Source organism: Aegilops tauschii, chromosome 2 (genome assembly GCF_002575655.3).
Source record: "Aegilops tauschii subsp. strangulata cultivar AL8/78 chromosome 2, Aet v6.0, whole genome shotgun sequence".
NCBI classification, from domain to species: domain Eukaryota; kingdom Viridiplantae; phylum Streptophyta; class Magnoliopsida; order Poales; family Poaceae; genus Aegilops; species Aegilops tauschii.
Window position 1 is genome coordinate 527,556,091 of NC_053036.3, and position 72,089 is coordinate 527,628,179.

General features: G+C 46.2%; 1 long non-coding RNA gene across 3 annotated transcripts; it reads left to right on the forward strand.

Annotated features, from left to right (window-relative positions):
- Nucleotides 1–26,192: 26,192 nt before the first annotated feature.
- LOC109755127 (uncharacterized) lies at nucleotides 26,193–29,536 on the forward strand. 3 transcript variants are annotated; one of them, XR_005768950.3, is made up of 3 exons: nucleotides 26,224–26,679; nucleotides 27,556–27,706; nucleotides 28,203–28,696. It is a non-coding gene; the product is annotated as an uncharacterized lncRNA (long non-coding RNA). The 3 variants fall into 3 exon arrangements; XR_005768948.3 differs by lacking the exon at nucleotides 28,203–28,696 and adding an exon at nucleotides 29,236–29,536 and having other exon boundaries at nucleotides 26,225–26,679; XR_002230856.4 differs by lacking the exon at nucleotides 28,203–28,696 and having other exon boundaries at nucleotides 26,193–26,679; nucleotides 27,556–27,883.
- Nucleotides 29,537–72,089: the final 42,553 nt, after the last annotated feature.

Consider the following 72,089-nt stretch of genomic DNA (forward strand, 5'->3'; position numbering starts at 1 on the left):
ACCCAAAACTCACGCTGGCCATGGTGATTGACTTGATTGTTTTTTGTGGATGAGGAGTTGAGGAGGAATGTGCAGTCATCTTAGCATAGTAGTATTTATAACTGAGTACTACTAGTATGCTCCTAAGTGGGAAACCGTTTAGGTTGTAATCGGTGTGAACAGATTTGCAATTAAATATAGCGTGGTAGTAGTAGTAATTTGGAATGTGACGAGACACGCTCAAAATTTATTGACGGTTCTAGTTTCGAAGTGCGGCACTATTCCCGGATGGCGTAACCTCGGCACGTTTTCTCGGCCGTGGTGTAGTGGGTAGTGTCATATAGGATATGCATAATTTGGCGACGAACGCTCTCTATATGTACCACCTTTTTTCTTTAATTACATCTTGTTAGTTTTGCTCCATGACGCAATCCATCGATATTACTACTGTACAAATGTATACATTTTTTAAAAGGCTAGAGGGCGGGGTAGTCTAGCTTGGTCCTTTTCACGAGAGGCGAGGGCCTTTGTGATTTGACGGCTCATTACAGCTGGAAGGCGGGGCCTTGTGATTTGACTGCTCGTATAAATGTGCCGACGACCTGAGGAAGAGCAAAGAACCGTGCGGTATCCTCAAGTTTTCCACTGGAGTACGACGGAGGAGCACGAAACACGGCAGCCCAGTGCCATATCCTCTACTCTCTACTCTTATTATATATTACTCGCAAGAGGCATTGTTCTATTGGCGATAAAGAATGATCTAATTTGCTAGTCATCTCATTTTTAGCATTTTTCTATTCATGCCTCGCAGAGAAGGTGACACGTGCGGCGAAACACCCGAAGCAAAATAAGAAACACAGGAGCAAAAGAAGAAGGAGGATTATCACCCAAAAAAAGAAGGAAGATGCACACACAAGTCTGGGGCGCTGCTCTCACTACATGAAGGGTTGCTGGCCGTGGAGTCGTCACTGCTTCTTCATCGCCTCCACGACCTCCATCTCCTTGCGCGTCTCCTTCGCCATCTTCATCATTGTGTCCATGACGCGGGATTTCTCGATGCGAGCCTTCATCATCCGTTCCACGACTGCATTACATACCTTCACAGCAGCCGGGTGCTCGATGTGGAGCTTCGCCAACTCCTCCTTCTGTTCCATGAAGAGGGCCTGCAACATCTTCATCGAGGAACTACTATTCTCATGCAGCTTCTTCCAGCCGGCGTTCTCCTCCTTCAGTAGGTCAAGCTCGTGGCAGAGCTTCGCCTTGTCCTCCTAAAGTTGCAGGATTTCGCCGGTCGCCTTCTTCTCCAAGGCAATGCTCTTCTTCAGCAGCATCACCAAGTCGGCGGTCAACTCCCCCTGCTCCTTGAGCTCAGCAGGCATGTCGTCGAGGCTCTCCTTCAGCAGCTCCACCAAGCCGTGGATGAACTCCTTCTGCTTATTGAGGTGCTTATTGAGCTGATCGGGCATGCCGTCGAGGGATAACGACTCCAGCGCCGCCAGCTCGGCATGTTCGCCTCCGCGTCTAGGGCGCTCTTGGGAGCCATCGCCTGCCCGTGACAGATCTTTCGAGGTCTCTGCGTGGCGGCGAGCCCTCTTTTTCTTCCGCAGCCTTGGTTGCCCCTCCCTTGTTATGAGTAGTTCTCGGCCTAGAGCTCTGCACACCGGCCATGGCAAGGACGAATGAAGAAGGAGGACTTATGAGGAGGAAGGTAGAGTAATTTTCGGTTAGGTAGTTCCCCTTTTTATAACCTAAGTACTAGCACTAGTACTAAAACCTGCATAGTGGGAACACGTTCAGTTTTGGTACATACTGGTAGGTGTGAGCAGGCTTGCACTTAATTGTAGCACTAGTACTTTCGAATGTGATGGGAACAAGGTAAAGATTAATTGATGGTTTTTGGTTTCGAGGCCCGAAACGGCCCCCGATGAGTTTAGTGGAACATAAATTTCAAGTAGACTACACTGCTCAGATGCATAAATATTATGTTACGGTCAAAAATTGGCACAAAATACGAAGGAGACCAATGGAAGTACTACTAGCAACCCATGATTTAACTACTCGCATGCGCGCAGTGGAGTAGTAATGTCTTTCTTCCGCCCTCACGTCCACTCAATTTGCATGCGCTGTATTAATTGACCATCAATGAAGTGAAGGACTTTACACGTGTCAAATTATCACATGGGGTGGATCTTGGTACAAAATTGCGTCCGCCCGTGTACCCGCGTGTGCGTGCGAGGGAATGAGTGCGTGCGTGTCATGCGTGCACATCTTCGCTTCGTGCATGTACCGCCAGTGCGGCTCAGGGAGGACGAGTACATTCTTCTGGAACCAGCAGCACGTCACTATGATCAATCCACACAAGGATGTCGCGACAACGCCTCCACATGTGCCACGTGGCTTCATGAACTGTAAGAGAGACACTGTGTAGCGTGCCATTGTGTTTTGCACATACTCGAAGTACTAGTAAGGTACACGTGCATTACACGCGTCAGATTTTGCAACCAAATTATGAATAAATACCACACTGTAGCATGTAAGCTCTGAGTCATATATGCCTGATGTAGACCTTCGTTTAATTCTTATAGTTCATCTCATTCAAAATCAATTAGTTTTTATAAAAACCTAGGGCCTCTTTGATTCGTAGGATTTCCAAAACGCGGGAATAGGAAGAACATGGGATTAGAGTGGAATGTCATCTTGAATCCTACAGGATAGTATGAGTGTTTGATTGTGCATAGAAAAAACGCAGAATTCTTTCAAAGAGGTTTGAGTGGATGGGGTGTTTCCTATGAAATCTAGTGCAAATGAATCATGTGGAAAAATTCCTATGGTTTACAATCCTACGAATCAAACAACCAAGATAGGAAAAAATCCTAAGGATTAGAATCCTCCAAAATTCCTTCGAGAATCCTTTGAATCAAAGAAGCCCTTAATCTATTTTATGATTCATGGAATTGTGCGTTGTAAAGCATAAAGTAAAAACAAATAATGGCAATTCAACTAGAAAAAAAGTTTGGGCAGTTATGATACGGAAGATTCTAGAACAAAGGAGAACCACTGTTGTTCTGAGATTTGTGCATTATGCTTAAGTTCAACCATGGAGTCTGCTAGATTGTACATGTGGCAAAATCCGATGGGGGGCTAGAAGATGGTGCGAGGGCCCGAGTGGAGGGAGACTATGAAGGAGTGCACAACAGCGAGATCGATATTTAGAGAGAGGGGGCGAGAACGTGCGCTATTGCGCGTAGTGGCGGGGCCATGAAAAATGTCCCATGAGCTAGGTGGCCAAGCATTGCTAATCCTTTACGAGGAGGGCCAATTCATCAACTTCAACCATTTTTACCAGCAGTTGTCTAATGATCACATTCATATTAGCCTCGATATATAGTGATGTTAGGGGGGCAGGGCCCTTGCTGCCCCCTGTCTTCGCCATTGTGTGCGCGTCTGAGAGATGAAGCGGAAGGCATGGATGATGAGAGGGGGGCGTTGGATATATAATTAATGTGAGTGTATTAGCTATATATGTAATCCTATATAGAGAGAGGTATAGATTGATCGATGTGGACGTGGGAAAGAGGGTGAGACCTCACTAGATATATAGATTGATCGGTTTATGTGGAAAACTATGAAAGACCTAGCTATATCCACACACACACACATAGAACATCGATCGTTGCGCATGCACGTGAGAGATAAAGAATGCCCGATATGATGGAGAGGGGGATGTGTGTGTGTGTACCTTCATGGGAGACCGACCTGAAGAAAAAGATTGCATGTGTGCGATGGATAATGCCGACTGGTAGTGTGTGTGCATGCATGCATGAGAGAAAGTTAGTGGTACAATTATAAAGAGAAGACCAATGTGTGGGTGTAAAAGACTAGGTGAGGTCATAATCAATGAAAAGTTGAATTCAAATATTTGAATAAGAGATCATGATGTTTGAAACCCATGCATGCATGAATATAACGGAGATCTGCGCGGTGTGGTTTGGAAATGAGCATGTTGTAATGTATACACATTGAACAAGTTCAAACTGGTTTGAATTTGAGATACCGATGGCAGACATCGTTTGGCCACATTGCATTCGTGCATGGACACACTATTCTAATTGGAGATGATGGGTGGCTTTCGCATCACATATCTATATCTATACCCATATATATATATATATATATATTATTTTATATTTTTTATATAGTGTGCGGATAACTTTAACTTTGAAAGATGGTCGTTGGATGAGGCCAATCCGATGGTGCAGAACTGGCAAATTTGAGCACTACTGACTGTTGGATATCATCTAGATTCCACCAGATTTTGCCACATGTACAATCTAGAAGACTCTATGGTTGAACTTAAGCATAATGCACAAACCTCAAAACACAAGCACTTCTTCTTTGTTCTAGAATCTTCCGTATCAGAATTGCCCAAATGTTTTTCTACATGATTTGTTTTTACTTTATGCCTTACAACGCACAATTCCATGAATCTTAAAATAGATTAGCTTTCTTATAAAAACTAGATGATTTTGAATGAAATGAACTATAAGAATTAAACGAACATCCACATCATGCATATATGACTCAAAGCTTACATGCTATAATGTGGTATTTATTCATAATTTGGTTGCCAAATCTCATGCGTGCAATGCACGTGTACCTTACTAGTCTAAATGGTGTCTGTGTGTGTGTTGTACGTGTTAAACACATTGTACGTAGTATATCATACTAGTCTAAATTGTCTTTTTTTCTTTTGGGTACACGTTAAGCTTGTGCTCCCGAAATTTCAAGCCGCGCCTTGTTATGCCGAAATTTCAAGCTAGCGTCTTTGTCTATCGTGCTGCGAAACTCCCGCCTCTTCAACCTGCGCCTTGTTAGCCCGAAATAATTAAGATATATCTTTGTCTCGTTGTGCTCCGACAACTCCCTCCATCTCAACCCGCGCCTTGCTATTCCAAAATTACAACGCGCGCGAAAACTCCCACCTCCCGTGAAATCCCGACACGCGAAATGCCCGTGCTACCCCTGAACCGAAAGAACCGCCTCAAATCGGTGGGAGTACTTTCGTAACTTACCCCACATTTCGGACAAGCGCGTCCCTAAGCCATGGTTCCCCACTCCCATCCCATCCGCCCACCCATTTGTACACCGAGGCCGGGAAAACCCGCGAAGCCCCACACCCTCCTCCGTTCGCCACCCAGCCGGAGCCTCTTCCCCGACGACGTCGTCCACAGCAACACCTCGACGTCCCTCATCCACCGTACCGGATGAGGATCCGTCATCGATCTAGTCGTCCCGCCGGTTCAGCCACCCCGTCCTCCACCTCCAAGGAGCTGCCCCGATGTTCCCCTTGTCTTTCGCGCCACCTCCATTCCCACACCGCCGTCTTCATCTACACCAATGGAAGAGCATCAGCATCACCGTTTCCTCGGATGAAGCTGCGGCCTAATCGGCGCCACCAAAGAGGTTGTACACTAATCGCCGCATTTTCTTCTTGATTCAATCTCATGGTGCTGCCGGTGCTCGGTCCCGAGCCGACATGGTGCGGCTCCATCCACGGCGGCGTCGCCGGCCACTTCCTCCACATCGTCGCTCCCTTGGCGGCGACGTCCACATCAGTAGGAGCTGCTGCTGCTTTAGCTCTCGCTCGTGCTACTGCTCTGCTCTTGCTCTCGGTCCCCTGCCTGGTCTGCTCTTGCTCTTGCTCTTGCTCGCGCTGCTGCTCTCGCTCTTGCTCTTGCTTGCGATGCTGCTCCAATTTACCTACACTTCAGTTGACTGAATCGACTTTTGGGTCACTCGATTTTCAGGGGGTGGGGGGGGGGCTCGCCGGAGTTAAGGAAGAACCAGCCGCAGCGGGGAGGGGGGCTCGTCGGAGAGGTACCCCACTATCTATCTTAGGGTTCAGGGTGGGGGCGGTGGTCGCCGGTGTTGGTGGGGCGGTGGCGTGGGGATCGCCGGAGAAAAAGCTCGGCACGCGGGGGCCTAGGGGGATGGCCGGGGCGGCGACGGACCGGCGGTGGGGAGTGTTTTCGGGGCGGGCGGGGCTGCGCACCGTCGGCCGCGGGCGGCGGGGGGCGGCTGTTTGGCCGGTGGTGGCTGGCGGCTCAGGGGGGTGGAGGTTGAAGATGAACTGCAGGCCCTTGATTTCGTATCCAACGGGTGCAAAATCGACTGACCAGAGATGAAAAATTCAGTCGACTGACGTGTAGCCTCACCTCTAGTGCGTTCAGTTTCGACAGTAAAATTCAGTTTCGACAGCAAAATTCAGTTTCGACAGTTAAGTTCAGTTTCGACAGTTAAATTAAGTTTCGACAGTTAAGTTCAGAGATGAGCGGCTGATGTATACATCTAGCACTTTGTGGTTATGTATTTTACGTCATCTATTGGAGATGCTATTTGAATTCCAATCAGGTTAACGTTTTCACTCTTGTCCTGCTTCAGCCTCAGCGTCGTACAACTCACCGGAGCTGCTCCAACGACGAAACCCTCCATCACAGCGGAGCAGTACCTCGGGCTCCATCTCCAGACGCCTAAGATCTTCTTCCCCTCCTCCGACAGCCAAGTCAGCCGGAGCATCCTCACCGGCCAACCCAATCACGCTGAGATCGACATGGCTTCGCCAAAGAGGTTGTACACTTCTTGTGATTTGACTTAATCTCACCATGCTTCTTTGCATCATGTGATCTTCCAATTCTTGTGAACCAAACACCCAGATTGGCAGAAATCCTGTGTTTTTAAATTCTCTGTTTTGCACGTGCATTCCTATCCTATTCCTGTCTATTTCCTGTCCTTGCATTGTTAGAATCCTCAAATTCAAACAAGCCCTTACACAATTACTTCTGTTACAGATATGTGTCAAAGAAAACCTTGTGTGGTTTGTCCTGCTCCTGCGGTGCTGTGTTCCACCCCAGCTCAGCTGCTCCAACGACGAAAGGGTTCACCACAGCAGGGATTCGCTCTCCAGACTATCTTTCGCCGCCTCAGATCTTCTTCCCCATCGCCGGCAGCCATGACAACTGCATTACCATCATCAACTGAGCAGATGACCTTGAGGACTACATGGGTCCGCAAGAGAGGTCGCACTCTTCCGTGTCTGCTTACGTTATGCATCGCTTAATATGATGGCATGCTACTTTATCGCCGTGTTCACCTATTAGACTCTGACTCTGGTCCAAACTTATGCTGAAACTTGAGTTTTTAAATGGTTGTGGGGTACATATTGGGGCAGCAATCAGTACTATCTGTCTACTATCTGGTTAATCTCGGGTGTCTACTATGAGTTTCATGTTGGGTGCAAACAAACATTAAAGGAGCCATTTTCTGTATTTTTTAACTAAAGCTATTATCTGCCTGCTATCATTGGTTTTGGGTCTATCCACAGTTTGCTACCATCACTCTGGATTTGTGCATGCACTCCTTACATAATCTCACTATGTTTTATTCCTATGCATGTCAGTTATTGTACACAATGGAACTAAACATGTAGAGCAAAAGAGACGAGCCTTGTGTGGTAATAAAATTTCATGCAGACGCCGCTCCATGGTGGGCGCAAAGGCAGCCCCCCTCCACCCATTTTGGATCGTAATCAAGAGGAAGATAACTGTTCTGAGGGGGATTCAGAAGCAGAAGACCACTCCTATTTACCCCATGAGGTCTTCGCTCTAACTTGGCATGCTGATGTTGGTTATATCATGCATATGGTGCCTTGCATTGCTTACTTTATACATCAAATATGTCAACTGCTTAGTTTAGACAAGCTTTGTGTGAATGCCATCTGTTAGTTTATTCATCGTTTATCTGAATTATGCAGTGCCATCTTGTTTAGCCAGGCATCATATATGTGAATTTTGCAATGCCATCCTGCTTAGCCAGTCATCTTATATGTGAATTATATCAGGCCATCCTTTTTTTCCGTTACGTATTACATTTGTCAACAATGTTAGTACATTCAACTACTCTTCGTGTGCATCAGCCATTTGACACGGTGATGGAAAATTTTGGAGTGAAAACAAGGTCTTCAGAGCAGACTATGCTATCTGACGAAGCGCATATCTCGCTGGTTACAGATAGCTCCTCAGAGGAGGATTCAGAGAAAGATGACCAGTCCTATTCCCCCCGAGGTGTATGCTCTAATTAACTTGGCAGGGTTATGTTGCTCATATCGTGCGTATGGTGTCTTGCATTGCGATGTCATTTGATTAGTTTAAACATGCTTTGTGTGAATGCCACCTGTTTAGTGTCTAATTACCATATATGTGAATTATGCATTGCCATCTTGTTGCAAGACATTATATATGTGAATTATGCAATGCTATCTTGTTGCAAAGGCATTATATATGTGAATTATGCAATGCCATGCTGTTCAGCCAATCATCATGTATGTGAATTATATCATCCTATCATTTTTTTGTATTACGTGTTCCATTTGTCGACAACGTTTGTATATTCAACTACTCTTCCTGTGCATCAGCCATTTGAAGCGGTGATGGAAGTGTCTGGAGTGAAAACAAGGTATTCAGAGCAGACAATGCTACCTGCTGAAGCAGACATCTTGCTGGATACACAGAGCTCCTCAGAGGAGGATTCAAAGACTGATGACCAGTCCTATTTCCCCCCGAGGTCTATGCTCAAACTTGGCAGGGTTATATTACCCATGTCATGCATGTTGTCTTGCATTGCTTAGTTTTTACATCATATATGGATTGCCATCTGCTTACTTGCTTACTATATAAATCATATATTTGAATTATATCATGCCATCATGTTTACATACACAACATCTATCAGAATTATGGCATGGCAACCCATTTAATAAAGACATCACATGGTTATATCATCTCATCCTGTTTAGTGTTTACAGTCATCATATTTTGACTTATGTCATTCTATCTGGGAATTATATCATGCTACCATGTTTCCATAGGCGGCATATATGTGAATTATGGCATGCCAACCTATTTAATAAACACATTATATAGTTATATCATGTCATCCTGTTTACATAGTCATCATATTTTCAACTATGTCTTTCCATCTTTTTTAGTTAGCCATCATAATGTGAAATTGTATCATGCTATCCTGTTTAGTTAGCCATCATATATGTGAAATTGTGTCATGCTATCCTGTTTGGTTAGACAACATAAATGTGAATTATTTCATGCCCTCTTTTATTCCCCACTATCCATTGCACCTGTCTATCATACAATGTCTGTACATTCAATTACTTTTCTTGTTTATTAGCTATTTGAATTGGAGAGGGTGATGGCAGTATCTAAGGGAGTAACAACACGGTCTTCAGAAAAGATAGTGCTACCAGTTGATGCAGATAGAACCACGGTTGAACTTGCCCAAGAACCAGTTCCACCACACATAACCCAGACTCTCTAAGGGAGAACCAACTACACCCCTTCTAACCCCAACCCCAACAGATAGTAACTCAGTTCCAGTTGACACAGCACCGTCTCCACCACAGAGCACCCAAACACGAGCAGTTAGTAAGGGAACTTCAGTGCCCAAAGCACGAGGACCACCACTCTGAATCCCAACTCAACGCTTAAAGAAGAAGAAGAATTGTTCTCAGGTCAGGTTCTATAGCTATGGTTCATACTCCTTTGCTCTTGCATCACTGTATTTACTCAGACCAACTATTTTCAAATTTGAAGGATGGAATTGAAACTCCAATGGCGCAACAGGTATGTTCTAAACTTGTTTCTTTAACTGGTTTGCTGTTGTAACTTGCTCTATATTGACTTCAGTTTCAATTGAATAAACAGTTATGTTCTCATGTCATGCACATTACAAGTGTCTCTATAGTTTCCCACTTATATTCTGTCTATTCTGCTTTGTCTTGAACAAATATTATTTGAACTGTGTCTCCATCTTGATTTGGCAACAAAAACTAGAATGATATAGAACATAAAGTGACCATGGTACATAGATATATGTTTGTTTCATGCTGTTATCCTGTGCACTTTACTACTGAACTGATTTACCAAAATGAGTTTATAATACAACATGGTAAACCTGTGACGTGTCTGCTTGTTTCTCTTTTAGAATGCGGACAAAATATTGGAGAACAGTACGCCGTTATGCAATGGTGAAGGAAGTAATGCAGATAAGGTTCAAGATAGTGAGACATCCTTGTTGGTCTCCAAGAAAGCTGATAAAAACTACCTTGACGACAGTGAGAGAACCCAGAAGACCTTTCTTGATGTAGTGTTCGAGTTACTGGCCACTACTGCTGGCACAAGCTCTTCGAACTCGCTACCTGAATCAATTCGTCTTCGTGAGTCTCGGCTTCAAGTTGAAAGACATCGATCAGATGTGTTGCGACAGGAAGCTGAAGGACTGAGGAAGTCCCTGCAGAATTCAGATGCATACTTTCTGGTGGAAGAGTAAGCGCTGGAGGATTTAAGCGCCAAACAAGAGAAAGTTAATAAGCTTGCTAAGCATCTTGCCAGCATTATGGGTACCCAGGATATTGTTTCTTGAGATCTTCTGAAGTGGTTTCAGTTCTGGACATGTTTTGCTGCGGCGTTTATTTGCACTGCTCGCCAACTTTGACAACCAGTGTATATGATATGCTGCTTTGTTCCCTATATTTATACTGGTGGCGAACTTTGATGCCCAGTGGATGTAATATGTGTAATAGCCGTGATAGCCTAGCGTAAGTTGCTTGCTTATTTCTTTCCTTGTTGTCTTGTTTATTTGTTTGCTTGTAGTCAGTGCTGTTCTTTCTCCGCGGTTTGCTAGTGGCCGCAATAACCTTTTTTTAAAACTAGGCCACAATAACCATGGGCTACATATTTACTGTAGTGACACTGGGCCTTCTACGGGTCGTAGAAACAATGGGCCTTCTATGGGGCGTAGAAACAATGGGCCTTCTATGGGCCATATCATCAATGGGCCGTCTACGGGCCGTATTATCAATGGGCCTTCTACGGGCCATATGATCGATTGCCCAAACATGGGCCAATAACATACCGCTTTATGGCCGTAAACGGGCTAGAGTTGGAATCGTCCGTTCATGGGCCGACTATAATGGGCCGTCTTTAATCGGTTGTATTTGATGACGCTATGAAAACAGCCCAACGTATTAACGGGCCACAAACGGGCTGACTGTAAGCACGGGCTGAATTTGGCCCACAAGCAGAAAATGACAGTAACGGGCCGTAAGTAACTGAATGCTGGAAATGAGCCCAAGAATAAATGGGCCCTGAGAAGGCTGAAAGATAACATGGGCTGGAAACAGCCCAATGGAATAATGGGCCGTTAATGGGTATAAAGTGATACACTATTCATTACGGGCCAGTTTCACCACGGGCCGTTAATGGGTATAAAGTGATACACTGTTCATTACGGGCCAGTTTTACCACGGGCCGTTAATGGGCCGGGAGTAATAAGGGCCTCATATGGGCCGAAAGACGTCATGGGCCATACATGGGCCAGAAGTTAAAACAGGCTGGAATTATATTGGACAGCCCAGATGACGCTACTGGGCCTAATTCGGTTAGGCTGTAAACGGGTCGTGGGTTAGCGGGCTGTAAATGGGCTATATGTGAATAGGCCGTTAACAGGCTTGCCATGGGCCGGCCCGCCATCTTTTGACCAAGTCAAATGGGCCGACCTTTTCACAGGAATGGGCCTCTGTTGGGCCGTGCCACGTGTCGACGTATCGTAGGCGCTTTGGGTCCAATGAGTGGATGACATTTGTCGCAACGGTGAGCCGACACGTGTTTCCTCCAGCCAATGATGATTTCACACGTGAAAAATCCCCATTGGTCGTGGCTGTTAACGGGTTATCGGATCCAAAACCGGACCCGATAGCTTAATGGCGTTCCGTTACGATGGATGCCACGTGTCGGTCACCCTTGACGAAAGCACTTCTGTGACGCGCGATTTATCGTCATGGAAGTGGACACTTCCGTGATGATAATTTTGGTAATGTCATGGAACACTTCTATGACAGCACAGGTATGACTATCTTGATTCTGTCATAAATTTGTCATGGATGTACATGCATGACAAAAAACGCGACCTACTGTGACAAACACGTATCATCAGGGAAGTGTATTTTTCTGTAGTGATAGCTTGTGGCGTTGCACGCATGGACTTCACTCCATTATCGGCTCTACTATAAAAGAAATTCCTCTTGACATGTTTTTTTTAAACGGAGGCAAAAGCTTTGATTCATCTCATTCATAAAGAAGGAACTACTAACAAAGTTTGACGAGATCCATTACACCTCCACAAATGGAAGCGAAAAGCCTAGTCTCGCTGTATCAAATAACTCAAATGTTCTGCCCCTGCAGTAACCGTCGCTGATAAACAGGCTGCTAGTGTGTGTGTGAGAGGAGCGGCTGAATAGAGTACCGAGAGTGCCCACTAGGCCACTACGCAGGTGTACTTTCCCTGTATTGATAGTACAGCGATGGTTCTAGAGAACAGTAGTACCCTCCACTTCCAACTGTAGCTCCTTGGCCCTGAGATTCAAGAGTTCAAAACTGGTGCACTATACTAGAAGTACAGTACATCGCACTACTAGTTGGGAAAGTAGTACTAGTACTGCTACAGTACGAGTACGTACTCCTTCGTCACATAATGTAAGACGTTTTTGGACACTAGTTGGCGTGTACAAAAAATAGCAAAAACATACCCAAAATTTCTTAATCCACGCCAAATACTACTAGCTAGTGCCAAAAATTTCTTAATAGTGCTATTATTTACAGTATAATGCAATCCCATAACGTCCCATAATGCTAGTACTAGTAGTAAATATTAGCCTCACCCCTTCGCTAAGGAACGATCTATAATTGGAAGGGACGAGGCCCTGCGGTTACTACGCTATTATCTCCTCCTCACCAGTTCCCCTCCCCCCGAAGAGAAGGCAGTTCGTCGCTGCTCCCATGGTTTCGCCAGGCGGTTCTCCTCCTCGTCGGGGCTGGGAGACCTTGGACGACGATCCTCTGGGAGAAATCGCACGCCGCTCCGACGTCCTCACCGCCGCAAGACTCGGTGCTTCCTGCACCAACTTTTTCAAGACAGTGCTTAAAAAGGCTTGGGAAAAGGCCATGCTTGTTGGTCTTCCATGCGTCCTCGAGGAGAAGGTTCTTCTATGGGACAATCCTTCGAACAGTCCATCGCTCCCTGGCCATGGTTGCACGTTGACTCCGCTAGATTTGCCGACGTTGAGAGGTAGTCGGATTTTGTCCGATGAGCAGGTCAGTAATGGAGTTTGATCATGTAGTACTTAGTTATTCCATTTCCATCCCATAATTTCTCCACTGCCCACCATCTTATATATAGGTCTGGGTCGGTGCCAACGAAGATTGGCTTGCATACCTCCGGCCGGATACCACCATCATTTTGCACAACATCCAAAGCAGTGCGGCCGTTCCGGTAGACCCCTCCTCCACCATCGGGATCGGCCTTCCGGACTGGCTGGGCTTGAATACGTATGATCATGCCTACATGAGATTGAAGAAGATACCAATTGCGGACCTGCCGAGAAAGCGACGCGGCTACGATGATTACTATCTCATCACGGTGTTCGATATAAGGATTGCCATCAATGCAAGAGGCAGTAACGGCAGAGGCTGGCGCATGTTGGCGGCGGCAGATTTGTACCCCTACACGTTCGAAGACGCCATGCGCCCTCTAGGCCGCATCTTCGTGGTGACAAGCCAGGGGACTTGTTTCATCTAGTTGCCATCCTACGGTAAGGGAGATTACAAATGGAATGCACAAACCATCATTTGCATCCCTAACGATACTCCATTATTTTGCAGGGACCAGTCATCCCGCTATCAAAATAAGATCGCCGATCCTGGATGTGCATTTGCATCTGCGATTCGGTCTAACCTGGAACCTTGTAGCTGACTTTGGCATATTGGGATCAACTATCTTAGCAGTCGTTACCCATGGTACCATTGATGTGCAACATGGTCACACAATCTACCATGATCGGACCGTCACCATGTACCCAGGTATTCCATTTTTAACCCTCTCGCCTTCTCTTTCATTGTTGTACTAGTACTCTACTTACGTACTGGTAGTACTTTTTACCTTGGAGGATGCATATAGCTAGCTAGGCCCTTGAAGACTTGAACCCACTAGTTGCCACCATTTTTGTTTTTCCATGTCTTACTATCTCATCCATGTAGCCAAGAGTGGCTATATATAATAAGCCGGTTATTTTACTTCCTCTATACCGGAGTAGTACTATTTGCTGCACAGTATTACTGACCGCCATATTTGAGCACAACATTATCATGCATGGACCTTGACTATGTACGTCACCATGTGTCCAGATCTGAGATGCCGCGTGTACCGGATGAACGGCGTCGAGTTCGACGCCCGTGATGCTACGTGGGTGCCGATGAACACTCTTGGAGAGTACTCGCTTTTCATTGGGGACAGCTACCCCATTGTGAAGTGCATGCCACCTTCCATGCACGACATGGAAGGCCTGCCGTTCATGAAGCATGGTTGTGTCTTCTGTGCGCACCGCCGGATGAACGACTTGCTGGGACACACTATCCCTGATTTATGCCGCTTCAGCTTGAATGAGTCTCCATCGTGTGGAACCGGACTAGAAAGCTGCGACAATGATTCCCGTTGCCCACTGCTATGGATCGTGTCATCCATGAAGAACACCTGGGACTGGAACCTGGAGGAGGACATGTAGCCCATCTATAACGTGTAAGTGGAGAACGGTAAATTGTGAACAGTAGCGTTGTATATGTAGATTAGTCGTGCACAAATTTATCACATGAATTGGAGATGAACTTGTGTGGCATACTAGCATTTGTCCTTTAGAATTTGTTGCTAGTAAATGTGTTATGTGTACGTGCAACTTGTGTGGTTGTTGCACGGGCTCCAACATGCTCTTTGAGAAAAAAAAGGTGGCACAGGTTTGGATATACGTGACGTGGCGGCATCATACAGTAGCATCGTTCGCTATAGTTGTAGTACACTCCTACTAGGTCGACAACTCCTATAAAACCTTGCGCTTGGCTCTTTGCCTCTTCGGGAGGTTCAACAGTTCGTACTCGTGTGAACCTTGCACTTGGCTCTTCGCCTCTTCGGAAGGTCCAACAATGATGATACTACAGTACAATATGCTTCTGGCAATCTGACACCGATTGAACTGCTGCACGTCCACCGCGAGGGCGAGGGCGAGGGAGAGGGAGAGGGAGAGGGCACTGTAGTCAAAACCCTCTCCTCGTCCTACAAACCACCGCACGCGTGGGCGAGGGAGAGGCGTAGTAAGCAAGCTTCTCCTCGTTCGGCGAGTTGACGGGACATATCAAAGCAGTACTAGTACTAGTCCATACTGCATCCTTTTAGGTTAATATGGCTTAATTTGAAATGAGAAAAAATACACTGGCGGTCAACGTATGTAACAATACGCTCTTTACGGTCACTATATATAGTTTTGTGGTGATTATACGATCACTAGCTCACCGTAGAGCACCGTATTGCACCCTACTGACCGGCCACATAGTCGACATGGCACTTTGTTGACTAGTTAAATTGTCACCTAGTTTCTGGGTCCCACCTGTCAGTTGGCAGAGCAAAGAAATCAGCTAAAAAACAAAGTGTGTAGTACATCTACACTTCCAATGCATTTAGCCTTTAATCTACATCGATATTGATTGACTAATGCACCAACTTGTGCTCTAGGTATAGGCTACATGTCTATCCTTAATTACAGCATGCAACGACCTTCATTTAATCTTCTTCTCTCAATGGTCGCATGCACACATAAGTCTGCTACTTTTGGGCGTTAATTATGCCCTGGTCAATGTGTAAATCTCTAAATGTACAGTCTTTCACGGACGTAGGGAGTAGGTTGAGCACTTGAGCGTGAGCGTGTTTGTTGCGTCGTGTGCTGTGTGCCGCATGGGTGCGTGAGTGTTGCGTGTGTCCATGCGTACGTGTGAGTGTTGCAAGTTGCATGCATGCATGGGGCTTACTCCCTCCCATTGACATGTTCATATTTCAAGCTTCCTCTGTTCCCTCCATATGGTGATACTCCCTCTGTTCCCAAATACGGAGTAAAATCCTCCCTCTGTTCCCAAATATGGAGTATTTGTCTTTCTAGAGATTTCAACAATTGACTATGTACGGAGCAAAATGAGTGAAGTGATCGTAGAGGCATAGGGATAATGTAGAAAGGAAGTCTTCGCGATCCATTATTCCCCATCTCGGTCAGAGAGAACTATTCAACTAGTCTTTGCAGTGAAGTGACAATACACGCAGCAGCAGATGGGACACTTAATTAATAAGCTGAACCAGCGTGTTGGTGTTACTAAATCAGCCTTACCCAGTATTGGCATCATGTTTACCAGTAGAGCATGCTTCTGTCCTCCATTAACTGACATATGGGCCCTCTTGTGGTAGACCCACATGTCATCAGTGTAACTATTTACACTCCGAAGGACAGTATATCCTGGTAGTAGTACTAGTAGAATTGAGATTTAATGCACTTTCTTCCCTGTCTTCAACTCTTTTTCCTCCTCTCTTCTTCTTCCTCATCTCTTCCCCATCGTCGGCCGCACACCATTTCCCCCCGCTCACTGCTCGCCCACCCGGGCTATCTTCTAGCTCACGCGTACCATATCCCCCTGCTCACTGCTCGGCCACACGAGGAGAAGCTTCTTCACTCGCCTGCCCGAATCCACTTCCCTGCCGGCTCGCAGGCACCGAAAACCCCAATGGCAGAACCGACTAACACGCAGAGCCACGATTGGAATTCCCTCCCCGATGTTCTCTTGGAGCAGATCTGTAATCGTATGGACCTACTCGGCACCGTCCGTCTGGCCGCATGCTCGGTGTCTTTGTACCGTCTACTCGTCTGCAACCGGCCGGCTGTTTTCAAGACACCCTGCTTGTTGATACCCGATCCTCGCAGGTGGCCCAGACACCGACTTGACGATCCTACGGAGGTTGCCGTGGTGACCCTCGACATGCTACCACTACCCGTCCACCTGTCCTTCATGCGCGGCCACTACTGGGCGGGCATGAAGGCCAACTGGATCGTCCTCATCCACCAATCCGGTAGTTCATGGCGTCTCGAGGATATCTACACCCAGCGAGAGATCACCCTTCCATCGTTGGATACCGCCGCCATCGAGCCTCGCGGCCCGCCGGACACGCCTGCCTACTACGCACGAGACACGTCAAGCTTTTGGCTCGACCTCTGTTTGCTGAAAGTTGTAATCTGCGAAGTGCCCACACCATCAGAAGACTACATGGATTACAAGCTCATTGCCTTGTTCAACATGGCATTAGTCTGTCTGGAATCCGGTCACCATACATGGTTATGGCTCATTGTCAATCCTGTTGAGGCAACATTTCTGTCTGATGCTATAGTGCACGATGGCATCGTTTACGCGGTCGACGCACAGATTGGCTGCCTATACTGGTGGAATCTATTGTCGTGTAATTGTACTATCTCATCTCATCTTTACCTTATGAATACAACTGCCTGTTCATTGTTACAAATTTAGAATAGATAGTATGTCTATAACCACATCATTGCTATATGTTCCTCTCATTTCCTAGAGTTTTATGACCACACATGTTATTGTTAGAGTTGATATGAGAACAATTGGCATCTAATGATTGTTAGAATAGATATTATGAGCATAACATCATGATTGCTATATGTTACTCTCATTTCCAAGATTTTTGTAACAACGCATGTTATTGCTTAGAGTTGATATGAGAATAGTAGTAGTAAGTGCTATGGTAGAATATGATTAGGCTCTGTCATAGCTGTTTTCCTCTCATTGTTACATGATGTTTGAACCATGACATATTGCTAGAATATGAAAGCCATTGGCTTATTTTTTTAACTTGGGGTATGATTATGACCACAACATTGCAATTCTCTGTCTATGATATGTGTCACTGTTATAATAATCTTAATTCCACACCTACTCTGAACATGATTGTTTATTTTTGTCCTTTTGGTCTCCAATTTGAATTGTTGCAGCAGACGCAAATGCGCTGGCCTTCATGATTCCAGGACCTGGAATCATACTAGCCGATGGGTGGTGGTTTATCGCTTGTTCAGCTGACGGCGGTCATTTGATGCTCATTTGCATGTACCAAATTGACCAAACCATTACATAAAACCACATGCAGTACAATGCCTGGGGCGTTCGTGACATTGATGGCTACGGCTGCATCGTGTTCGAGAAAGATCCCAGCTCCGTTGAGCCAGGCGTATTCAACTGGAGGCGGGTTTACAGCCTCGGCAACCACTCCATGTTCCTCGGGCTCAATTATCCGATCATCCAACCAATCATCGATCATATCAACGGTGATGATTACCGTGCTATGCAACTTCCATTCGCCAGGGGGACTGTGTTTACACGTCATACCATGGGTTTCATGAATCACCATATCCAGAGATTCGTCGACACAGCTTGTTGCCAGATAATCTTCAGTGTGTGAAAGGCATCAAGCTTCCATGCGATGGATGGCTTTTGCAAACCCGACACGCGGCAATGTGGTTCATGCCAATAGCAAATATGCACAACTTGATTCGTACTGATATCTAGACTGAGCCATGTATTCTGTTGCTGTAGCACGACCCTCTTTTGTTGGATATTATGTACCGTTGTTAGTTTGAAGCACTCCTCAAGTTTGAAGGATAGATACCTTTCTGCGATCAAGTGCATCCTAACTCACCTGCGCAGGATGTACTGATAATGATGATGGAGATGCTGTGTAGTATATATATATATATATCAATTAGGCTTCAAGTGCGTACTTGTTAGTTAAACCTATGGTTAAAATGTGACACTAAATACGACTAGTAAGTAGTACAGTAGCAGTACTAGTATACGTCGGTCAAATTATTCATCATGTCCACACATTGAATTGACGTGAAAACACGCTGCGCGTGAGATGACACAAGAATCCCGGCGGCGTTTTCGGGTATTCTGGACTTCAGATTTGGAGTACCACTTATCTGTCGAAATCTTTCATCATTCACTTAAAACAGTCGATTGATCATACATTGAGTACCATATAACTGGAATTAAACGATGCAAATCAAAGAAGGATTGGCCGGTGCTGCCGGTTGGCGTCAAGTTCGATCCCACGGACCAGGAGCTGATCGAGCACCTTAAGGCCAAAGTGAGTGCTGACAACGCGAGACCTCACCCTCTCATCGATTTGTTCATACCAACCATCGATAGCGAGCACGGCATATGCTACACCCATCCTGAGAAACCTCCAGGTAAGACACCGATCGGCCGTCTACTTGCACAAACATATTCCTTTGTTTATAACTCTATTTTTCTTTTTAGACGCAGACCTGGTGAAGCAATTACAATTTGACAGTTAATAAAAAGTGAAACAAGTGACTGCAACATGCCAAAGATGTTATGAAAATGCCAACTATGTACACTAAAACCTGTATTCGACAATACTGCAGGTATCACACTGAGTGGCCTAAGCAAGCATTTCTTCAAGTGCAATTCCAGGGCGTTCAAAAGGGGCACGTGGACGCGTCGCAAGATGCAGTCGGAGTGCGGCATGCACGCGATGTGGCACAACACCGGCAATACCTTGCCGGGGATGGTCAATGGCCGGCAGATGGGCATCAAAAAGGTTCTGGTGCTGCACACCAACAAGAACTTCGACCAGCAGAGGACCAACTGGGTGATGCACCAGTACCACCTCGGGGACCTGGACCAAGAGAAGGAGCGGGAGCTGGTCCTCTGCAAGATTTTCTACCAGACGAACACTAGGGCCAGGAGTAAAAAGATTATTAGTTAGTTTGGTCTTGGTACTTGTACTACCTTGTCGTCCGCAAGTTGGTATTGTTGTTAACGATCTTTTGGTATGAACTTGGCATTTGCTTCCAACCATCATGCCGAGGGTCGACGTGGATATAAAGCTGAATCATTTGTTTCGAAACGAATTTTCAGGCACCTGATTTTTATTTGATGGGTAGCATAAGCACCTGTCGTTTGAATTCCCAGTTCTCCAAATTTTTCGAAACAAGTGCATGCACTTATTATCACGATGAAAAAACAATATCCCTGTTGCATCCCAGTTATCAGTCTGTACTTGCAGAATGCTCTCGTTTATTGAGCACGTATATTGTTTTTTCAGGTCGAGCAAGTTTCAACTGGGCTATAGACTGCCCAGGCTTGGTTTTTTTTTTGACAGGCCCAACCCATGACGAAAACGGGGCACAAAGATTCAGCAGGTATCTACTGGCCTCTGGCCCGCCAGCGTTAGATATATTTTTTCTTACAACATCCGCAGGTAGTTTTTTTACTAAATCAAACACACAGCCCAGTTCTATTTTCCTCTTGAAACGCATGTCCTACATCCGTTTTCTAATCTCTACCTATAGTTTTACTAGTTCATATACACGTATCATTATATCGAAAATACATAAAATTCCCTTTTCATATTTACATCCTTATTTTTGTTGTTGTTTTCCCTTAAACCAACTCAATTGTCCCACGTCTTATTTGCTTACAAAAACAAAATGATTTTTTCGGCAAATCAATAAGTTCTTAAAAAAATGTTTATCATTTCGGGATTATAAAAGTTCGGACTCCACCGAAATATGCAAAATAATGTTGAACTTTTTGACCGTGGTCCTGGGCAGAAAATGGGTTGTAATAAATTACATAAGAATTAGCAAATGGGCTACAAATTATTAAAAAATAGCAAATGGGCTCTATGTTGTCTGCCACAGATTTGGAGGCTGACTTGTGGGCCTACTAAGTTCATGCGTACACAAGGTTTCTCGAAAAAGAAACTTAGTCAACAATCGACTCTTCCAGCGTCAGACCGTTAGATGTCAATCTAACGGCAATCGTGCTTCTTCAGTCTCTGATCTTCCTGCCCCAGCCGCCCAAACTAGCGGCGTCGGAACCGCCTGCTCCCGCCTATCATGGCCGGCTGTGCTGCCGGGCAGGCCTCACGGCCCCATCATATACACTCACATCCCTGGCCTGTCTATCCCTCTACTCACCCACACCTCCTATTATTTCCCGGCGACGGCAGCCGAACCACTCAACCCTTGTACTCTCCACCGCGCGGGCAGCCACTGCCGTGTCTTCCCCAGCCCTGTGTCGTTCCCTTTGTAGGCCTCGCCGCCGTCCACCGCCCTGGTGCTCTCGGCGCGGCGTGCTCAACGTGGTCAACGAACAACATCCATCGGAAGTGGAGTGTACGTGGAGAGGCTGACAGCTGGGTCCACGGCCGCACACAAGGAAATGCCTCCTTATTACATGCAAAATAATGATTCCTCCACCTGACATCTGGGACCCGCCAGAAGGGCCTCTGTATTTCACGAATAAAACGTTCCCTTCGTTCACAGGTCGGACCCACCAACTATATGTTCGCACGCAAGGAAGTGCCTCCTTATTGCGCACAAAAAATGAATACCCCCCTGCCAGCTGGGACCCACCATGCTGGGAGGCTGACTTGTGGGCCTACTAAGTTGACGGGGACGGAGGGCTTTGTCAACTTAGTCAATATATGAATGATTCTAGCTCCAGTGACCGTATGATGTCCATCCAACGGCCGTAGTGCATCTTCAACCTCTGGTCTTCTTGCTCCAGCCGCCCAAACCAGTGTCGGTCGTGTCGCGTGCTCCTGCCTCCCGTGGCCGGCTGTGATGCCACGGAGGCCTCACCGCCCCCTACTACTCCCACCGCTGGCCAGGCCATCCCTCTACTCACCCACACCCCCTGTTATTCTGCGGCGACGGCAGCCTCACTCCGCAGCCGAACCAGTGAACCATCATACTCCTCTCCGCATGGGCATCCACTGCCACGTCTTCCCCGGCTCCGCGTCGTCCCCTTCCTAGGCCTCGCCATCATCCACCGCCTTGGTTCTCTCGGTGCGGCGTGGTCAATGTGGTCAACGACCGGCTTCCATCGGAAGAGTACTGTACGTGGAGAGTCTGACAGCTGGGTCCACGGCCGCAGCAAGGAAGTGCCTCCTTATTACGCGGAATATAATGATTCCTCCACCTGACAGCAGGGACCCACCGGACGGGCAACCGTATTTCATGAAAAAACGTTTCCCCCTGACTGCTGGGACCCACCAGCTACATCTTCGCACGCAAGGAAGTGCGCCGGGCAAAAAAAAAACGATTCGACTCTCTGACTGCTGGGACCCACCAGCTACATCTTCGCACGCAAGGAAGTGTCTGACAGTCGGGAAACACCTGGTCGAAGCGTACGTAGCGTTGTCATTCTGGTCGCGAACGTGTACGTACATACTGGTCGATGTAGAGGCGCGCACGTGTCGTAGTAGAGGCGCGCACGTAGCATGTACACGTACGTACAGTGGCCAGGGTGCAAGAAAGTAAATACTGCCACGTACGTACATACGGGCGGGGTCTCGAATGCCTACTCGCGCGTACGTACGGCCAGGGCTCCGGTACATGGCTGGGTCGGAACGGAGAAACTGCGTCGCCGTCGTGTTCATGGGGAGGCAACGGAATGCGTCGTGTTCATCGGGAGGCAACGGAACGCGTGGGAGCCAACCGGCTTGGATGGAACAGCCGATGGAAACGAGGCCTGGCGTACCGCAGAACGGAGGAAACGGCCTTGTGTTCGACCGGCCATGTTCGAAACGGGATCCTGTTCATCGGGAGGGGTCTGGCGTACCGCAAAACGGAGGAAACGGACTTGTGTTGGACCTCCTACGGTCGAAACGGGGTCCTGTTCATCGGGAGGGGTGTGGTGTACCGCAAAACGGAGGAAACGGACTTGTGTTGGAGCGCGACGGTCGAAATGGGGGTCCTGTTCATCGGGAGGGGTGTGGCGTACCGCAAAACGGGACTCCACGGGATACTGTCATCTCCACCGTCGACCTCCTCCAGCCTCCACGGGCTACTGTTCATCCATTGTCGACCTCCTCTAGCCTCCACCTGCGACTGTTCATCCACGGGCTCCTGTTCATCCAGCCTCCACCGCGCGCTACTCCACCGGATACTGTTCAACCAGCCCTCTCCATGGGCTCCTGTTCAACCACCCCTCCACGGGCTACTGTTCATCCAGCCCTCCACCGTCTACTGTTCATCCAGCCCTCCACGGGGTGGTCCTGTTCATCCAGCCCTCCACGGGGTCCTGTTCATCCAGCCCCAACCGGCTCAATCGATCAGGGTCCTGTTCATCCAGAGGCAACACCACGGGGTCATGTTCATCCACCCCCACCGGGAACTGTTCATCCAATCTCGCCCAGCAACGCTCACTATTCATCCAGAGGCAGCATCGATCGGCTTCAGTTAGCAGCAGTAGCGAAGGAATCGCTCAATCGGGTTCAGTTAACAGCCATCGATCGATCGCTCGGGTTCAGTAACGTGTAGCCTAAAGTGCAATCGCTCGGGTTCAGTTAGAGCCCAACGCCTCGCACCCACGCGCATGCGTGTACGAGAGAAACGCGCAAACCTCCATGCATCGCTCGGCCCTGACCACACACCGTAACCGGGAACACCCCGATATTTTCCTAGCCCTCGCTTCTACCACAGTTTTTCCCGTCATGGACGGCCCAAAGAATGTCATGCAGCTGCGTCTCCGGCCCGCCCAGAACGAAAAGCCCATTTTCTGTCATGATTTTTTGTCATAGAAGTAGGAGCCCACCACATCTATGATGATACCGGGTTTTGTCACAATTATCGTCATAGAAGTGTAATAAGTATGACAGAAAAAAATTTCGTTCGGCCCAAAATGTCAGGGATGTGTCTTTTTTTGTAGTGCATCCTGAAATACCTGAAAAGTACTAAGGATATATTTCTCGTTTACGGAGGTGACAAAGAGCTTGTCGTAAATGGTTACGTCGATGCTAGCTTTGACACTGATTCGGATGACTCTAAGTCGCAAACCGGATACGTATTTATATTGAATGGTGGAGCTGTTAGTTGGTGCAGTTCCAAGCAAAGCGTTGTGGCGGGATCTACGTGTGAATCAGAGTACATAGCTGCTTGATGTCTGCTAGGACTATGTCGGTATTTCCCCAAAGAGGAAGGGATGATGCAGCACAGTGATGGTAGGTATTTCCCTCAGTGATGAAACCAAGGTTATCGAACCAGTAGGAGAACCAAGCAACACAACGTAAATAGCACCTGCACACAAATAACAACCACTCGCAACCCGACGTGTTAAAGGGTTGTCAATCCCTTTCGGGTAACGGCGCCAGAAATTGGCTCGTGAACAGGAAAAAGTTATAATAGACTGAATAAATAGATCGCAAATAAAATAAAGTGCAGCAAGGTATTTTTGTATTTTCGGTTTAATAGATCTGAAAATAAAAGCAAAGGAAAAGTAGATCACAAAGGCAAATAATGTGAGAAAGAGACCCGGGGGCCGTAGGTTTCACTAGTGGCTTCTCTCGAGAAAAATAGCAAACGGTGGGTAAACAAATTAATGTTGGGAAATTGATAGAACTTCAAATAATCATGACGATATCCAGGCAATGATCATTATATAGGCATCACGTCCAAGATTAGTAGACCGACTCCTGCCTGCATCTACTACTATTACTCAACACATCGACCGCTATCCAGCATGCATCTAGTGTATTAAGTTCATGAAGAAATTGAGTAATGCAATAGTAAGGATGACATGATGTAGACAAGATCTATCTATGTAGAGATGGACCTCATCGTTTTATCCTTAGTAGCAACGATACATACGTGTCGGTTCCCCTTCTGTCACTGGGATCAAGCACCGTAAGATTGAACCCACACTACTAGGGAAAAGCCTAGCAGTAGCGCAGGTTTTTACCTATCAGTAGCGCGGGTAACTACGCAACTGCTACGGCGCTACAGCTAAAGGTTAGTAGTAGCGTGTGTTGACACGCGCAACTGCTATATCTACTTAGGAGTAGCGCGTGGAGGAACGGGCGTTACTGGTAATTACTAGTAGCGCGTCTCAAAGCCCGCGCTACTACTATTATTCGGTATTCTTTTTTATGTCATTATTCATACACCTTTATACAAGTTTTCATACAATAGCAATTTAGAGATTGTTTTTACATCATAATGAGTTATTAAATCACTAGGTGAAAGAACCGTGTATTAATTTCAAGTGGATGGATCCTAAGTGATCAAGTCATGGATTATCACGATAATCCATGACTTGATCACTTAGGATCCATCTACTTGAAATAATCTGCGATTCTTTCACCCAATGATATAATAACTCATCATCATCATGTTAATATAAAAACTCTTACATCATATCATCACCAACAACACTAGCTAATAATCATCATAGTCATTACCACTATTTATTCATCATTGTCATAGTGTAGCTATCTAATCACCACCAACACTAGCTAATAATAATCATCATAGTCATTACCACCAACACTAGCTGTTTAATCATCATAGTCATAGTGTAGCACATCATCATCTTCAAACACATTCGAGCTAGCTAATCACTCATGCTGATCTCTATCAAGTAAAATAGCATAGAACATGTGTAGCACTCCTGCTTCATCATATTGGAGCATGCAGATGAACCTATCTCCTAATCGTAGGCTGCGCTTCTAATTGATGCCCCCTAGTACTTCTCTGCGATCCTTCACAATTTTGCTCCAGTCTTTCACTATCAAGCATTCCTCGGTTTTAGAAATCCTGAATGCACTCATGTGCGATGTAGGATGTCTTGGCCGTAAGCTAACCATTGACATGCGACCTTTAGTCTCAATCCACTGAGGCACAACTATCATCGGGAGTCCCTGTTGAAGAATATCGTATAGTAACATACTTAGCAATGAAGTTTAGCTTAAAAAATAATGTATGCAAAACATGCACTGAGGACAAATAATAAAAATCTTACCATCTTTCCTAAATAGATGTGACCGTAGTTCAATAAGAACACTATTGGTCGCATGTTTTGAGTAGGTGTCTGCATTGTATAATTTTGCGTCGAAAGTATAACCATGCTCGGTCTTCAAGTAAACTCTCTTTACCTCCATAGTTTTCATAGGACTGAAACCAATCTTATCCAAGACAAAAACTCTTGCATGGCAGGGGATACGCTAGTAGAATAGTAAAAAATCTCTACTCCTATAAAATTCCGAGTTGGTGATCATGGTGTGTCTGCCATCCATCGTTCAGGATCGTCGGATCGGCATCTAACGCACACAAATCAGTCTGCTGCTCATTTGCACATAACCCCTCAACCACATCTTTCCTGTTCAGGCTTCTCTCTCCCAACTCCTGGAACCATCTGGAAACAAATCAAATCACCGACGGACATCACTGGAATCGATCTGGCGGGGGCGCGAGGCGGCTGCTGCTGGCGCCGTCCACCTCCTGCGCCTCTCACGCTTCTCAGCCCCACCACCCACCACCATGACGCACCTCCACCTCAACGTCATCTCTGCCCCTTGCCCGTGTCCTCCAACGCCGACCTCGGCAAGCACGCCGTCGATGTCGTCCGTCTACGGACGCCTCTCCTGCGTCCTCGTCTAACACCGCAGTTCGAGCACTCCCATCACCGCCACCTCCCCGTGCTCCTCGTCATCCCCTCCACTCCTCCCATCTCCTTTGTTACCAGCCACCAAAGTACGCCGCCGGCGCCGTTAGTGCCACAACGCCTCTCCTACCTCCACCCTTTATTGATCCAGCAGCCGTACTTCCCACTCCCACCACCTCCACTTCCTCATCGCCGTCTCCTCCGACACTGACCTCCGCAGGTATCCCGCTGGCTGTGCTCTGCTCATCCATGGTGTCGGCCCACCTACTGCATAAGAAGTGGAACATGCTTCATATTTCACGGTTTTGAACATGTTATCAGTGTGTTTTCTTTTCCCATTGCCATCTGCAAGTTGTGAAGCTTATAATTAGGCCTCTGCTTGTTGTAATAGGCTCTTGTGAAATCCTTTTTAAACTTTAAGGTTTTAATCTTTTTTGCTAACCCTCCATTTTTTGGGGGGAAAAAGCATGCAGGTATTACGCCAAAATGTTACAGCCACCGAATGTGAGATCATTGCTTTCACTTAATTAATGTGTTGTTTGGTCATTTTTGTGTTCATACTGAAGTGATTTGGTGGCTGGTTTGCAGGATAGTTTAACTTGCGTGAAAGTATTATCTTTGCAATGTGGTTGTCAATGCATATCATCATTCCTTCATACTTTAGACATTTATATGTGCATAACTATTGTGCATTCTAGCTATGAGGTAAAACTATAAATTATTTCTTCCTTTACGCACATGTGGTGATGGCCATGAGGCTTAATGTTTCATCTCATAGAGAAACCGACCAAGTACTTAGTTATCTGTTGGATTTCAAGCTGACCAAATGGAGTTAGCCACCTTTTAAAGAGTAGTGAAATTATTTGTATGACTGGAAGGTTCAAGTGGCAAAATTTTGCAGGGTGGTTTACTTATGCAAAGCTAATCTTTTGGTCAGGGTTAGTGCCAACCTTTGAGCATTCTCCATATGTCTGATTTGGTTACTGTAAACTACTGCATAGGTGTCAGGTCAATTTTGATTTTTGTAGGGGTTTTGTACTTCTGAATTTTCTAACAGAAATTTGCATTGTTGGGCTCAGCTATTTCTGAATTTCAGGGTTGTGGCAGCAAGGGCGAGGTGCATGATAGTGACACAAAGATGGGCGAGCATGGGGAATGTAGGAACCTGCAAGGTGTTGTGCCGCAGTTACTGCTGCAAGGATGACTATGGCGGCAACTGTTTGCACAATAACTAATTCATGGCATAGGTGAGGAAGATATTTTTTATTTCTCAGTAGTCATATTTGTCAGATTAAGATCCACATGTAATCATTCCAGCACCTCGTATCATAAGAACTAGCCTAAAATGATTATGCTTGGTCTTTTAAGCCAGTTGGTATTTTTTTACAGAAAATATTTTTCACCAAGGAAGGTAATTATAGTAAGCATCAGCGTCAGCATGATTTTTTAAAAGATAAACTGAAGTATGTTAAACTATAGTCAGGAGATCCTGATCTTACTAAGTGCAGAGTTCCCTAAGAATATAGTCAGAACATTATTTTTTATGTTTTGCTCAAGTAGCAAGCAATAGCAGGCAGTAGGTGACTTTGGTTTTCATCGTGTTACAGTCCATCCCTGCTTTATCTAATGTAAGAAGCGGGTGAAAGTTTGTTCAACTAAGTAGTAATCCAGTGATATATATATATATATATATATATATATATATATATATATATATATATATATATATATATATATATACAGCAAAGGTTTCCTGCCAGGACCATTGCCTCCAGTTTCTTGATGTACGTTGACCATTTATTTCTAAGATGTAACATATACCAAGGCACCTATCTGATGCACTGAGAGGGTGTGGTGAGTGGAGTGGAGGTATGTGGTGCACTGAGAGGGTGAAGTAGAGCCTGAAAGTTTGTCCAATTTCCTGCGCTTGGGGACGCACTGCTTTGTAGAAAAGTTGGATACTATGATTTTGTATAGTGATGGGAGATAGTCTTTGATACTCTACTTAATTTGTGGCGGGGGAGATATATGTCATGTTACTGCTGTCATATTCTTGTGTGTCTAAGCTTAATAATAATTGATTAGACTGTTAATTTTCCGTGACGCAACTTCATGACGACGCGTTTCTCGTGTCGAGGCATGTATGTTTCATGAGACTATTGGTTTTAAGAAACAAAATCATGTGATATTTTTCATTGGTAATGCAGTGCACAATAAAGACCTGATTTTAATTTGTACCACTCTATTTTGTGCATTAGATTGGTAAGGCTCACCTTCTGTTTTTTTACCCTTTCTTCTTTTGTTCCCCAAAAGGACACATTACTAGGTCCCTTGTTTTTTTAAATAAAAAACACCTCTTTATTCATTCGTATACATCATTATAGTGTTCCTAAAAGAGATAGAATTGATGGTGGTGGTACTTCAATCCAAGAAGTAGCTTCATTAAACGTGGAAGACAGACCAGTTCATGGGCAATAGCATCCGCCTCTCGATACTCATGTTCAAACACCACTTTGGTATACTCTGAAGACAAGAAATAACTATCATTGGCCACTGCTGCAGCACTGCCTGCCAGTGCAAGCCGATATTCATGACTTGGATGACTTGGCTATGGTCCGAGCAAATAATCAATCTATTGCCGAAAGTAGAAAATTAAGCAGACAAGGATAGGAAGAGAAACTAGAAAATTAAGCTGGTTAGTGCCTATCTCAGTTGTCACATGTATGTGGACGGATTTTCTTCTTGTTGCATGATCTCTGTCACCACCTCGATATAGGATAGAGCGAGCAATGAGATGAGCATGGAGAACAAGTCTTCCCGTGAGGCAAAGATGAAGAAGCAAAAGTTTGGCTTGGATGAAGAGGTTTATCGATTGGAAACCATACGTTTGACTGTGCTTGATGTGTACCTATCAATAATATAGTCACTTTGATTAGTGCTTGGTACATTTTTATTGCATTAGTAGCATATACCAGCTCCTGACTATACGTCCACCTGATCATTTCTTATCCCGTAGCGTAGCACGGGCATCTTGCTAGTTAAAATTATAAGATGAAGCAAAAGAAGCAGAAATCATGCTTAATTACAAAAAAACACTTGTCATTGTGACTTACTGTATCCACTTTGAAGTTCTCGTCCAGCTTGATGCTGAAGCCCCTATCATCAACTAGGAAATGTCTCTCGCACAGCCCGCGCTCGTCTTCGCAGTATTTGCACATACCGAAATCCTTTTCTTCGTCAGACATTTCCTATGTTCATAGTTGAAACATTAATTGAAAATCGATCAAAGGCAACTACCAGGAAACTCAACACACAAATCCGGGGCACTCGATATTTCCTACATATTCTAGTACAAGTCATGCTTAAATTCACGAAAAAAAAATCGGCATGACCTTTTGCTAAAATAGGACATATCGAGCGCCTAAAATTTGCCGGAACGGAAATGAATCAACACTCCGGCAATACATAGGCCACTTGGATTTTGCCAGCGATACAAAGATATTCATACACATACAATGATGTTTAAACTTGCAATTCCATCCGGATCAATTTTCATAAGCATTCACACATGAGCTCACCGATTAAATACCCTAATTCTACTCTATTCAACACACCAAGGAGTGGATAAAGAGGAGGTGGACTTTTAGCTCAGTGACTCAGGTGTAGAGGAAGTAGAGGTAGCTCGGATGACGATCACTCCAAGGAGACACGACTGTACAAAGCCTGCATATTCCACCGAGTAAAATTTTAGATAATCAAATCTCATATAGCATTCTTTGATCACAAAGTGATAAACTAGTTCTATTAACTACTTACTAAATAAACTAGTTCTATTAAGCACTTACTATAAATAAACTAGTTCTATTAAGCACTTACTGTAAATAAACTAGTTATATTAAGCACTTACTATAAATGAACTAGTTTTATTAAGCACCTACATTCTACCTATCTATACCGTAGTTCTAACCCTAACATCTATCCATCCATCTATCTATATATCTATATTCTACAATATCTACATTTAAATTACCTACATTCTATTCAAACCACCTAAAAATAGTCAAAAAAACTATTCTATTAAAAAACCTACATTCTACAATGTCTACATTCTAAAATCTACATTTATATTACCTACATTCTACAAGAACAAAGACAAGGAAGGGAGGAAGGAGGGGGAGGAAGGAGGGAGGGAGGAGGGGGAGGATGGAGGGAGGAGGCGGGAAGGAGGAGCGAGGGAGGGGGGGAGGAAGGAGGGAGGAGGCGGGAAGGAGGGGGAGGGAGGTAGGAAGAGTTACCTCGGTGGCGGTGACGGCGGGGGGGGGGGGGGGGCGATGGCGGCGGGATGGAGGGAGATGGAGGAGGGAGCTAGGGAGGGAGGGGGCGACGGTGGCGGGATGGAGGAGGGAGAGGACGTAGGACGGAGGGGCGACGACGGTAGCAGCTGGCGGCACTGCGGCGGCGGCGGACGACGGGGTGAGGGAGGGGATGGAGGATGGAGTGGCGAGTGGAGAGTGAGGGACGGGTGTAGAAGATGTGATGGCTTTAGCAGTAGGGATCTTCAGGGAAATGCGCTACTACTAAACTCTATAGCAGTAGCGCTTTATACAATAACACGCTACTGCTAAGGCTAAGCATGTAAAAATAAACATAAAAAATACATTGGTCCTGAATGATCTTTTTGTGTAGAATCTAAATAGTCAACATGAATCCTCACCTGTTTAGGTACATGTGAAGATTCATATTGCGGCCACAAATCCTACACATAGAGTTCAATGAAGACCAAGTGCTTGTGATAGTTTTAGAAATAACATATTTATGGTGGTCAACACCCTGTTCGCTTAGCAGTATGGGACTAAACTTAGTTGCAAGAGGGGATGATACTTAGCCGCAGCGTGTGTTGGCGAAACGTGCTACTGCTAAGTACGTTAGCAGTAGCGCGTCTTTGTAAAGGGTGCTACTACTATACCTAGTCTGGGGGCAACGCCCTGGCAATTGTAGTAGCAGCGCACTTTTCACATAGCGCGCTACCTCTAATGGGTTATTAGTAGCACGGTTTATGTAGAGCGCTGCTAGTAAGTAGCAGTAGCGTCTGTTTTTAAACCGCGCTGCTGGTAAGATTCTGTGTATAAGGTTTTCCCTAGTAGTGCCACTACAAAGCACCTCTTCCCGTTGCATGATAAATAGATCAAGTTGGCCAAACAAAACCCAAATATCGGAGAAGAAATATGAGTTATAAGAAATCATGCATATAAGAGATCAAAGAAACTCAAATAACTTTCATGGATATAAAAAGAGAAATCTGATCATAAACTCAAAATTAATCCGATCCCAACAAACACATTGCAAAAAGAGTTATATCATATGGATCTCCAAGAGACCATCGTATTGAGAATCTAGCGAGAGAGAGGAAGCCATCTAGCTACTAACTACGGAACCGAAGGTCTACAAAGAACTACTCACGCATCATTGGAGAGGCACCAATGGAAGTGGTGAACCCCTCCATGATGGTGTCTAGATTGGATCTGGTGGTTCTGGACTCTGCGGTGGCTGGAATTGATTTTCGTTGACTCCCCTAGGGTTTCTTGAATATTGGGGTATTTATAGAGCAAAGATGCGGTCTAGGGGCACCCGAGGTGGGCACAACCCACCAGGGCGCGCCTGGGCCTCCTGGCGCGCCCTGGTGGGTTGTGCTCCCCTCGGAGCACCCCCAGATGTCTACTATGCAACTTTATTCTTGTAGACACGTGTTGGGCCTCCAAGCGCAGAGTTTTGTAGGACAGTAGCAATTTTCCCACAAGTGGATGACCTAAGGTTTATCAATCCGTGGGAGGCGTAGGATGAAGATAGTCTCTCTCAAACGACCCTGCAACCAAATAGAAGAAATCTCTTGTGTCCCCAACACACCCAATACAATGGAAAATTGTATAGGTGCACTAGTTCGGCAAAGAGATAGTGATAAAAGTGTAATATTGATGGTAGAAATATATTTTTATAATCTGAATAAATAAAAATAGCAAGGTAGCAATTGATAAAACGGAGCACAAACGGTATTGCAATGCTTGAAAACAAGGCCTAGGGTCCGTACTTTCGCTAGTGCAATCTCTCAACAATGCTAATATAATTGGATGATATAACCATCCCTCAAAGTGTGACGAAGAATCACTCCAAAGTTCCTATCTAGCGGAGAACATAAGAATAAATTGTTTGTAGGGTACGAAATCACCTCAAGCCATTCTTTCCGTTCGATCTATTCAAGAGTTCGTACTAAAATAACATAAAGCTATTCTTTCCGTTCGATCTATCCTAGATTTCATACTAAAATAACACCAAAGCAAATTCATATTCATAATACTCAATCCAACACAAAGAACTTCAAAGAGTGCCCCGAGATTTCTACCGGAGAAACAAAGACAAGAACGTGCATCAACCCCTATGCATAGATTACCCCCATGTCACCTCGGGAATCAGAGAGTTGAGTGCCAAAACATCTATCAAGTGAATCAATACGATACCCCATTGTCACCACGAGTATTCAATTGCAAGACATATATCAAATGTTTTCAAATCCATAAAAGTATTCAATCTGATAACAACGAAATCTCAAAGGGAAAACTCAATTCATCACAACAAGATAGAGAGGGGAAAACAACATATGATCCGACTATATTAACAAAGCCCGTGATACATCAAGATCGTGAAATCTCAAGAACACGAGAGAGAGAGAGATTAAACACATAGCTACTGGTACAAGCCCTCAGCCCCGAGGGTGGACTACTCCCTCCTCATCGTGGTGGCCGCCGGGATGATGAAGATGGCCACCGGTGATGATTTCCCCCTCCGCAGGGTGCCGGAATGGGGTCTAGATTTGTTTCTCGTGGCTACAGAGCCTTGTGGCGGCGAAACTTCTGATCTAGGTTAACCCTGAGGGTTTGCAGAATGTTTGTGAATTTATAGGGTAAAGAGGGGGTGTGGGAGGCCACCAGGGTGGGCACAACCCACCTGGGCGCGCCTGGGCTCCTAGGCGCGTCCTGGTGGGTTGTGCCCCCCACGGGGCACCCCCCAGGTGCTGCTCTGGCCCATTGGTGGTCTTCTGGTCCCAAAAAAACTCCAAAAAGTTTCACTGCGTTTGGACTTCGTTTGTTATTGATTTCTTGTGATGTAAAAAAACATGAAGAAAACAACAACTGGCACTTGGCACTATGTCAATAGGTTAGTACCAAAAATGATATAAAATGATTATAAAACATCCAAGAATGATAATATAACAGCATGGAACAATAAAAAATTATAGATACGTTGGAGACGTATCACCCCCCAAGCGGAGCCTTGGCCCATTGACACTACTAGGAAAAGGGCTATAGATAATATGGACACTAATGGCGCACCAGACATGTGGTGCGCCACTACTATATAGCAGTGGCGCACCATGTGTTGGTGCGCCATTAGTGTGATAGACACTAATGGCGCACCACAACCATGGTGCGCCACTACTAACAATTGTTTTTCCAAAAATACTAATGGCGCACCAGGGCACAGTGCGCCATTACTAGTTTTAACTAGTAATGGCGCACCAGTCACCCCGTGCGCCACTACTATCATTTTTTTGCAAAACTACTAATGGCGCACCGCCAGCTGGTGCGCCATTAGTAACCAAGGTTACTAATGGCGCATTTGTAGGTGGTGCGCCATTAGTAACCTGGGACCAGCTAGATATTTTGGACAGCCACCCACACACTCACTTTCCCCACTTCATTCTCTCCACCTCCTCCTCCAAGCTTGTCTCGGCTGCCTCCTCCTCCTCACCTCATTTGCACCATAGATTCATCCAAATTAACTGGTTAAATTACCTTTTTTTGATAGGTAAGTAAGGGAAAGCTTTATTTATGTTGTAGATCTACTTTTTTCTCCCTCCAACAACGTGCACATGCACTTTTTATGGCCTAGCTAGATCTATGTATGTTTGTGGTGTTGCATATATGTTTGTGTTTGCAGGTACCGGTATTTGAAATGCGATAGTTTCCAATATTTTGCCGGAATGTTGATTCATTTCTGTTTCGGCGAGAATTTTGGCACTATGCATTCTTTTTGGTCCTATTTTTAGGCAAAGTCATGCCAAATTTTTTCTTGGTTCTAAAATATCGTTTTGCTCTACCCCGCAGGCGACCATGGTCCGCACGATGACCGAAGGCATCGTGAATAGGTTTTTGAGCTCCGCGAAGGCCGAGATGCTTCAAAAGAACGAGACGGAGATAAGATGTCCGTGTCGAAGATGCAAGCTGAGGAGCCTTATGGACCCGGATTCCGTACAGGTGCGGGACCACCTGCTCTTGCGTAGTTTCATGGATGGCTATCGGTGGCAAGGTGATGAAGTCGTCCATGGGGGCCGGGCAAGAAATGCGGAAGGGCAGCAAGACAACCGCGGCGAGGGCGGGCGAGAAGACGAAGAATCTCCAGGACATGATCATGAAGTAGATGCAGTACACAGTCATCATGTAGAAGATGCCGGACATGGTGATGAGGAAGATGCCGGAACAGACGAAGGGCATGATCATGAAGATGAAGATGCCGGAGCAGACGACGATGGGCTGGGTGCAGGACCCTCATATTCAAGAGCTGCTTCTCAAGTAGACGGATAACGCAAGAGCTGCCGCCCGAGAGAAAGCCAAGTTGGATCAACTGGAGATAGACGCGGTTACTCCATTGTATGAAGGATGCAGGCCCGAGGATACCCGCCTGAAAGTAACGCTCATGGCTCTGGAGATGAAGGTAAAACACAAAATGACCGACGCATGCTTCGACGAGAACATGTCATTCTGGCACGAACGTCTTCCCAAGGGGAACAAGTGCCGACCAGTTTCGAGGAGGCGAAGAAAATCGTGTGTCCTCTGGATTTACGCACATGAAATACCATGTGTGCATGAACAATTGCATCATTTATCGGGACGAGCACGCGGAGTCTACCATATGTCCGGTGTGCGGCGTCACTCGATACAAGAAGAGGAAGAAAGCTCCTCGAAAAGTGGTGTGGTACTTTCCGATCACTCCTCGTCTGGAGCGGTATTTCGCGGACCCTAAGGTAGCAAAGCTCCTACGTTGGCACGCGGATAGGGAGAAGAAGAAGCGAGAAGATGACGCAAATGATCCGGAGATAAATAAAAAAGACAAGATGCAGAGTCACCCTAAGGATGGGAGCCAGTGGCAAGCGTTGAACTTCGAACACCCAGAATTTGGGAACGATCCAAGGAACATCATGCTGGACACGAGCAACGATGGAGTCAATCCGTTTGGCAGCCGGAGAAGCACACATAGCACCTGACCTGTGTTTGTGTGGATGTACAACCTTCCCCCTGGTTGTGCAGGAAGAGGAAGTACATTCACATGAGTATGCTAATTGAAGGGACGAAACAACCAGGGAATGACATCAATCTATATCTGTGGCTGCTGAAAGAGGAGCTAGACACGCTGTGGAAAACGCTAGCCAATACATGGGACACCGCAGAGAAAGAATATTTCCCTATGAGAGCCGCACTGCTTACGACGGTGCAGGACTATCTTGGTTACGGATATGTCGCGGGGCAGGTGGTCCACGGATTTTCTGGATGCGTCAGGTGCATGGATGACACAACGTATCGCCAGCTAGATAGAGATCCCGGGTCTTCGAAAACCGTGTTCATGGGACATCGAAGGTGGCTTCGCGACGACGACTCATGGAGGAAACGCAAGGATCTGTTCGATGGTGAAACCGAAACCTGAAGACGCCCGCGTACGAGGAGCGGCGAGGAAATAGACGAGCTATTGAAAAATTGGAAAGATTGCCTACTGCCGGGAAAGAAGAAAAAGGCGCCAGATCCGGGAAAGAAGCGAAAGGCGCCAGAGCTGCTGCTGAAGGTATGGAAAACGAGGTCTGTTTTCTGGGACTTGCCGTACTGGAAGATCCACCGTGTGCCTCACAGCCTTGATGTCATGCATATCATGAAGAACGTGTGCGAGAGTCTGCTTGGTACCCTGCTCAACATGCCAGAGAGGACCAAAGATGGGCCGAAAGCAAGGGCAAACTTGAAATCAATGGGCATCAGGAAGAAGCTTCACGCTAATGATGATGATGATGAGGCGAAGCAGGACACGGAAAGTCGTCGCAAAGGCAAAAAGGCCAGGAAGACCGGAAATGATTTCCCTCCCGCGTGCTTCACTCTAAGTCAGGAGGAGATCGATCAGTTTTTCACCTGCCTCGTAGGAGTAAAACTTCCTTACGGTTACGTGGGGAAGATAAACAGATACCTAGACTCAGCGAAGCAGAAGTTCAGCGGGATGAAGTCTCATGACTGTCACGTGCTGATGACGCAGATACTTCCAGCTGCAATCTGTGGGATCATGGACGCGCACGTCCGTGAAACGCTATTTGGGCTATGCAACTTTTTCGACGTCATCTCTCGAAAGTCGGTTGGCGTGAGGCAACTCAGAAGGCTACAGGAAGATATCATGGTGATACTATGCGAGCTTGAGATGTACTTCCCGCCCGCATTCTTCGACGTTATGGTGCATCTGCTGGTCCATATCGTGGAGGATATCATCCAACTCGGGCCGATGTTCCTGCACAGCATGATGCCGTTTGAAAGGATGAATGGTGTCATCAAAGGATACGTTCGCAACATGTCACATCTAGAGGGAAGCATAGCCAGGGGCTTTCTGACCGAAGAGTGCATCTCCGACTGCACGAAATGTCTAGGCATCGAGAACCCCGTTGGTCTGCCCGTCAACAGGCACCTTGGCAGGCTCGCTGGAGGGGGTCACCGTGAGGGTCGCCGCGAAATGCATGTCGACTTCGAGGGTCGACTCGCCGACTTTGAAAGAGCAAAACTAGTCGCGCTACAACACATAGACGTGGTCGGTCCTTGGGTGGTAGAGCACAAAACCTTTATTGAGAAGACGTACAATGACTGAGGCCAACAGAGGATGGACGGAGATATAATCAAAGAGCACAACTCATGTTTCACGCGTTGGTTCAAGCAGAAGCTTCTGTCGTACCCTTTACATGAGGATTCTTCCGCGGAAGAACAACTCATATTCGCCTTGTCACAGGGCGCCGAGCACAACCTGATGACGTATGAGGCGTACGATATCAATGGCTACACATTTTACACCGAGGGAAACGACATGAAGAGCGATGGTTATCAGAACTCCGGGGTAACAATGGAATCCTACACCGGTAACGACAAGGACAGATACTACGGAAGGATCGAGGAGATCTGGGAGCTGAGCTACGCTGGAGAGAAGGTCCCGATGTTCCGTGTCAGATGGGCAAAGAGCGTCCTAAAAGAAGACCGGTATTTCACCACCATGGTTATACCCGAAGCCAAATCCAAGACCGCGGGCGCAAACGCCACCGTGAAAAATGAGCCATGGGTACTGGCTTCCCAAGTGGACCAATGCTTCTTCATTACTGACCCGTCAAAGCCCAGTCGTGTTGTCGTGAGGAGAGGCAAAAGGAAGATCATCGGAATGGATGGAGTTGCCAATGAGCAAGACTTCGACAAGTACGGCGACCCGAAGATGGAACATGACGACGACGATGAAGTACCAGCATACACCACAAGAAGAAGCAGGACCACCCTACCTAAAGGACGTCTGTTCAAGAGAAGAACTCCATTCACTAGTAGGAAAAGGGGCTTTTACCCCGGTTCATAAGGGCCTTTAGTCCCGGTTCTGGAACCGGGACTAAAGGGTCATTACTAATGCCCTAGCCCTTTAGTCCCGGTTCTTACACGAACCGGGACTAAAGGCCGTCCACGTGGCCGGTGCGGGGAGCCCAGGCAGGAGGGCCTTTGGTCCCGGTTGGTGCCACCAACCGGGACCAATAGGCATCCACGCATCAGCACCTGGCAGGAGCTGAGGTTTTTGTTTTTTTTGAAAGGGGGTGGTTTAGGGGTTTTGGGGGGTTAATTTAGGTGTTTCATATATTGTGTTAGCTAGCTAATTAATAGAGAGAATGTCCTCTCTTATCTCCGTGCTTTGTCGACGCTACGTACTATATACGTATGGAGAGGAGTAGACACGCTAGCTAGTAATCAAATGAAGGAAACAGAAGATCGTCATGAACATATATATATGCATACAGAGAGAAGTGATATCGACCACCTCTCCTTTTCCGAGATATTGGTCGAACAACAAGTTCTCGTATATCTATCCGACACTACTGGCTACATATATACAATAATTATCTCTTACAATACAATCTCCTAATTATATTGTAGGAACACAGGGTCCACATAGTATTCTCCGTTTTCAGCGATCACGTGGTCAAGGAAGAATGCCGCCAATTCCTCTTGAATTCCTCGCATACGATCTGGTGCTAGGAGTTCATCCCGCTTCCGAAAAATCTAATTTGAAGAAGGGGGTCAATACATATATATATGAATGAATGAAACTCAACACAAATGATGGTAATAAAATAAAATTGTGAATATTATTGCTTACGCACTTCATATTGTTCTTCAGTGTAGCCCCGCTCACAGGTATGGTAGCGGATGGACTCGCAAATGTAGCATCCACAGTAATTATTCCCGGGTTGCTGCCACAACCACTTTACAAGAAACAGAGGTCAATCAAACTGATAAGCAAGCATGCTAAATGGTATTGATCAAACTAGCGCTTGAATCACTAGGAGATGCGCGGAACATGCTACTATAGTACTTACTTTTGGGTGTCTAAATTGCAGCTGGTTCGGCAGTCCCGGGGCTTTTGAGGTGAATTTTCTCCAAACCCTGCCAGACAAAGAAAACAATTACTTGATATCAGGAAATGAACAAAGTTGTTGATATGGTGGATAATGATCGATTTAACTTACTTCTGGAGCATTTGAGTCATGTTCGCATAGTCCTGGGGATCTTTTCGTCTCGAGTCTAAGACGGTTACTACTCCCGGCTCAAGCTTAATCTCTAGGAGAATATAGTGGAAGCTGCGCATGCATGCATAAGTCATCAATTACATTACCATAACCTGGACTAATAAAGGGAAACCGAATATGCAGAAGACGGTAACACTCACTTGAAGTTGTAAGGAAAGAGTATTATATCTTTGTCTTGATTTATTACCAACGATTGTAGCAAGTTGGCCTCGGCTTCTTTGGCATGAAATTTAACCTGATAATCATCTATGAGATTTGTGTTAATGAACCCAATATCACCGATTTGTCTTTTCTTCAATTCGGCGATCTTCAATCTGCATAATATAGTGAGGATAAGTATAAATACATGCAATGAAAGAGCTGACCTATATAGAGAGACTTAATGACAGAAGTAGTACAACTTACAGACAGTAGCAAGTGATCGTTGTTTTATCGAGGGACATTAGATTGTAAAACTGGAAGAAATCCTCAAATGGAACATTCAGCAGTTCAATTCCAATGAGGTCATGCTCCGGTTTAACTCTCAGCGTTAAAGTACTCATCCCATCAGACTCTCTGCAGGTTTTCATGTACCAATCATGTAGTCTTCGCATCATCATGCTTAGAGATTTGACATCTTTGACGAGAGGCTTCCCGTAATGGTATTTGTGTTCGTCCACCTCCATGATTTCATAATGTACATCGTCGGGCAGGTAATCTCCAAGATCGGTATAACCGGGCACCATACCCGGATCATTAGCGACGATGTCTTTTGACACCTTGAGCGGGGGGCACGATTGGTTCTCTTGTTCGCTGAGCTGGGCAATTTTTTTCCCAGCTCGTCGTTCTTTCATCCTTTTATCACTGACAGTACTTCCCGACCGCTCCGCTTCGGCATATGCCTTTGCAAGAACGCGCTCATAGTTGCCTTTTGGCGGAGACTTTGGTGGTTTTGTCAGGGCAGCAAGAGTGCGCTTTGCTTTCACCGGATCTACCTTCTCCTCCGGAGGTGGATGTTTCTTTGCTTTGACCCCTTCAAAGAAGTTCTTCACTTCGGCTCGCACGATCTTCGCGTTCTCCTCCTCGGTCCTCTCATATGGTAACTTCTCTAGAGTCTTCAGAGAAGGACCGAATCTGTATTGCCTCCCGCCTCTGGCAGCTGTACTGCTAGACGCCGGCAGAGCAGACGGAGCGGCTGCGGCTGTCTTCTTTCCTTGCTTACGAGGCGGAGGAGAAGGACTACGACGCGCCGGAGCAGCCGCAGCAGCGGCGGGTCTCTTCCGCCCTTGCTGAGGAGGCGGAGAAGGAGGAGGCTGGCTGCTCTGGCGCGCCGGCGCTGGCGGAGAAGGAGGCGGAGTGCCGCCACGCGCCAGAGAAGGAGGCTGAGTGCCCTGATCACTCGCCGGAGGAGGAGGCGGAGTGCCCTTACTCGCCGGAGCCCTCCAGTTCGGAAGCTTGATGAGCTCCTTCCGCCATAGGCATGGAGTCTTTAGAGCTAAACCCAGTCGAGTCTCCCCTTCACCGGTAGGGTGGTCAAGCTGGAGGTCCTCAAATCCCTCCGTTATTTCATCCACCATCACCCTAGCATATCCATCTGGAATCTGCCGGCAGTGGTAGGTTGCGCCGGGTTCAGTAGGTAAAACAGAGCCAACAGCCGCCTTGACTTTCAAGTTCTGCCATTCCGCCATAAGGTGGCAATGTTGAGACTCCGTGATAGCATCCACGGGGTAGCTAGGAGTAGCCGCATGCTCCAGCTGAGGCAGCTCGGTGGAAGCCACGCTGCTTCTATGCTGAGATGGCGGTGTAGCTTCGGGGGCAGTTTCGGCATCTCTATTGCTGTCTCGTTCCTCTAGCACTTGAACCCTTTCGTGCAGACGCTGAATTTGGATCTGCTCCACTTTTTTCCTCCTCTCCTGGGTTTTGTAACCGCCCGCGTCCGGAAAACCAGCCTTCCACGGAACGGAGCCTAGCGTGCCTCGTGTCCGTCCAGGGTGCTCAGGATTCCCGAGGGCCATTGTGAGCTCGTCGTTCTCTCTGTCTGGAACGAATGTCCCTTGCTGCGCTGCATCGATATAGTGCTGAATCTTCTTGACGGGTATTGCAAGTTGCTCGTCCGTCCAACGAAACCTCCCTGATACAGGGTCCAAGGTTCCGCCAGCCCCGAAGAACCAAGTCCGGCAACGGTCTGGCCAGTTCATTGTCTGTGGTTCGATCCCTTTATCAAGCAGATCCCTCTCAGACTTGGCCCACTTAGGTCGGGCTTTGAGGTAGCCACCTGACCCCGTGCGATGGTGAAGCTTCTTCTTCGCAGCATTCATCTTGTTTGTCGCTGACATCTTCTTACTCTTTTCCGATGTCTTGTGGGCCACAAATGCGGGCCAGTGATCTCTGATCTTCTCATACCGGCCGATGAATTCAGGTGTCTCTTCTTTGTCGACAAACGTTTTCAGCTCATTCTTCCACCTCCTGAATAGGTCTGCCATCTTCTTAAGAGCATGAGACTTCATTAATTGCTCTTTAACTGGCTTCTCCGGATCCTCCTCTGGCGGTAGGGTGAAATTTGCCTTCAGCTCAGTCCAAAGATCATCTTTCTGCATATCATTGACATAAGACACCTCAGGGTCTTCCTTCTTAGGCTTATACCATTGGTGGATGCTGATCGGGATCTTGTCCCTAACTAGAACCCCGCACTGAGCAGCAAAAGCATCCTTTGTCCGGAGGGGTTCAATCGGTTGGCCGTCGCGCGCGATTGCTGTGATCTCAAACCTTTCATCCGAGCGCAACTTTCTCTTCGGACCTCGTCTCTTTACCGCAGTTGTGCTCGATCCGGAGGGCTAGAAAAAAGAAGAAAGACGAGTGTTAATTAATATGTGTACATACCAAAACAATGAATGCATCAATTAGCTAGTCAGCACAGGCTTAACTAATATATTTACCTGGCCGGACTTTGTTCGGTCACCGGAGCCGTCACCACGGGCTCCTTCTTGCACCAGCATTGGGTCACCGGAGCCATCATAATCATGTCTTTCCTCCTCCACTCTTCGATCACCACAACCTGCTTCTTCACCCTGTTCTTCCAGACCATCATTGTCGTTAAGATACGACAAGATATCACCTCCGGCTAAGATTATGTCCCCCAACACCTTTTCTGCTTGCTCATCTCGTCCGTGCTCCATTGTTTCTGCAAATATTACAACATGGAAATTATTACACAAACATGACAGCAGGTGGATATATTAGTGCAAACGTAGACCTAGCTTATTCCGGGTTTGGGGTGGCCTAGGCAACGCTTCAAGGGTAGGGGCGCGGCGGGAGGGGGTAGGAGACCGACATCGTTTTTTTCTAGGGTTTGGGTGTCCTCGAGAGTTTTGGTCGAGCGAGAGGGCCGGGGGGTGCTCCCGTGGTATAAGTTATCACGGTCGAGAGGGGGTATACATATCGACCGTCCATCATGTCGAAGTTATCTGGGAGGGAGTTATATATATCGACAACGACGACATACATACACGGGAAAATAATGTTATCGGGGAGGGGGTATATATCGACCCCCCCCCCCCACGTGTTGAAGTTATCGGGAGGGGGTTTTATATCGACAACGATGACATACATACACGGGAAAATAATGTTATCGAGGAGGGGGTATATCGACCCCCCTCGTGTTGAAGTTATCCCCCCTCGTGTTGAAGTTATCAGGAGGGGGTAATATCGACAATGACAACATACATACACGGGAAAATAATGTTATCGGGGAGGGGGTATATCGACCCCCCCACGTGTTGAAGTTATCAGGAGGGGGTTATATTGACAACGACGACATATATACACAGGAAAATAATGTTATCGGGGAGGGGGTATATCGACCCCCCCTCGTGTTGAAGTTATCCCCCCTCGTGTTGAAGTTATCGGGAGGGGGTAATATCGACAACGACAACATACATACACGGGAAAATAATGTTATCGGGGAGGGGGTATATCGACCCCCCCCACGTGTTGAAGTTATCAGGAGGGGGTTATATCGACAACGACGACATATATACACGGGAAAATAATGTTATCGGGGAGGGGGTATATCGACCCCCCCCTCGTGTTGAAGTTATCCCCCCTCGTGTTGAAGTTATCGGGAGGGGTATATATCGACGACGACAGACCCGATAAAACATAAGAAAACGAAGAAGAAATAAAAAGAGGAGAGAAGAAGAAAGGAATAGAGGAGAGGATTGAAGAAAAAAAAGAAGAAAAAAAAGAAGAAAAAAAAAGAAGAAAAAAAAAGAGGAGAAGAAGAAAGGAATAGAGGAGAAGAAGAAAAAATAGAATATAGAATATTTTCTGTTTTTTCTTCTTCTCCTCTATTCCTTTCTTCTTCTCCTCTTCTTTTTCTTCTTTTTCCTCTTCTTATTTATATCTCCTCTTCTTCCTCTCCTCTTCTTCTTTCTTTCCTATCCTTCTTTTTCTTCTTCTTCCCTTCCTAGCTAGATATATAAAACTTTTCTAAAATTGTAACTTTTGCATATATAAAACTTTTCCATGTGGATCATCATTTCTCATATATATCGAATATATATCCATTGTCATATATAAAAACTTTCTATATATGAACGAAAAACTTTCTATGAACAAAAAAACATTTTTGACATATATATTCATACATTTTGAACATCTACATACATACAATTTTTTTTGTTCACATATACATTATAGCCACATACACATATACATCACATATGAACAAAAAAATTAAACTAATAAAAATAAAAAAACAGAGCCGGGGCGGCGGCTCTCACAGCGGGGGCGGCTAGGACGATGGCGACGGCGGGGGCGGGGGCGGCGAGGGCGCCGGCGCACGGGGCCGGGACGGGGCGGGGGCGGCGAGGGCGCCGGCGAGCACGCACGGGCCGGGCAGGGGGGCTCGGGGCGCCGAGGCGGCGCGCGCGAGCAGGGGAGCACGAGGCGGGGCGGCGCGTGGGGGCAGGGCGACGGCGACGAGCACCGGGCGGCGACCCGTCGAGGCAAGGGCGCGGGCCAACGGCGATGAGGAGCGGGCGGCGACGGCGAGCACGGGCAGCCTGGCGGCGTCGGGGGCAACTGGCGAGGTATGTCGAAAATTTCCTAAGTGTGGACTTATATAGCAAATCCTTTAGTCCCGGTTCGTGGCACCAACCGGGACTAAAGGTAGGCATTAGTCCCGGTTGGTGCCACCAACCGGGACCAAAGGCCTCTTTTCAGCAGCCCAAAGGGCGGGAAGCGGCGGCCTTTGGTCCCGGTTGGTGGCACCAATCGGGACTAAAGGGGGGGGCATTGGTCCCGGTTGGTGCCACCAACCAGGACCAAAGGCCTCTTGCTGCCCGCGTCGCAGCCAAAAGTTTAGTCCCACCTCGCTAGTTGAGAGGGGCTCGGAGTGGTTTATAAGCCCCGCTGCAGCTGCCCTCTCGAGCTCCTCTCAAATGCAGGCTTACGGGCCTAATCTCACACTATGCTGTCTGTTGGCCTATTGGGCCTTCTGCGGGCCTGAATCCTGGCCCAGGTTGGGTTTCTAGTCGTATTCAGGCCGTGGTGGCCCAATAGGTGGCAGTTTTTTTAATTTTTTGCATTATTTATTTTCTTTTGTTTTTTGCTTTATTTTTTAATTCTTTTTGCTTTTAGGTCAGCAAAATTATAAACTGTCTGTTAGTGCCATTAGTTTTAGAAAACATATAAACTTTCTATTAGTGCCATTAGTTCTTTATGAAAATTCTTTTTGCTGTATTTAGTTTTTTTATTTTCTTTTTTGCTATATTTATTTTGTTTTATTTCTACTTACAACAAAAAACTTATTTTATTTTATTTTATTTTGTTTCTAATTACTTATTTATTTTACTTTCTATTAGTGCCATTAGTTGTTTATGAAAATTCTTTTTGCTGTATTTAGTTTTTTTATTTTCTTTTTTGCTATATTTATTTTGTTTTATTTCTACTTACAACAAAAAACTTATTTCTTTTATTTTATTTTGTTTCTAATTACTTATTTATTTTACTTTATGATAATTCTTTCTGCTATTAAAGTTTCTATAAAAAAAAGTTCTTTATGAAAATTCTTTTTGCTTTTAATGATTAAAAATAAAAAAGAGGCGCAATGCGCGTTGATTTGCTTCAAGCCTTTCAGAATAGTGTAGACTGCACTGCACATAGCTCGATGCAGTCTACCTTATTCCTCAAGGCTTGAAGCTATGCAACGTGAGCATTGCGCCTCTTCTTCATCGTCTCTGCACTCAGGGCTTATAAACCGCTCCTAGTGCCTCTCAGCTAGCGAGGTGGGACTAAAAAACTGCTTAGCTAGTAAGAAACTCTAGTACCGGTTCGTGCCACGAACAGGTACTAAAGGTGCTCGTGGGGCCACAGCCTCATTAGTACCGGTTCGTGGCACCAACAGGGACCAAAGGGTGGAATTGGTCCCAGTTCGTGCCACCAACCGGGACCAATGGCCTTGCACAGCGGCGTGGTGGTGAGTTTAGTCCCACCTCGCTAGCTAAGAGAGAGCCGCACCTGTTTATAAGGTGCGGTGCGCCTGAGCTGTCGAGCTCCTCTCTAAAGCAGGCTTACGGGCCTAACCTCTCTGCACTCAGGGCTTATAAAGCATTTCAAATGAACTCTGAAAAGGTTGAAAGTTGGCATGGTATCATCATTTCATCCACATAGCATGTGCAAGAAAGTTGAGAGGGTTACGGCAAAAACTAGATGCACTTCTTGTACAAAACGGAAAATGGTATCATACTCGTCTATTACAAAGTTGGCATGCTATCATCATAATAGTTGCGGGAGAAAGTCTTCACTTTTTCTTCGCTTGTGTCATTTGCTTATTGCGCCGTAACCATGGATAATCTTCATCGTTTATCACGATGCTTGGGTCAGCCTTGACTTTGAAGGGAGGAATTTCATGAAACTTTTCAAAATCTTCAGACATGTCTGTCTTGCCCTCCACTCCCACAATGTCCCTTTTTCCTGAAAGAACTATGTGCCGCTTTGGCTCATCGTATGATGTATTCGCTTCCTTATCTTTTCTTTTCCTCGGTCTGGTAGACATGTCCTTCACATAGATAACCTGTGCCACATCATTGGCTAGGACGAACGGTTCGTCAGTGTACCCAAGATTGTTCAGATCCACTGTTGTCATTCCGTACTGTGGGTCTACCTGTACCCCGCCTCCTGACAGATTGACCCATTTGCACTTAAACAAAGGGACCTTAAAATCATGTCCGTAGTCAAGTTCCCATATGTCCATTATGTAACCATAATATGTGTCCTTTCCCCTCTCGGTTGCTGCATCAAAGCGGACACCGCTGTTTTGGTTGGTGCTCTTTTGATCTTGGGCGATCGTGTAAAATGTATTCCCATTTATCTCGTATCCTTTGTAAGTCAATACAGTCGAAGATGGTCCCCTGGACAACGAGTACAACTCATCACAAACAGTGGTGTCACCTCTGAGACGTGTTTCCAACCAACTGCTGAAAGTCCTGATGTGTTCACATGTAATCCAGTCGTCACACTGCTCCGGGTGTTTGGAGCGCAGACTGTTCTTGTGTTCATCGACATACGAGGTCACCAAGGTAGAGTTCTGTAGAACTGTGTAGTGTGCTTCAGACCAAGAATATCCGTCCCTGCATATTATTGAGTTCCCCCCTCCAAGCGTGCCTTTTCTAGTCAGTCTCCCCTCATACCGCGATTTAGGGAGACCTATCTTCTCAAGGCCAGGCATGAAGTCAACACAAAACCCAATGACATCCTCTGTTTGATGGCCCATGGAGATGCTTCCTTCTGGCCTAGCGCGGTTACGGACATATTTCTTTAGGACTCCCATGAACCTCTCAAAGGGGAACATATTGTGTAGAAATACGGGCCCCAGAATGACAATCTCGTCGACTAGATGAACTAGGACGTGCGTCATGATATTGAAGAAGGATGGTGGGAACACCAGCTCGAAACTGACAAGACATTGCGCCACATCACTCCTTAGCCTTGGTATGATTTCTGGATCGATCACCTTCTGAGAGATTGCATTGAGGAATGCACATAGCTTCACAATGGCTAATCGGACATTTTCCGGTAGAAGCCCCCTCAATGCAACCGGAATCAGTTGCGTCATAATCATGTGGCAGTCATGAGACTTTAGGTTCTGGAACTTTTTCTCTGGCATATTTATTATTCCCTTTATATTCGACGAGAAGCCAGTCGGGACCTTCATACTAAGCAGGCATTCAAAGAAGATTTCTTTCTCTTCTTTCGTAAGAGCGTAGCTGGCAGGACCTTCATACTGCTTCGGAGGCATGCCGTCTTTTTCGTGCAAACGTTGCAGGTCCTCCCGTGCCTCAGGTGTATCTTTTGTCTTCCCATACACGCCCAAGAAGCCTAGCAGGTTCACGCAAAGGTTCTTCGTCACGTGCATCACGTCGATTGTAGAGCGGACCTCTAGCTCTTTCCAGTAGGGTAGGTCCGAAAATATAGATTTCTTCTTCCACATGGGTGCGTGTCCCTCAACGTCATTCGGAACACCTAGTCCGCCAGGACCCTTTCCAAAGATTACGTGTAAATCATTGACCATAGCAAGTACGTGATCACCGGTACGCATGGCGGGCTTCTTCCGGTGATCTGCCTCGCCTTTGAAATGCTTGCCTTTCTTTCGACATTGATGGTTGGTCGGAAGAAATCGACGATGGCCCAGGTACACATTCTTCCTGCTTTTGTCCAGGTATATACTTTCAGTGTCATCTAAACAGTGCGTGCATGCGTGGTATCCCTTGTTTGTCTGTCCTGAAAGGTTACTGAGAGCGGGCCAATCGTTGATGGTTACAAACAGCAACGCGTGCAGGTTAAATTCCTCCTGTTTGTGCTCATCCCACGTATGTACACCGTTTCCAGTCCACAGCTGTAAAAGTTCTTCAACTAATGGCCTTAGGTACACATCAATGTCGTTGCCGGGTTGATTAGGGCCTTGGATGAGAACTGGCATCATAATGAACTTCCGCTTCATGCACATCCAAGGAGGAAGGTTATACATACATAGAGTCACAGGCCAGGTGCTGTGATTGCTGCTCTGCTCCCCGAAAGGATTAATGCCATCCGCGCTTAAACCAAACCATACGTTCCTTGGGTCAGCTGCAAACTCAGCCCAGTACTTTCTCTCGATTTTTCTCCACTGCGACCCGTCAGCGGGTGCTCTCAACTTCCCGTCTTTCTTACGGTCCTCACTGTGCCATCGCATCAACTTGGCATGCTCTTCGTTTCTGAACAGACATTTCAACCGTGGTATTATAGGAGCATACCACATCACCTTCGCAGGAACCCTCTTCCTGGGGGGCTCGCCGTCAACATCACCAGGGTCATCTCGTCTGATCTTATACCGCAATGCACCGCATACCGGGCATGCGTTCAGATCCTTGTACGCACCGCGGTAGAGGATGCAGTCATTAGGGCATGCATGTATCTTCTACACCTCCAATCCTAGAGGGCATACGACCTTCTTTGCTGCGTATGTACTGTCGGGCAATTCGTTATCCTTTGGAAGCTTCTTCTTCAATATTTTCAATAGCTTCTCAAATCCTTTGTCAGGCACAGCATTATCTGCCTTCCACTGCAGCAATTCCAGTACGGTACCGAGCTTTGTGTTGCCATCTTCGCAATTGGGGTACAACCCTTTTTTGTGATCCTCTAACATGCGATCGAACTTCAGCTTCTCCTTTTGACTTTCGCATTGCGTCCTTGCATCGACAATGACCCGGCGGAGATCATCATCATCGGGCACTGGTTCCTCTTCATCTTCAGCAGCTTCCCCCCTTGCAGCATCATTGGGCACATCGTCTGGTTCCTCTTGATCTTCAGCAGCTTCCCCCGTTGCAGCATCACCGTATTCAGGGGGCACATAGTTGTCATCGTCCTCTTCTTCTTCGCCGTCTTCCATCATAACCCCCATTTCTCTGTGCCTCGTCCAAACATTATAGTGTGGCATGAAACCCTTGTAAAGCAGGTGGGCATGAAGGATTTTCCGGTCAGAGTAAGACTTCGTATTCCCACATGTAGGGCATGGACAACACATAAAACCATTCTGCTTGTTTGCCTCAGCCACTTCGAGAAAATCATGCACGCCCTTAATGTACTCGGAGGTGTGTCTGTCACCGTACATCCATTGCCGGTTCATCTGCGTGCATTATATATAATTAAGTGTGTCAAAAACCATTACAGAACATCATGAATAGATAATTAAGTGACCAAATTAATAGAAGTTCATCATCACATTAGAACCAAAGTACATACATAGTTCTCATCTAACAACATATATACAGCTCTCCAGAGCATCTAATTAATTAAACCATACATTGAAACTATGTAAAACATTTCAATGCGAAAACAAATGCGATCATAATCGCAACCAAGGTAACAATTAATCCAACGGCATAATGATACCAAGCCTCGGTATGAATGGCATATTTTCTAATCTTTCTAATCTTCAAGCGCATTGCATCCATCTTGATCTTGTGATCATCGACGAGATCCGCAACATGCAACTCCAATATCATCTTCTCCTCCTCAATTTTTTTATTTTTTCCTTCAAGTAATTGTTTTCTTCTTCAACTAAATTTAACCTCTCGACAATAGGGTCAGTTAGAATTTCCGGTTCAACCACCTCCTAGATAAATAAAATCTATGTCACGCTGGTCGGTATATTTGTCATAAACAATAAATGAATCAAATAGTTATAAAAAGATAATATATACCACATCCGAATCATAGACAGGACGAGGGCCGACGGGGGCGGATACCAAAACCATCGCACTATGTAATAAGAAGGAATAAAATAGTAAGAAAATTAGACAAGTATCTATCTGAAGTAAGAATTTTTTCTTTCAAAAAGAAGATAAGAACAAGAGGCTCACCACGGTGTTGCCGGCGACGAGATCGGCGCGGGCGGTCGACGGCGGTGAAGACGGGAATGGGACGTGACGGGCCGCTAAACCTAGACAAATCTCGAGGAAAATGGAGCTCGGAGGTCGAGTTTCGAGAGGAGAAAGATTAACTAGTGTGGCTCGGGCATTTCATCGAACACCTCATGTGCATAGGAGGTGAGCTAGAGCACCACAAAGCCCTCCCCTCGCCGGCCAGAGAAAAACAGAGCACTGTGGAGTGCTCTGCCGTGGCGATGGGGTATATATAGGCACCTCATTGGTCCCGGTTCGTGGCATGAACCGGTACTAAATCCGGGCCTTCTGTCCCGGTTCATGCCAAGAACCGGGACAAATGGTTGTGGGCCAGGAGCGAGGACCATTAGTCCCGGTTCGTGGCTCGAACCGGGACAAATGGTTCCATACGAACCGGGACCAATGCCCACGAGGCCCCGGCCTGCCCCCTGGGCTCACGAACCGGGACGAATGCCCCCATGGGTCCCGGTTCGTGACTGAACCGGGGCTACTGTGAAAACTGCCCTGTGACCTTTGCCCCGTTTTCTACTAGTGATTTACGAAAAATAAGGGCAAGAAGATTGTGAACACATAGCTAGCTAAGATTGATTGTATTTAAATTGTAGCCTTCATTTCTCGATGAATCTTTTTAAATTTCATGGGCACTTTTTAATATTATGTTTATTATGGTATTGAATTTCTAACTCACAAAAAGTATTGAATTTGTTAATATTTTTTGAACTCATGAATATTTTTAAATTTCATGGGCACTTTTTGAATTCATGAATATTTTTACAAATTTGATGAAATTTTTTCATATTCGTAAATGTTTTACCAATTCACAAATGAATGCAACTAAAAATCCAAAAAAATATTGATGATATTTTTAAATAACAAATTTGATGATATTTTCAAATAACAAATTTGATGATATTTTTTCACATTCATAAATGATTTCAAATTTGATCGTCATTTTCTAAAAAATTATTAGACGCAACTAAAAATAATAAAAAAAGTTACTTATGGCGCACCCCCCGCTCCACCGCCGCCGCCGACCCCCCGCACCCTCCCCCGCTCCACCGCCGCCGACGACCCCCCGCACCCTCCCCCGCTCCACCGCCGCCGCCGACCCCCCGCACCCTCCCCCGCTCCACCGCCGCCGACGACCCCCCGCACCCTCCCCGGCCCGCTCCACCGCCGCCGACGATCCCCCGCACCCTCCCCTGTCTCCTCGCTCGGTTCCCCCGAACGGAATCGGCCGAGCGCACCACCCACCCCCTCCCCCCCCCCTGAGCGAGACCTAGGGTTCAAGCCACCGCTGCCGGCCCTCCGCTAGGCAACAAAAAATCCTAAAAAAACTTACTAATGGCGCACCGCTAGGGGGTGCGCCATTCCTATCCAAGAAAAAAAAGATTACTAATGGCGCACTGCCACGAGGTGCGCCATTACTATCAAAAAAATACTAATGGTGCACCGCTAGGGGGTGCGCCATTACTAAGCTTCCCCCTAGCTAATTCCCCCTTCGCCCGATCCCTTCGTCCCTCCCTCGCCACACCCTCACGCCCCCTCCGCCCCCACCTCCCTCCTTCCGCCGCCCGGTCGTCGTCCCCGGCCGCTCCTTCGCCGCCCCGCCCCAGCACGTACGTCCCCTCCCTCCCTTCCCCCATCCCCCTAGCTTCTCCTCCTCCTCCTCTCACCGCCCGTGCCTTCTTCTGCTCGGAAGGTCAAGAAGGCGGCCAAGGACGCCGACGACGGCGACGCCGGGCCCCGGCTCAACAACGACATCACGGGCCCCTTCCTCCGGATCGCCGCCCGCAGCCTCCTCGACGCCGGCTTCCTCTAGGTGATTCCTCGTCTCTCCTTCCCTCCTTCCCCCTAGGTTTCTCTCCCCGCCGGCGGCCCCTCCACCATGCCTCACGACGCTAAGGCTGCGGCGGCCTCCGTCCCCCGCGCTGCCTCCCGCGCCCCACGCCTCCTCCATCCCCTGCCGCGCGGTGCCCGCCCTGCGAACCGCTGTCGTCCGTGGCTGTGGCTCCCCTCCGCGCCTCGCTGCCGTGACGCCCGGCCCCGCCCGCCTCGCCTCGCCTCAATTCTAGTTGGTGTGGATGAATCTGATGCCGATGGACAGCATGAGGCAGACGTTCGTGCTACCGGCGCACCCAATATCGGTAGCCTAGCCTGTTTAGAAGCATTGAAAAAATACAGATTTTTGTCAGGATGTAAATACAATACATATCTACCATGAATGAATGAATTTGAAATTTTAGATCCAAATTTATAATACATATCTAGAACAAAAAGGCAAATATCGATGGGAATAGTAGCTAACGCAAACTAGACCTTGAATGTGACCCATTTTCTTTAGCATGAATGAGTTTGTCATTTTTTTTTCTCATTCTATGTTTCAGATTTTTCATCTGAAAATTTATGGTACAATAGATTCTTGTTACTACCACAACATAACCTTTTTTCAGGATTTTAAAATATTTCATACATAGGATTTTTCTAAGACCGGGTGCACCACCGGATATTTTCTCGTGGGGAGAGGGGATATAATACATATACAATAGTAAAAACTACTATTCCTACATCTTGACCATGATTTTCAGGACTTCTTGATGATGATGGTTACAATAACAATTGCCTCTAATTTGCGTTCTTGTTCTTGCATCTTGTTTTTTCTGGGCTCAATTCTTGTTGTAGGAACCAAAGGGGATAAAATAAACTCTTCAAGTAGATACAATCCATGTGAATAGCCTGATCTAACCACTCTGACAGAACAAGAACAAGAAGCTCTGAAATGAATGATGAATATTTTCTGTTGATTCTTTCTGGCCAGTTCATTCATCATTTAGGGCTTGATGTATGGAGGCTTGTCTACTTGCTGCTAATACAACATAATATTTGATATGAGCAGGGTGAACAACCTTCAGGTCCCGGGAATCTACTCAAGGCTGCAGACACTTCTTGTCTCACTTCTTTTATCATCGGTATAATATTCATATTAAGGAGTTTCTATAAGTTCATTGTTCTTACCTGCAAATTTAAAATGAAAGCACAATCAATCCATATTAAAGACTTTAGGTTGGTTTTGTTTTGAAGGTTCTTACTAGGGTTCTTCTTGGCCGCAATTCCCGGGTATATTGGTGCTTTTCTTCTATTCTTTGTTGCTTTGGATCACCGGGAGAAGCCTGGATTGATTGCCTGCACAGTTGCTGTAAGTACTCCATTTTCTAAAGCTTATCACATAGTACTAGCATTTTCTTCCGGTGCAAAAGAAAAGGGATGTTGTTTGTCTTTTTTATAAAATGAACTAAAAACACTTAGATACTTATTAATGTTTCCTTACACGAATACTTCCTGTAAAGTTGATTTTATAAAGCTGTGTGATCTTTGTTTCTGAGACTGAAAGTGCTTCTATCTCAAAAAAAGAAGAAGCAAAAAATTAAAAGTGCTCATCCTAGTGGCAGGCACAGCTCCTGTCACTTGTGACCATTGCTGCTGGGAGCTTGATGGCATCTTGCCGCACGCCCTTCCCTTTTAATGCTGCTCCTTAGAGATCTACACCACCTTGTATACTATTCAGAGAAATGTATAACACTTATGCATTTCATTCGTCTAATTACTGTAACCTGTTCTGCCATTTCAAGCCATATATACTATTCAGAGAAATGTATAACAATGATTGCTGCAGTAGCTCTAGGCAGAGCATGGCATGTTACTACCATAGAGGTACCCAAATATGTAGGTGTAGTTTGTGTTTTTATTTGTTCACACTGTCGCTGTATTGCTCAATTTGACAATTAGTGTTTATGAAGAAGAAGAATAAAGCTGCTGCTGTTGCTGTTATGCCTGTATTCACTGCTGTTGCTGCTGTACTTGTGATGATGTTGTACTTGTGATGATGCTACTTGTGATCTTCTGAAATGACCCATTGGGGACTTCATTACGCGGGGATAATGATTTTGCAGGTACCCCGAGAGGCCCTTGAGTTTGCCGGAATGTCGATTAACTTCCGTTCCAGCAAATTCGGGTACTCCATATATCCTATTTTCAGCAAAGGTCATGCTGAAATTTTCCGTGAATTTTAGCATGACTTTGCTAGAAATAGGACATATGGGGTACTTGCGACTAATGCATGGGCCGGGGTATCTTAGTACTTAATTAAGTAGGATCAACTGCCCCTTTATTCTTGCTGCATTAAACCATAGGTGGAAATAGAGCCAAGTGATTAGGCCCAACTTAGAATTCTCCTTCCCTTTTCTTGATAGGGTATATTATTAGAAGATACCCATATATATCAGTCAGCCTGGGGTGCCTCGACATCGATAAACCCTAAATGATGAAAACTTAACTTAGCATTTAGGGTGCCTCAGCGTCGACAAACCCTAAATTATAAAACCTTGGCTTTTAGGGTGCCTCGGTGTCGATAAAAACCTAAATGATGAAAGCTTAGGCTTTTAGGGTGCCTCCGCGTCGACAAACCCTAAATGATAAAAGCTTAGCTTTTAGGATGCCTCGGTGTCGACAAACCCTAAATGATGAGACCATGATCTTGTTCCTTGACAATAACCAACTTTTTGACCAAACTTTTTTCCTATTTAGAGCGAACATGGCCCACAACGATGAGGCCGGTGGTTCGGGCGGCAAGGCCTTCTGGGAGTTGTCCCAGGAGATGGAGGAAGAACCTCACCGCTATGAGGACACCGCGGAAGACACCGATCCTGACTACACAACCCCTAGTGGCGTCGCAGATGACACCAATGATTGTGCCGCCGAGGATGCCACCACTGATGATGGCAGCGCACGCACAGATGGCAGCCAACCGAAGAGGCAACAGAAGGACCGGCGCCCGAACGTGCTCGGCACCGTCAAGGAGGAATTTACTGAAGTGAACTCCGACGGGCATCCAACGGCGCCCAAAGAATTAGTCAAGGGGTACTCGGTTCAGCTCGGGTGCATTCTCCGGAGCACCGTCTCGATCAACATCGAGAACCTAAGGCATAAGGACCGAGGGAATTTGCGCAACCTCCTCTTCACGAAGCTGCACGAACGATACAAGTTCCCCGCTGACTTTGCAAACACACGCCTCTCAGGGAATAAAGTGAACAGTGCCGCCCTCACGAAGATGAGCACGGCCCTGTCTACTTGGAGAAGCGCGGTGAAGAGAATGATTGACAAAGGTGATAGTTATGAGAAGATCAAGGCGAAAAATCCTTCGATCAGCGAAGATGACTACAAGGAGTTCAAGATCAAGTGCGAGAGCAGCGCAACCGTGGAATCAAGTCAGTGGGGGAAAGAAATGCGGGACTTGAACTTAGGGGTCCACCAACTCGGTCCCGGCGGTTACAGAGTGGCGGAGCCTATATGGGACAAGGAGGACGCGGAGCGTGCCGAGCAAGGCCTACCGCCCCGCTTCGAGAAATACCGTGACAAGCAGACCAGGAACTATGTCAGGGCCCGGTACAAGGAGGACCCGGTAACAAAGGAGCTTAACACGGATCCGAAGACCAAGGCGCATGAGCGTGTTCTGGTAAGGAATACACCCCCGCGTAATTAGCTCCATATGGTTGCATTCTAATTAATGAAGCCAAATTTCTAAATGGTTCACATTCCTTCCGCAGGAGACTGAAAGCAGTAGTGCGGGGTCGTCTCAGAGCTCCACTTGGGACAGCACCCTAAATAGGGCGTTGAACGTAATGAAAAACAAGGATAAGCTCAGTAAGCCGTCGTCAGCTGGTCGTGTGGCCGGCAAAGGCTTATCCACAAAATGGTCGTCATACTATAACGCTGGTGGGCGAAAGGAGAAAAAGACCAGCTCGGAAAGCCAGTCGCGCGAGGTTAAAGAACTCAAGGCACAAGTGGCGCAGATTCCGGAGATTGTCCAAGAGCAAGTGCAACAACAACTGGGAACGACGCTCACCGCCATTGTGCCTACCTTGATTCAGGGGCTGCAGACGTGGATTGCGGGCGGCCAACAGGGGCCGCCCCCGGTTCCCAGCTTCACGGCCAGCAACTCGCACAACGCGCAGGCGGCGCCATTGGTGTCTCCGGCGGAGGCGGTATTGGTGTCTCCGGCGCCGGCACGGGCATTGGAGCTTAATGCACCCGGGTGTACGCCGGCCGGCACCTCGGCAGCAAGCGGCCCCTCCGTCAGTTGCATGCCCGCCGTTGGCGGTGCCTCGACATTAGCCGAGCTCGACGCCATCACGGTAACTAAGCCTCTTGGCCGATGACTTCATCGCCTTGCCTTTGACTGGGCATCCCTGACGCCCTACATGTTTTCGCAGGGCGCCGCCGACGTTCCCTACACTTCGTGGGCGGCGAGTTGATCGATGTCACCAAGGGCAGAATCGTTCAACCGGGCAACCCCGTGTTCCACGGTAATCCGATGCCACCCACCGTGTATAGGGTTGAACTGGTTCGGGTGCTGCCAGGCTGCGACGAGTTGTTACCTCCGATTCGACCCGCTGGGGCCGACGAAGATGATGTGATGACCCTCAGCGCCTGCGAAAGTTGGCCTCTGCTTTGGCCGAAGAGCGAGATTCGTTTGGGGGCCGGGGACATCACCCCACAGACAACACCGCCAGTCGTGCCGGCGCCAAGCCATGGCAAGACCGCCGCAACGCTACTGGACATGCCGGACATCCCTATGGCATAGGATCTAGACATGCGTATGGCACAGGATCCGAACGACGACGACGGTACATTTACCAACGTCGATAAGTACTTTGCCGAACATTATGGTGACGAATTCTTCGAGCCTCCTTCTCAAGAACCCAACCCTGAAAAAGACGACCATGATCTAGCTGGTACCGCGGAGAAACCCAATTGCAACAGGCGTCGTCTGGCGTTCAGTTCTCAGGAGACGCCTCCAGCTACCGCCTTCACCGAGCCTCAGATAGCCGAGGTGCAGAATATTATCAGCCCCAACACACACAAGAAGGCGGTCTCTGAGCAGAACTCGATCCCATTACAGCAGATGAAGAAGAAGGGACGGAAACGAAAGAATAACAAGGGCGGTGCGAGCCAGCCGACACCGAGTACGATCCGTGCTCAGGACGGGCCACCTTCACCTAAGGATATCTCGAGGAGGGTGCATGTGGCGGGTAGGGCGATGCTACCGACTAATCTGCTCAATGCTGCAACCGGTGCTATGCGGAGTCTGCATGACAATGTTCTTTCTTTGGAGAAGCAGCGTCTCTCCGAGAATGATGTGGCATACCCGGTTTTCGTGGCCAAGGTGCCAGAGGGCAAGGGCTTTGTGGATAGCACCATCGGGGGTACGATCGTCCTGCGGTTTGATGCCATCTTCGCTATGTTTAACCTTCATCCGCCGCACTACACCTTTGTTCGGCTATTTTCGCTGAGTATGGAGATGCGGATCATTAGAGACAAGACCCCGGACATCGTGATAGTCGACCCCTTCTACATGCGTGCCAAGATCTTGGGCAGCGCTGGGGACCGGCAAGTCGCGAGTTCATACCTCGAAGGCGTCATTCTAGCAAACCCAGATAAGGATAACTTCCTCGTGCCTTACTTTCCCGAGTAAGTCATCCCCTCACCGCCCCGTAACATATAATTTCTTAGATTTCGATCGTTCTTTTTTTCTAACATTCCGTGTTTTGTGCATTGACACACATTGCACACTCATCCTCTTAAGCCCGAAATATTCCATGGCCACGTATTTCGACCCGGACCGTCAGTCGAAGAAAGATTACACAAATATCAAGAAAGTTCTTGATGAAGCTCTCCCCGGCTACGCCAGATCTGGAGGCACCTTCAGCAGGCCAATTCGTAGGTACGGCAAGCATGTGTTCACCCACAATACGACGTTCCCCTGCGTCAAGCAGCCGCCTGGCGGTCAGAAGGATGCCTACTACGCCCTCCATCACATGCGGCCGATCGTACGGGACCATAATCACCTTCTGCTACCAAATAATCTCAAAGATTGGGCCACACGCTTGTCGGCAATCCAGGACGCGGACATCAGACAAGAATTCTTTCGCATCCAGTCAGAGTTTGCGGAAATCATCCATCAAGATGTCCTTCATACCTCGGGGCAGTTCTACCTCAGATCTCAACCGTCCAACAGTGAGATAGAAACAACGCTACAAATGCAGGCTGACAACGCCCGCGATTTCATGACCATCACGAAAGACGGCGGCTTCATCCACGCTCCGGTCCCTGAGTCGAGTCGAAAGTAGTGATGCTATGTAGTTCTGAAATGTCGATTGGCTCATGTTGTAATATTAAACTTTAATGAACTTGTATGTCTCTTTGGTTTGGACAGTCGCTCAACTTACACGTAATCGATGCTATTTATTAGTAGGACCATAAATCATGCTATTAATGTGTTGCTTTTCTCTTCCGATCCTTTTGTTGCATACTTATATATTGCTTATGTATTGTCTGTGAATTTCTACTAACGTTTTGTTTGGCTAGTGCATATATAGAGATGCCGTCGTATGTCATGTACAAGGGTAAGGTTCCCGGAGTCTACGACGACTGGGAGGAGTGTCGGAGAAAGGTTCACCATTTCAGCGGTAACAGTTACAAAGGGTACACCACTAGGGCGGAGGCGGAAGTTAGATACGTGCGCTATCTAGCGGGAGAGAGGAGGGAGCGTTGGAGGAACCAGATGAAGACCAGTTTCATCACGATTATGCTCATCGTGACGACCGTAGCTCTCTTCTATGTGATGGTAGTTTAGATGATTGATATCGACTTGTAATGTGAAGACAAACTCGCTACTCGCGGTCTCAAGACTTGTAATGTTCTAACTTTGTTCGGTATTTTAAATTCGGAGACTAATATGATGAATTGTATTCGGAGAGTAATCTTCTATTGTATTCGATAAATCTAATGTTTATATGTTTTGCTGTCTAAATTCTATGCAGTAATATGTTTGGTAACCTGTGCAAATATCAGAAAAGAAAAAATCCCTAATATTCATACTAGTGGCGCACCACCCAGCACTTTAGTGGCGCACTGCAAAATGCACACTAGTGGCGCATCATCGACAAGTGCGCCATTAGTAAGCCAGAGCACATGGGTAAATATGGCCCCCTGGGAGGCGTACTAATGGCGCACCGTATGATATACTAATGGCGCACTCCCTGGCGCGCCATTAGTATCTGGTATACTAATTGCGCACCAGGGGTGCGCCATTAGTATTAATTACTAATGGCGTGATGCTAGTGGCGCAGCTGTAGTGCGCCATTAGTAGCCAAAACAGGTGCGCCACTAGCAGGCCTTTTCCTAGTAGTGTGGGTATCTTCTGGTCCATAAAAAATCTCCGTGATGTTTCGTTGCATTTGGACTCCGTTTGGTATTGATTTCCTGCGATGTAAAAAACATGCAGAAAATAGCAACTGGCACTTGGCACTATGTCAATAGGTTAGTACCAAAAAACGATATAAAATGACTATAAAATGATTATAAAACATCCAAGATTGATAATATAACAGCATGGAACAATAAAAAATTATAGATACATTGGAGACATATCACTGCTTCGGAAGCAGCAAATGAAGGAGTCTGGATGAAAGAGTTCATTCCCGATCTAGGTGTAATACCTAGTGCGTCGGGTCCAATGAAAATCTTTTGTGACAATACTGGAGCAATTGCCTTAGCGAAGGAATCCAGATTTCACAAGAGAACCAAACGCATCAAGAGACGCTTCAACTCCATCCGCGATCAAGTCAAGGAGGGAGACATAGATTTTTGCAAAATACATACGGATCTGAATGTTGCAGACCCGTTGACTAAGCCTCCTCCACGAGCAAAACATGATCAGCACCAAGGCTCCATGGGTGTTAGAATCATTACAATGTAATCTAGATTATTGACTCTAGTGCAAATCGGAGACTGAAGGAAATATGTCCTAGAGGCAATAATAAAGTTGTTATTTATATTTCCTTATATCATGATAAATGTTTATTATTGATGCTAGAATTGTATTAACCGGAAACTTGATACATGTGTGAATACATAGACAAAACAGAGTGTCCCTAGTATGACTCTACTTGACTAGCTCGTTAATCAAATATGGTTAAGTTTCCTGACCATAGACATGTGTTGTCATTTGATGAACGGGATCACATCATTAAGAGAATCATGTGATGGACAAGACCATCTGTCAGCTTAGCATAATGATCGTTAAGTTTTATTGATATTGCTTTCTTTATGACTTATACATATCCCTTTGACTATGAGATCATGAACCTCCCGAATACCGGAGGAACACCTTGTGTGCTATCAAATGCCACAACGTAACTGGGTGATTATAAAGATGCTCTATAGGTGTCTCTGAAGGTGTTTGTTGGGTTTGCATAGATCGAGATTAGGATTTGTCACTCCGAGTATCAGAGAGGTATCTCTGGGCCCTCTCGGTAATGCACATCACGATAAGCCTTGCAAGCAATGTGACTATGAGTTAGTTGTGGAATGATGCATTACAGAATGATTAAAGAGACTTGCCAGTAACGAGATTGAACTAGGTATGAAGATACCGACGATCAAATCTCGGGCAAGTAACATACCGATGACAAAGGGAATAACATATGTTGTCATTGCAGTTTGACTGATAAAGATCTTTGTAGAATATGTAGGAACCAATATGAGCATCCAGGTTCTGCTGTTGGTTATTGACCAGAGATGTGTCTTGGTCATGTCTACATAGTTCTCGAACCCGTAGGGTCCGCATGCTTAATGTTCGATGATGATTTGTATTATGACACTAGTAGAAAAAGGCCCATTTGTCCCGGTTCTGGAACCGGGATTAAAGGGTCGGGACTAAAGCCCAACACCTTTAGTCCCGGTTCGCTTATGAACCGGGATAGGTGGGGCTCCACGTGGCCGATGCGGTGAGCCTAGGCAGGAGGGCCTTTAGTCCCGGTTGGTAACACCAACCGGGACCAAAAAGCATCCATGCGTCAGCAGCTCAGGAGCTGGGGTTTTTGTTTTTTTTAAAGAGGGGGGTAGGGGTTTTGGAGGGTTAATTTGGGGGTTTCATATATTGTGTTAGCTAGCTAATAGCTAGAGAGAAGTGACCTCTCTTATCTCCGTGCTTAGTCGACGCTACGTACTATACGTATAGAGAGGACTCGACACGCTAGCTAGTAAGCAAATGAAGGAAACCATTAAGTACACAAGATCGTCATGAACATATACAGAGAGAAGTGATCGACCTCTCCTTCTCCGAGAGATTGGTCGAAAAACAAGTTTTCGTCTATCTATCTGACGCTACTACCTACATATATACAATATAAGATCTCTTACAATCCCTAACATCTGAAGTCAAGTTCCACATGGTATTCTCCGGCTAGATTGATGACGTGGTCAAGGAAGAATCCCGCCAATTCCTCTTGAATTGCTCATATGCGATCTTGTGGTAGGAGTGTTGGGGAAAGTAGCATGCAATTTCAAAAAAATTCCTACGATCACGCAAGATCTATCTAGGATATGCATAGCAACGAGAGGGGAGAATGTGTCCACGTACCCTCGTAGACCGAAAGCGGAAGCGTTAGGTTAACGCGGCTGATGTAGTCGAACGTCTTCATGATCCAACCAATCTAGTACCGAACATACGGAACCTCCGAGTTCTGCACACGTTCAGCTCGATGACGTCCCTCGAACTCTTGATCCAGCAGACGGTCGAGGGAGAGTTTCGTCAGCATGACAGTGTGGTGATGGTGATGGTGATGTGATCCGCGTAGGGCTTCGCCTAAGCACTACGACCCTATGACCGGACGGCACCTCACACGGCTAAGAGAATTACTGATGTGCTATGGGGTGCCCCCTGCCCCCATATTTAAAGGAGGAGAGGGAGGAGGCCGGCCTAGAGGGTGCACGCCAAGGGGGGAATCCTACTAGGAATCCAATCCTAGTAGGATTCGCCCCCCCCCCACTTTTTCCTTTCTCATCGGAGGGAAAAGGGGAAGGAGAGGAGAGGGAGAGGGAAAGGGGGGCCGCGCCCCCTCCCCTTGTCCTATTCAGACTCCCCTTGTGAGCCCATGACTTCCCCCGGGGGGTTCCGGTAACCCCTCGGTACTCCGAAAAAATACCCGAACCACTCGAAACCATTCTGGTGTCCGAATACTACCTTCCAATATATCAATCTTTACCTCTCGACCATTTCGAGAATCCTCATCATGTCCGTGATCTCATCCAGGACTCCGAACAATCGTCGGTCACCAAAACACATAACTCATAATACAAATCGTCACTGAACATTAAGCGTGCGGACCCTACGGGTTCGAGAACTATGTAGACATGCCCGAGACATATCTCCGATCAATAACCAACAGAGGAACCTGGATGCTCATATTGGTTCCTACATATTCTACGAAGATCTTTATCGGTCAAACCGCAATAACAACATATGTTATTCCCTTTGTCATCGGTATGTTACTTGCCCGAGATTCGATCGTTGGTATCCTCATACCTAGTTCAATCTCGTTACCGGAAAGTATCTTTACTCGTTACGTAATGCATCATCCCGTAACTAACTCATTAGTCACATTGCTTGCAAGGCTTATAGTGATGTGCATTACCGAGAGGTCCCAGAGATACCTCTCCGATACTCGGAGTGACAAATCCTAATCTTGATCTATGCCAACCCAACAAACACCTTCGGAGACACCTGTATAGCATCTTTATAATCACCTCGTTTCATTGTGATGTTTGATAGCACACAAGGTGTTCCTCCGGTATTCGGGAGTTGCATAATCTCATAGTCAGAGGAATATGTATAAGTCATGAAGAAAGCAATAGCAATAAAACTTAACGATCATTATGCTAAGCTAACGGATGGGTCTTGTCCATCACATCATTCTCCTAATGATGTGATCCCGTTCATCAAATGACAACACATGTCTATGGTTAGGAAACTTAACCATTTTTTATTAACGAGCTAGTCAAGTATAGGCACACTAGGGACACTCTGTCTTGTCTATGTATTCACACATGTACTAAGTTTCCGGTTAATACAATTCTAGCATGAATAATGAACATTAATCATGATATAAGGAAATATAAATAACAACTTTATTATTGCCTCTAGGGCATATTTCCTTCAAGGAGTTCATCCCGCATCTGCCAGATCTAAATTGAAGAAGAGGGTCAATACATGTGTATGAATGAAACTCAACACAAATGATGGTAATAAAATAAAATTGTGAATATTTTTGCTTACGGACTTCATATTGTTTTCAGAGTAGCCCCGCTTATTAGAGGCCGTCGCGTTGTAGATGAACTCGCAAACGTAGTATCCACAGAAATCATTCCCGCGTTCCTGCCACAAGCACTTTACGAGAAATAGAGGTCAATCAAACTGATAAGCAAGCATGCTAAATGGTATTGATGAAACTAGCTAGAATCAATGGGAGATGCGCGGAACTAGGTAGTAGTACTTACTTTCGGGTGTTTAAATCGCAGCTCGGTCGACAGTCCTGGAGAAATTGTGGTGAAATCTTTCCAAACCCTGCCAGACAAAGAAAATAATTACTTGATATAAGGAAATGAACAAAGTTGCCAATATGGTGCGATAATGATCGTTTGAACTTACTTGTGGAGCATTTGTGTCATGTCCGCATAGTCCTCGGGATCTTTTCGTCTTGAGTCTAAGACCGTTACTACTCCCTGCTCAAGCTTAATCTCTAGGAGAATAAAGTGGAAGCCGCGCACGCATGCATAACTCATCAGTTACATTACTATAACCTCGAGTAATAAGCGAAACCGAATATGCACAAGATAGTAACACTCACCTGAAGTTGTAAGGAAAGAGTATTTTATCTTTGCTTTAATTTTTGAGCAACGATTGTAGCAAGTTGTCCTCGGTTTCCGAGACATTCTTTTTAACCGTCCATTCATGTATGACATTTGGGTTAATGAACCCAATGTCATAGATTTGCGCTTTTTTGCATTCGACGATCTTCAATCTGCATAATATAGTGAGATAATTATAAATGCATGCAATGAAAGAGCTGAGCTATATATAGAGGCTTAATTACAGAAGTAGTACTTACAGACAGTAGCAAGCCACAAGTGATTTGTAGAGGGCCTTTTGATTGTAGAACTAGAAAAAATCGTCAAAATCAACAGTAATCAGATCTTGTCCAATGAAGTTGTGCTCATCTTTAATTCTCATCGTCAAATCATCCTTCCCAGACTTGCTGCAGGTTTCCCCATTCATGGAATCTTTGCATCATCGTTGTTAGATCAGGACTTCCATCTTTGACGAGAGGCTTCCCGTACTGGTATTTGAACATGTCCACCTCCATTGTATCAAAATGTACATCATCGCCCAGGTAATCACCAGGATTGGTACCAGGCACCATCCCCAGCAGATTTGCAACGATATCGCTAGACACCTTGAGCGGGGGGCAAGATTGGTTCGCCTGTTCGCCGAGCTGGGGAATTTTTTCCCACTTCTTCGTTCTGCTAACCTTTTATCACTTGAAGTAGTTCCCGATCGGCGCGCATCTTCCACTGTCTTTTTAAGACAACGGCCATGGTTGTCATTCGGCGAAGGCGGTGGTGGTCGCTTCAGGGCATCGATAGTGCACTTCACTTTCACCGGATCTATCATCTCCTTCGGAGGTGGAGGTTTCCTTGCAAAAAAGTCCCTCACTTGGGCTTCACAGATCTCCGTGTTTTCCTCCATGGTCCTCTCGTATGGTACTTTCTCTAGAGGCTTGAGAGATGTACCGTATCTGTATTGCCTCCCACCTCTGGATGTACTGCTAGCCGCCGGAGCGGCGGCGTCTCTCTCCCGTCGTTGCTTATGAGGCGGAGTGCTCCGACGCGCCGGAGCAGCCGGAGCGGCGACGTCTGTCTTCCGCCGTTGCTGATGAGGCGGAGGAGGAGGCGGATTGCTCGGACGCGCCGGAAGAGGCAAAGGAGGAGGTGGAGTGCCGGCCTCATGCGCCGGAGCAGCCGGAGAAGGAGGCGGAGTGCCCTGATCACTCGCTGGAGGAGGAGGAGGCGGAGTGCCTTGACTCGCCGGAGGAGGAGGAGCAGGCAGAGGTGTCTAGTTCAGAAGCTTGATGTGCTCCTTCTGCCATAGACACGGAGTGTTCATAGCAAGACCCAGCTGAGTCTCCCCTTCACCTAGAGGGTGGTCAAGCTCGAGCTCCTCAAATCCCTCCGTTACTTCATCCACGATCACAACAGCATAGCCATGTGGAATCGGACGGCCGTGTAAAGTTTTCCGTCGGGTTGAGGAGGTGCAACAGAGCCGACAACCGCCTTAACTTTGAGGTTCTACAATTGCGTCATAAGCTGGCAATGTTGAGCCTCCGTGATAGCATCCACGGGATAGCAAGGAGCCGTGAAGTCAGGCTGTTGAACGAGCTCGGTGGAAGCCACGCTGCTTCTCCGCTGAGATGGCGGGGTAGGTTCTGGGGTAGCTCTGGCAGCTCGCTGGCTCTCAACTTGTTCCTCTAGCTTTTGTACTCTTGCATTCAGCTTTTGCATTTCGCTCAGCTCCAGTTTCCTCTTCCTCTCCAGGGTTTTGTAACCGCCTGTGTTGGGAAACTCAACCTTCCATGCAACGGAGCCTGTCATGCCTCGTGTTCGCCCAGGGTGTTCACGATTCCCGAGGGCCTCGGTCAGCTCGTCATTCTCTCTGTCGGTAATGAGCATCCCTTGTTGCGTTGCGGCAATACACTTCTGAAGCTTCTTGACGGGTATTGCAAGTTGCTCGTCCATCCAAACGCACTTCCTTGTTTTAGGGTCCATGGTTCCCCCAACCTCGAAGAACCAAGTCCTTGAACGGTCTGGCCGGTTCAATGTCTCTGGTTCGACCCCTTTAGCAAGCAGGTCATTCTTAGCTTTGTCCCATAACGGCCAGGCTTTGAGGTAGCCACCTGATCCCGTGCGGTGGTGAAACTTCTTCTTTGTAGCATTGTTCTTGTTTGTTTCTGACATCTTCTTACTCTTGTCCGATGTCTTGTAGGCCACAAATGCGGGCCAGTGATCTCTTATCTTCTCAAATCGGCTAGTGAATTCTGGAGTCTTCCCTTTGTTGACAAATGTTGATTTCAACTCATTCTTCCACCTCCTGAATAGATCTGCCATCTTCTTAAGAGCACACGCCTTGACCAATGGCTCTATAACTGGCTTATCTGGATCCTCCTCTGGCGGTAGGGTGAAATTTGCCTTTAGCGAGGTCCAAAGATCTTCTTTCTGTCTATCCCGGACACAAGGAACTTGAGGGTCTTCGTTCTTAGGCTTATTCCATAGCTAGATGCTGATCGGGATCATGTCCCTAACAATAGCCCCGCACTGAGCAGTAAATGCTTCCTTGGTCCGCCTGGGTTCAATCGGTTGGCCATCGTCCGAGATTGCTGTGATCGTGAACCTTTCATCCTGGTGCAACCTTTTCTTCGGGCCTCGTCTCGTTACCGAAGTTTGGCTCGATTCAGAGGGCTATAAAAGAAGAAAGAAGAGTTAATATATGTACATACCAAAACAATTAATGCATCAATTAGCTAGTCAGCACAAGCTTAATTAATATATATACCTCCCCGGACTTCGTAGCAGCTCCCTCCTCCGTTCGGTCACCGGAGCCGTCATCACGGTCTCCTTCTTCCACCGGCATTCGGTCACCGGAGCCACCATGATCATGTCCTTCCTCCTCCATTGTTTGATCACTGGAGCCTTCATCCTCTCCTTCTAGACCATCGGTGTCGTTGAGATACGACAAGACATCACCTCCGCCGAGGATTATGTCCCCCAACAATTGTTCTATTTCCAAGTCTCTTTGCTCCATAGTTTCTGCAAATATTACAACATGGCAATTAATATACAAACATGAGAGATGGATATATTAGTGGCAAACATCCTAGCTAGCTAATCACAACAAGGAATATTAATTAGTGGCCTCGATGCTTCTACGGTTTGCGGTGGCCTCGACAACGCTTCTAGGGTTTGGGGTGGCCTCAACAACACTTCTAGGGTTTGGGGTGGCCTTGCCAATGCTCTTTTAACTTGGTAAATTTGGGTGGCCTCGACGCTTCTAGGGTTTGGGGTGGCCTCGGCAACGCTTCTAGGGTTTGGCCCGGACCGCCTCTCTCATGAATGTCCGACGTCCGGACCACCTCTCTCATGAATGTCAAACAAGGGATTTAACAAAATGGTGCCATTCTGGATGTGCAGAAAATGGTACCTATCTTTCCTGATCTCATCTACCCTTTTATATCTCATGTTGTCTAGTGTCAAAAGATTCAAGAAAACCATGGCTTCATCATTAGCCGGAAGTAACAGGTGCACGATGGTATGAAGCTCTCCAAAGTTATTTTGGAACGGAGTCCTGATAGGATAATTCGCTTTTTGGTACGAAGTTCAGCAAGAGCCTTTCGAATATCGCTATTTGGAAGGCCTTTGCTGAAATTCATACCAAAAAGCGAATTATCCTATCAGGACTCCGTTCCAAAATAATTGTGGAGAGCTTCATACCATCATGTGCCTGTTACTTCCGGCTAATTATGAAACCATGGATTTCTTCAATACTTTGACACAAGAGAATGTGCACATATAGAAGCGTAGATGAGATCGGGAAAAATATGGATGATCTTAATTATGCACATCCATAATGGGGGCATTCTTGATAAATCTCTTATAAATCTCGAGAGAGTTTGTCGAGTAGGGGTGGGAGGGGCTAGGAGATCGACAACGTTTTTCTCTAGGGTTTGGGTGTCCTCGAGACATGGTCGGGCGAGAAGGGGTTGATCGACGTCCCCCTCTTGACCCCTCGGTGATCCTTGACCCTCGACCCCTCGACGACCCTCGACCCCTCGGTGACCCTCGACCCTCTACCCTAGTTCCCGACGCTCGACCGCTCGGCGATCCTCGATACCCTCGTTCCTGATAAAAAATAAGAATTTATCAATTGCACTTGATACGTTTCGAGGACTCCTCCTCCCGAACACGAGAACATTTTAACTTAGTAAATTTCTATGAACAAAAAAATCATCATCGAACAAACTTAATATGAGTTTTAACATAGAACATTCATCGAGCAAGATCATCATGAACAACAATATGACACTAATTTCTATGAAAAAAATTCCACAAACCTCGACCCTCTACCCTAGTTCCCGACCCTCGACCGCTCGACGATCCTCGACACCCTCGTTCCCGATAAAAAATAAGAAGAGGAAGAAGAAGAAAAAAAAGAGGAGAAGAAGAAGGACTCCTCTATTCCTTCTTCTTCTCTTTTTTTTCTTCTTCTTCCTCTTCTTATTTTTTTCTCCTCTTCTTCCTCTCCTCTTCTTCTCCTTTTTCCTCTTCTTATTCTTATTTTCCGTTTTCCTCTCCTTCTTTTTCTTGTTCTTCCTTCTTCCTCTTTTCTTCTTTTTCCTTATTTTCCTTTTCCCTCTCCACTAACCTAAAATCTACTAACCTAAAATGCACTAATGGTACAACTAACCTAAAATGCACTAAATCAGCTATCATCTATCATCTGAACAAAAAAAGCATACATATATGAAAAAATCATCATATGAACAAAAATATTAATACATATATGAAAAAAATCATCATATGAACAAAAATATTATATGAACAAAAAAAGCATACATCATCTATCATCAACATCATCATATCTACCATCAACATCATCTAACAAAATCATAAGAAAAAATGTATATGAACAAAGTATTGAAGCAAGCTAGCTAGGGGAGGAGGATCAGACAAGGAGGAAGGGGGCCGGTCGGACCGTAGCGCGGGGCGGCGAGGACCGGGGCGGTGACGGCGCGGGACAGGGGCAGCACGGCAACGAGGGCTCGCGGCAGGGGCGGCACGGCGATGGCGTCGGGGGCAGCAGCGCGCGCGGTGACGAGGGCTCGGGGCAGGAGCGCGGCGACGGCATCAGAGGCAGTGGCGACGACGTCGGAGGCAGGGCGAGGACGGTGACGGCGGGGCAGAGGGGCAGCCTGGCAGCGTCGTCGGAGGGATCGAAGACGAACTGAATGAAAATTTTCACAAGTGCTGCTTATATATACGAAGCATTGGTCCCGGTTCGTGGCACCAACCAGGACCAATGCCCCCCTCTAGTCCCGGTTGGTGCCACCAACCGGGACCAAAGGTCAGTTTTCAGCAGCCCAAAGGGCGGGAAAGAGGGACCATTGGTCCCGGTTGGCGGCACCAACTGGGACCAATGCACCCCTATCGTCTCGGTTGGTGCTACCAACCGGGACTAAAGGCCTTGCGCTGGCGCAATGCGGTGGGATGTTTAGTCCCACCTCGCTAGTTGAGAGAGCTCGAGAGTGGTTTATAAGCGCTGTTGTGCCCACCCTCTCGAGCTCCTCTCAACTGTAGGCTTTCGGACCTAATCTGTCACTCCTTGCCTGTGGGCCTACTGGGCCTGCTGCGGGCCTGAATCCTGGCCCATGGTTGGGTTTCTAGTCGTATTCAGGCCGTGGTGGCCCAGTAGGTGGCACTTTTTTTATTTATTTCAAGTTTTTTTGTTTTCATTTTTTGCTTTATTTATTTTATTTCGTTTCTACTTACAGCAAAATACTTACTGTTTTTAGTGATTCTTTTTGCTTTTAGGTAATCAAAATTATAAACTTTCTGTTAGTGCCATTAGTTTTCCAATTTGAATAGTTTAAATTTGAATTTTTTGAAATTTGTGTGAATCACTAGTTTGTGAATAACTTTACTATAAAAATAGATTTTTGAGTGATTCTTTTGCTGCTATTTAATATTACCGTGTTTTATCATTATATTCAATTTGGTAATTTTTAGGTTATTTGAAATGTCTGTTTTAATCAAAACAGATTTTGTTATTTTAGTTTGCTATTAAAATTTCAAACAAAAAATTCTTGATGAAAATTCTTTTGCTATTAATGTTTTGAACAAAAAATACTTTGATAATTTTAGTTGCATAAATTTTATATAGTTTTAGTTTCAAAATACTAGAGGTTTATAAAAGCTTTTTAGTTGATTCCCTTTGCTACTAGAGTTTCATTAAAGTTTTCTAGTTCATTCTTTTTGCTATTTGAGTTTCATTAAAGTTTTGTAGTTCATTATTTTTGCTATTAGAGTTTCATAAAAAAATTCTAGTTCATTCTTTTTGCTATTAGTTCATTCTTTGAGCTAAATGACCCTAAAATTGAAAAGCACTTCAAATGAACTCTGGAGAGGTTGAAAGTTGGCATGGTATCATCATTTCACGCACATAGCATGTGCTAAAAAGTTGAGTGGGTTACGGCAAAAACTGGATGCACTTCGTGTACAGAATGGACAATCTCTTTCGAAGTATCAGGGTTTCGGATGAAAACTCATTTGTTACAAAGGGATTTCATTTTTTTGAACTTATTTGAACTCCAGACTTTTTGTGTGTTCAAAATTCACCATTCAAAGCCACATCATCAATTTTCAACCCCTTTCTGACTTCATTTGTTATTTTTCATGCATTAACTGATTTTTTGAGCTATATGACCCTTAAATTGAAAAGCACTACAAATGAACTCTGAAAAGGTTGAAAGTTGGCATGGTATCATCATTTCACCCACATAGCATGCGCTAAAAAGTTGAGAGGGTTACGACAAAACTGGATGCACTTCGTGTACAAAACGGACAATCTCTTTCGAAGTACCAGGGTTTCATACGGAAACTTATCTGTTACAAAAGGCATTTCATTTCTTCACATGTAACTGCAGTGATATTCTAGATCAAAGGCATCATAATAATAGTTGTGGAGAGAAAGTCTTCACTTTTTCTTCGCTTGTGTCCTTTGCTTATTGCGCCGTAACCATAGATAATCTTCATCGTTTAACAGGGTGCTTGGGTCAGCCTTGACTTTGAAGGGAGGAATTTCATGAAACTTTTCATAATCTTCAAACATGTCTGTCTTGCCCTCCAATCCCAAGATGTCTCTTTTCCATGAAAGAACTATGTAGCGCTTTGGCTCATCGTATGATGTATTCGCTTTCTTATCTTTTCTTTTTCTCGGTTTGGCAGACATGTCCTTCACATAGAAAACCTACGCCACATCATTGGCTAGGACGAATGGTTCGTCTGTGTACCCAAGATTGTTCAGATCCACTGTTGTCATTCTGTACTGTGGGTCTACCTGTACCCCGCCTCCTGACAGATTGACCCATTTGCGCTGAAACAAAGGGACCTTAAAATCATGTCCGTAGTCAAGTTCCCATATGTCCACTATGTAACCATAATATGTGTCCTTTCCCCTCTTGGTTGCTGCATCAAAGCAGATGCCGCTGTTTTGGTTGGTGCTCTTTTGATCTTGGGCGATCGTGTAAATGTATTCCCATTTATCTCGTACCCTTTGTAAGTCAATACAGTCGAAGATGGTCCCCTGGCCAATGAGTACAGCTCATCAGAAACGGTGTTGTCACCCCAGAGACGTGTTTGCAACCAATTGCCGAAAGTCCTGATGTGTTCACATGTAATCGAGTCGTCACACTGCTCCAGGTGTTTGGAGCGCAGAATGTTCTTATGTTCATCGTCATACGTGGTCACCAAGGTAGAGTTCTGTAGAACTGTGTAGTGTGCTTGAGACCAAGAATGCCCGTCCCTACATATTATTGAGTCCCCCCTCCTGGCATGCCTTTTCCAGTCAGTCTCCCCTCATACTGCGATTGAGGGAGATGAATCTTCATAAGGTCAGGAATGAAGTCAACACAAAACCCAATGACATCCTCTGTTTGATGGCCCATGGAGATGCTTCCTTCTGGCCTAGCACGGTTAAGGGCATATTTCTTTATGACTCCCATGAACCTCTCAAAGGGGAACATATTGTGTAGAAATACAGGGCCCAGAACGACAATCTCGTCGACTAGATGAACTAGG